Source organism: Cupressus sempervirens, chromosome 2, assembly GCF_028749045.1.
Source record: "Cupressus sempervirens isolate cs-2001-9-10 chromosome 2, ASM2874904v1, whole genome shotgun sequence".
Taxonomy (NCBI): Eukaryota; Viridiplantae; Streptophyta; class Pinopsida; order Cupressales; family Cupressaceae; genus Cupressus; species Cupressus sempervirens.
Genome location: NC_143119.1, coordinates 18,600,223 through 18,672,311, shown reverse-complemented (window position 1 = coordinate 18,672,311; position 72,089 = coordinate 18,600,223).

Below are 72,089 nucleotides of genomic sequence, written 5' to 3'. Positions count from 1 at the left end.
CATCTTTTCATCTCAACAAGGATATTCTACTTATCCTTCTAATTCACTTCCTCTTAGCATCATTAAATCTTCAATTATGTTCCACACATTTGATCCTCAACTTTACCTTATATTAATATCTTACATATTATCAAGTTAGCTTGAGTATAACTTAGAATAATTAATATTCATCTTCTCAATTGGCTAGAACCAATAGACAATTCAATTCAACTCAATATGCTAAAATAAGAAAATCCTTCATTAGCTGACCCTGCTTGGAAGGTACTAACTCAAAGTTATTTTCCTATGTTAACCAAGTAAACTCTACTAAAACTGTATATTCACAAAGATCCTTTGGTAATTGAGTGAGCTTAGTTAACACTGGTTCCATCCAACATTCCCTTCATTGACCAAGTTAGCTTGTTTAACACCCAACTTCTACAAACTTTCCTTTGTCATCCATGTGAGCTCAGTAGACATTGACTTCTAAACTAGGAAAACTAAGAATACTTGGCAGACACAGAAAATTGTCTTTAATACCCAAGTGAGTTTGGCATACACTAATTGGAAATGATATGACATTTTGTGTGACATTAAAGACAATACACAATTAATTAATTGTTTGCAACACTTATGTACTTGGAATTTAGTAGATGACTCAGTCACAATGATGACTAACCAACCTTGGCTAGTAAATGACTAAGTGTTTAGACACTAATTGTTGGTATCTCTAACTATTTTTGTCTATTAGTGTCAACCACTTAGTCATATGCAAGGTAGTGTTAGTTGGTCATCACTACAAGTGAACTACTCTATATAGGCCCATTCATATAAAGACTTGTAAATAAACATGTATATGCCAAGCTCCATAGGAGTTGAGAAATTCTTTGGTCATCATGTATTTTCAGTATAACCTGAGCATATTGATTACTAAGTAGTCAGAGCATATTGGTGCTATGTTATACAGAAGTTATCAAGTATAGTGGAGACTAAGTAACATCAACAAGGAAAAGTGAATGTCGAGTATCAGAATAAATTTGTGTCAAGCAACACGGAATTGACATTCAAGTAAAGAATGATACAAACTTTAAGGTAAACCATTTCAAGCTAACATAAACATGACATTTAATATTTTAAGAGGTTTTTATAGAGGGAATTATGTATTTTATGACGTGGATCATAGATCCTTATAAGCGGTGAACAATTAATCAGAGGAAAAGGGGAAGAAAAGTTTTTAGAAATATTTAAAATTGATAGATCTAAAGTACTATTATTTATCATTGAGATATATAAGGAAAGCGAGAAAGCTATGCATGTGATCATATATCAGATAAAGTATGAAAGTCCAAACATTATAGAGAAGGAAAATGAGATATTGTAGAATAGAGGAAGTTACCTTATGAAGCAATAAAGGATAGTAAAGACATATCAGATTCGAGATCAGATCAGATTAGAGAGAGGAGATTCAAAACTACCCTTATAGAGTAAACTGAAGGCTAGGTACTGAATCAATTTTAGTAGATTGAGTTACAAATAATCTCTTAATAGAGTGGTTTTAACAAACTTTTGTAAATCTCTTAACTGAGTACTTATTTTATTGTAAGTGTAAAATCCTCTCATAAGGTAAAATCTAATAGTCTTAAATTCCTTTAATAGATTAGACCCCTCACAGGGTAGATCATCATAAGTGATCAAAATTGTAACCCTTAATAGGTTAACTTTGTTACTACATTAGTGAAGATTTATGGGTGTCATCCTCATTCAAATTTTACCATCACCTCAGAGGTTTTCTGGATAACTAGATCTTGGAGATGGAGGCTTATAAATTGGGAAAGGTTATTGACAATCAAGCAATTGACATCAAGCTCATATTACATCAACTTGAAGTAGCAAGACACGAACTTAGGAAATCCTTGAAAAGGAGAAAGGAGATGGCCATTCAACTAAATGAGAAGAATATTGAAGAATTTGATACTCAAGGACTATTTGAGACTGCAAATTCAAGTGAGAATAGTGCAACCATTACAGATCTACTAGAGAAGAATATTATTCTACATAAATAAGTTGGAGGACTTAAAAGAGAACATGATACCCAATTAGTAAGGCTATGTGAAGTGACTTAACAAAAGAAGAAAGATAAAGAAGAGAAGGTTGTGGTTGAGGAAGACAAAAGAAGAATGATAATTAGACTTCAAGAGAGATCATCTAATGTACAAAAGATCATAAACACTCAACTAGACATGATGAATCAACTCATGCTTGAAAATCAAGAGTTAAATAGGAAGGATATGGAAATATTAAATCTAAGATCACATAATGAATTACTAAGGAATGAATTGAATATTGAGAAAGAACTTGTGGAAACCTTGAACAAGCATAATGAAGCAATGAAATACTTTGAAGAACTAAAGAGATCAGCTAAGTCATCTAGCACCACTTTTGGATTAGGACATACAAAGAAACATTCATTTACCAAGAAAGGAAAATTATCCAAGAGTGGAGAATTAAGAAACGAAAAATAAAAAGAAAAACCCACATGTTATCATTGTGGAAAACTTGGTCATGCTACAAAAAATTGGAGAAGAAAAAATGATATGCAAAAACTAAACCTAAGTTTACTTGTTATTGTTCTTACTATAAGAAGCAAGGACATCAAATACATGAATGTAGATCAAGGATGAACAACATACCTGCTAGACCTAGATTTGAAGGTTATTACTAAAATTGTCAAAAGTATGGACATAGACCATATTAATGCAAATAACAGATAATGCCCTATTGGACTAATAAAATGAAGAATTATGCACCTAAGAATGTGTGTTCCAAATGTCACAAGTTTGGACATTTAAGAAAAAAACTATAGGACCCAAGTACCAACATTAAATCTTGATCACATCAAAGGTAAAGGAAAAGTAGAAATTAAAAAAACAAGGAAGGAGATAAATCAAATCTGGAAGAATAAGGTAGAAAATTTGAAATATTTAAATTAATGGAGTTGATACCACCCAGTCCAATGGATGAGGTGATCACATCATCTGAAATTGATCAAGAAAGATATGTAAGGAACTTCATATTTAATAATATATCTTACATCTTTTCCTAACATAAAATGTGTTAAAATTCATATATGCATATAGGAAATATGCAATAGAACAGATCCATGAAAAGTATAGGTACAGAAGAAGCTTTGTGTAATAAGTGCTTCACATTAGTAAAACTTGTATATATTGATCGAGTATTGCAATATAGACCAAGTACATTAGATGCCAAACTAGTGTATAGGCTAAGTTAGATGGGATATATTGGGCTATATAGTGGAAACCAAGTACAAAGGAAAAAAATTGGCTAAGCCAACTAACTTCCACCTACGAGAGAACACAATATTAATGGAGACCCTAATTCGAGAAAAAAAGGAATATATATTAGAATTTTGAAGACATTTTTTGCACTTTGCATATAGATTTTGAGAGCACAAAGAAATTTGCAAAAGCCATACAAGGTGGTATAGAGAAAATTTGAAGCAAAAATTTAATCGAGTGAATATTGGAATAGTGCTAAGTTTTTTTAAGAGACAAAGTTTCAAACTCTAATGAAAGAAAATGACATCTTCATCATCCACAGGAAAGATTCAAGGAATAGTCATAAGTAAAATTAAATTGGTGAAGAGTGGTGCTTGTCCTTCATCTAACTTTCATGTTATTCTTGAGATTGCAATGAGGGGAAACATAATGGGTGCATTATTGTCGATACAACCTAAGATTATTATGATTCACGACGTTAGGAGTTTCTACATGTAAAAAATTGGAGAGGTTGGTGATTATGAGATCTATAGAGCATTTGATAAATTATGTAATGAAGGAGTTTTAAAGGATGAGTTCAAGATTATTGAGAGGAAAGGGTTAAAATTTTAAGATTGAATGGATCAAGGTTGTGCTAAGTAGAATCCATGATATGAAATTATGGCTAGACAATAGACTTACTGAGATATCAAAGAAGATGATTCATAAGGTTACAAGCTATCCCACTTTAGACAAGAAGAAGACTATGCAATGTCTCAACCAAGAAGAAATTGAAGCAAATACAAAGGATGAGTGTAATGGATGAGAGATGTCCATCTCAACCATCATAGATCTAATGACTAAGTTCATAGTGAGAGTCATTTCTCACAAATTCTATCAATCAAGCAGATTGAACAGTGTGCCGTGTATGGTAGTCAACTAGGCATGGATGATTATCATGAAGGATCATGAGTATAATATTTTTGAGTAGAAGAGATTGAAATTAATAGGAAACTTGACATCTATTAGGAAGGAAAAGAATACTATGTGTAAGTTTGGATCACTCATTATGTGTATTTTATTTTATGCTCAGGTTTTTATCTTGGTATTCACAATATTGTTTGGTAGAAAGGAAAATGAGTGATGAGACAAATCAATGAATATATAACTCAATTAGGAGAATTATTTTAGAATATCATGGAAATATATTTTGAAGATTTTAAATAGATAATGAGAAAGAGGATGAGGATACCAGCTGGGTTAGTATTGAAATATTACAATGATGTATGTTTTCTAATGGAAACAAATAATACATTTGCATAGGAAGTAAAGCCTAGGAAGGTATGGCTAAAATATTTTGATTATGAAGTTGATACTAATACAATGAGTGCAAATATTGTTTCACTACTCAAAGAGAAAATTGATGCAGAAGCCAAACCATTTGGCAATTATGAAGAAGGCAATGCAAGAATTATTGCTAACATCAAAATAGTTTCTAAGGAGAAGAAAATAAATGAAATGATTGAAGATCTAGAGGAGAAAGTAAGTAAACAAAGAAAAGGAAAAGAACCTTTGTATCTCATACAAGGTCTTGAAGAAGATGAAGAGAAAGATTATGGTGATGAGGAAAAGTAAGAAGGAGATTAGGTTAAAGCCCTAGTTGTGGTTACTCCACTAACAAAGAAGGATAAATTTATTAAGCCTAAAAAAAAGGAAGTTGCAAAGAAGTAAGCAATGGCACTCCTCTCTCCTTCACCGCTGACCAAGCCAAGAACTAGGGCATTAGCAGTGAATGAAAAGAAAATAACAAAGAAAGCAATAGTAAAGACTACTAAATAGAGTGGCTCAAGTGTAGAGAAGAAGAAAACATGTAAGATCCTACAAGCCAAAAAATATTGATCAAGAAGAAAGAAACTAAAGAAAATGATATGGAGAGAATAGAATCATATGAACCTAGACATCACCAAGTCAAAGTGTCTAAAAGAACAAAGACTATTGATGAGGTATGTGCCGACATTTGAAGCTCTATAGGCTTATCATGTTTTAGGTATGTAAAATATGATACATTGAATGATGAGGATGAATCTAAAGTAGAAGGAGTCATGATAGATATGATGGCTAATCATAAATTGGCTACTACTTAATTAGAAAAGAAGATTCCAATGGATTTGTACAATAAATTAGAGAGGAGATGGAAAAATGCATCATAAGTAGAGAAAGACATTAGAGAAGGCACATTAGACAAGGTTATGCTTGATTTATCAAAAGAATAGAAGGAAACATTTTTGGAGAAGTACAGGAACTGATTTATTCCTAAATTCAATTATTAATTTAATTCTTTAGAATAAAATTGAAGCTATAGTACAACAAAATGTGTTATTATGGAAAAATATTTTTGGTCTATCCGCTAAAGAAGTGGAGAGAAGCTAAGACTACATGTGACAAACCAAGATTATCATAGTGATGGAGAAATCTTGGGTGTGCCAAGTTTGCAAGGTAACATTTCACCTACTCATGCTACCACACCTGACACTCCAATTGCCAAGCAACAAAAGCCTTCAAATGTAGAAGAAGACAAGAAAGAGGATGAGGAATTAAATAAAGACACAAGTGTAGACATTTCTACCATAGGTCAAGAAAGGTCGAGTGTGTGAGGACCTCAAATTAACAAAAATAAGGATGCAAATAAAGAAGTGTTGAGTTCTACTATTGTTGTCTCAAGCATTGATATCCAAGCAAGACCAATTGTTGACACCCCATCACCAACTCCTAAAGCAATGCAAAGAAATAACACTCCTTTTCCAAGAATAAATAAATAAATAAAGGACACCTCTCTAGATATTATAGTTGGCCTAGATGAATTTATTGAGATTCAAAAATAGGATCTAGAAAATTTCACTTTTGAACAAATGATTATTTTGCAAGCAATTTTGGCAAAGAAGAAGAAACACAAATAGATGAGAAAGGAGCAGCAATAGAAGCAAGTGTTGCATGATATCAAGTAGAATTTTATTGATGCATTTGATGTATAGAATATTGATGGGAAAGCCCCACTTATTTCCTAGCTTGTACAGATTGTTGAAGAAATAAATGCTAGAGACATTGAAGCAAGGCATTTTTTAGTGGCTAGTATTCATTAGTTGGCTAATTTTCAAAATATTTGGCTAGTAATTTGGCCAATAATTTTACATTTAACGCAACCTAAATCGCCATATTTTTATAAATTTAAGCTCTAAAATATTTAAAATCACTCTCGATAATTTATTTTATTAAAAAAGTAATATTCAAAGATTCACAATAATATTGGATCTATGATTTGATTTGATTCAAATATTATATATTATTGGAGAAATTAATATTAATTCACCAATAATTATCATAATTATTAGTTACTTTAGGGATATATCACCATTATTTATATTTCACTATTGATTTAAAATATAATGTAATGATCCTCATAATATTCCATGAGTTAAAAAATATTCAATTTTCATTTGTAATATTCTATGGTGATTAATGAAATTTCTATTATTATTGAGATTCACGAATATTTTCTATACAAAAATTATGATTCCAAAATAATCGCCAATATAAATAATATTTAAAATAATTTTTTTGAAAGATTTGTGAATAGAAATAAAGTTTTTTTCTAAATATTGAAATATTCGCCAATACTTTATATCTTTTTTTGGAGGGGGGGTTTCTTAAAGATTATCATACATTGAAGCCAATGAAAATTTAATGGTGTGGTTAGCCAAGAAGTTTGAGAGTAAGGTTATAGAGAAAATATCAACAACTATTGCCAAGAAAAAAGTTGAATTATAGGAATGCATATAGAACATTGAGGAGATTGTACATAAGGTATAGTATTTGTATAACATTTTGTGTGATGTACCAAGATTGACAAGTGATCTTCAGGAAAACATCCAACAAATTCAAGCTAAAATGCAACAAATCCAAAGTTCTATCTCATAGACAGTTGAATCTAGTACAAGGCATTACAATAAGTTATTCTTTTCTCAAGGCAAATTGACTAATCTGCAGATGGCTAATAGCAATATGAGGGCCAAATTGATTCAGACTATTTAGAGTCATGTATTATACATATTGTATATTTTATTATTTGATTGGTTAGTCAACAATTTTGTTTGAAGTTCTAAAAGAATTAAGTCATAGGCTTAAGGGGAGTACTCACTCTTATTCTTTTATTGTAATGATGTAATCATGAAAAACTATTTTTTCTACTAATGTCAAAGGAAGAGATTGTTGGTATCTCAAACTATTATTGTCTATTATTGTTCAACAATTAATCATATACAAGGAAGAGTTAGTCAATCATCACTACAACCGAAATACTCTATATAGGTCAAGTCATATTAAGACTTGTAAATAAACATATATATGTTGAGAACTATTGGATTTGAGCATATTGATTATCAAATACTCAGAGCATATTGATATTGAATTTTACAAAAGGTGTCGAGTATAATAGAGATTGAGTAACAACAACAAGCAATAGTAAATGTTGAGCATTAGAAACACTTTGTGTTAAGCAAAATAGAATTAACATTCAAGTTAGGAATGATATAAAATTTGAGGTAAAACATTTTAGGTTGACATAGACATGGCATTTAATATTTGGAGAGGTTATTTCATAGGAAATTACACATTTTATGACATGAATCACAAATCCCTATGAGCAGTAAACAACCAATCAGAGAAAAAGTGGAAGAGTCTAAAAAACTCTTTAGAAATATTTAAATAGATAGATCTGAAACCCTATTATTATTATTATCATTGAGAGACATAAGGAAAGTGAGCAATTTATGTGTGTGATCACTGAGCAAATAAAGTGTGAAAGTACAAACATTGTAGAGAAGGAAAATGTGATCTTGCAAAATAGAGTAAGTGACTGTATGAAGTAGTGAAGGACAATACATACATATCAAATTCAAGATTAGATTAGATGAAGAGAGGAGATCCAAAACCATCTTTTCAAAGCAAACTAAAGGTCGAGTACTAAATCAATTTTAACACATTAAGTCAAGGATAATCTCTTAAGAGAGTGGTTTTAACAGACCTATGTAAATCTCTTAAAATGAGTCCTTACATTATTGTAAGTGTAAAACCCTCTCACAAGGTAAGACCTAACAGTCTTGAACACCTTTCATAGGGAAGGTCCCTCATAGGTTAGATCATTAGAAGTGATCAAAATTGTAACCCTAATACGTTAATTCTATTACTACTATAGTGAAGATTTGTGAGTGTCATCCCCACCCTCATTTTAACTTCACCTTAGAGGGTTTCTGGGTAACCAAATCTTTTGGTTATGTGTTTTATTTCATGCATGTGATTGATAGTTAGATCTACATGTTACAAAATTTGATTTCACAAGTTATGTTATGCATGAATTAGATATGAGATGAAAAATGTGGTGAATTCACTAAGGTTATTGTAAAGGGTAAAGTTTTACAGATCCTAATTCACCTCCTCTTAGTATCTTAGCTTGCCAATTAAGTATTCCAACACTAATAGGAAACTTAGGTTTAGAGATCAACAATCTCCCCCTTTGATATCAGTGGAAAAAACACTTTTTCATGAATTATGATTGCATACAATAGTACTCCCCTTGAGATTGGAATTCACTCTTCAAAATATGTTTGATGTTGATTCCTCTGATGATTCTAACTTTCTCTCTAGCATGCTATATATATCTATTTCGATTGTCTCTCCTTTATATTTCTAGACATTTCTTTCCTTATTTCCCTTGTATTTCTAAGTATATTTCCCCCATATTTTTGTCACTTATGGAATAGGGTTTTTTGGGGCTATCTTTTACTTATCAAAATATGTTGGATGAGTAGCCAAAATGTCTTCAAATCCTTTATTCTATTGCTCCTTTAATTTTTCCAAAACTTAATATGAATCTCTAGCTCAACAGCTAGATCAATTAAGCTTTAAATATCTCTCATCAATATACTCTGAGCTATAGATAATTCTTTTTGAATGATCTCCAAATGTGGTAATAACATGAATTGAATCAGTATTATTTTGTTCCTCATTTCACTATCTCTATCCATTAGCTCGGCTATTCGTTGCTGACAAATGTCAACTTATGATATCATAATGAGTTTTAACTTGTGTTCTTTCCAAATGAAATAGTACATGCCCTTATGTCATCTTGTAATAAATCAATGGATCATTAATTCTCCAATGTCAAGAATTCAACATCATAAAGTTTCATATACAAAGAATGAATATTCTTCAAAATTTCCTCTAATTGTGTGACTAAATTAGAAAGCTCCATTTTCTATTTACAAGTTCCCTAGAGACTTTCTCCAAAACTTTATTTCAAACCATTGCATCAATTTTTCATTAGTCTGAATATCCTCTGATTGAATTTTGTCAATTATATACACTGATTGATCCAAAATTGAATGTTGATTATTCAAGTTAGTGATTCCAAATGCATCAACAAAAGTATCCTTAATTTTATGCAATACATATTTATTTTTGTGCTCTCTACTTAGTTGTTCTTGCTTGGCCTTGCAGCTTAGTAGAGTTTGTAATTATTGCATTTTCTCTAATGTCAAATTGTTTAAGTCATACACGAGTAAAGTGATTACATCATCTAGACTTACTAACTCTTATGTCATCTCTTTTGATTGAGCTAGTATCTAAGATCACAGGGTTGTATCACTAGGTAGTGATATTGCAATTGTTTACCCTTTTCAATCGATCTAGATACCTATTGTTGCTCTTGTTGAGTAGATATTACCTATTGTTCAGGTGTACCAGTTAATGGTTCTAATGGTTTAGCACTCGACAGTTGTATGAGAGATTGAATAGCTTCTTGCTCCTTTGGTTTCTCACTTTCTTATGATGTCTCTTTTTCCTTTACTTCTACAATCTTCTCATCAGTATGAATCATTAGGATGAAAGTAAATTATGGAACCACAATTATAGCCTTTCCTTGTTGCTTGACACTTGTGTCAACAATGACTGATGTATATTGAAAATTATCTGTTTTCACAAGTTCAATCCTTGGGTAATCTTTGATTTGTAGCAATATTGGATTGGTGCTTAGTATTGAGGCATCTGACATCAAACTATGTATGTCTTCCTTGGCTAGTACATTTTGATTTTGTGGAAGCAAATTTGAAATGTCCTTTATTGCAACATCTTGTTGTTCACACTCACCCACCTCCCAACCTCATTAGACATGATCCCGACCTCATCCCTAATGATGTTTGAGTCTTTCACTAAGTAAGACTTGATTCCTGGTGAGCTCATTGAGAACTACTCAACTCTACCAACAGACAAAAGTACTATTGACAACAAATTAAATTAGAAACTTAGTAAATATGCCACAAAGATGGGTAATCCAATCAGAACCATTAATAGATATTTGTGCTCTTATATAATTGCATCATATTGATATTTTATTGAGAATGTGAACATAAACCATTGCCTGTTCATAGTTAGAATGGAGAGCATAAAGTTGTCCTCACCCCACATAAATAAAAATGATATGTAAATTATATTACGATGAATTCAGGATAATTTTTAAAGTAATGCAATCTGCTGCCAACTCCGATGGCTTATCATCGAACTAGTTAATTTAATGGCAAAATTCTATTTATTTATTATGTAACTTATATACTATATGATCTAATATAAACTCATCACTTGGTAAGATTTTATATTTGTTGAGAAAACCTTTCGTTCTTCAAGTCAATATGTAATCAGAATGAGAAATCAATGGGTTTGTGCGTTGAATAATTGTCTTCTCACTAATTTTGAGTCTTTTTATGTATGCTTTGTTTGCCCTGTATTCCCCTGTTTTCCTTTCTTTTTGCAGATGATACCAAAGCATCGAAATATATCCTCCTCCTTGCAATTGTGTAACCATCGCCTGGGTCTCCTCTATCTATTACCATAGATTGATGTTTGACTCTTAAAACACTTGCTTACAAAAATCAAACTGTTTATTTAGTTTATCTGAGGACTGTTTATTCTATCACCATATCCTTCGAAAGCAGATATATTAGAAAATGTAATGAATCAGTTGAGTATATATTTCAACATTTCCTTGAGTATCTAAAAAGTTAAAACACAATATCATTCTGCAGATTCCAGTTGATAGAAAATCTGAAACCAGAAAAACTTAATTTCACTGTGTAGTGAATCCCATACCTATAGAGCAAATTAGAGGAATGTTTATGGACATAGTAATTGCATTGTACCCATAGTTGGAATAAAGAAATCAATGTATGCAATATAATTTAATTAATTTATATGGTTGGTCTTATGCAGTTCACCCGTCAAATGAAAACCAGAAACAAAATTATGAGGAATCTTGGAAACGGGGGTTTATTTCAAACCCGACTAATCCTAGCAAGGTTGCTTTCTTCATCTCGGCTATCTGCGGCTGATCATTTTGCATGATTATTCCTATTATTACAAAAGTACCAAATAAAACTCTCACTGTTGAATCCTGAATCTAAAATAGGGATTAAATGTAGCCATAAAAAAATACCACATAAATTTCAGAAGCAAGGGTTTGTAGAAGACTAGTATCCTTCAATTGTCAGCAACAAAAGGATAATCAGCATTGTAGAATTTGCAAGGAGATAAGAGAAAACACAGAAATAGATAAGAACAGAGGATTTATTTAATGTTACAGACTATGCATTCAAATCCAAGGGAAAGCCGCCAATCCTACTCGCCCTCATCTTTGCTGATCTATAATTGATCAAATTCGCCGCCAGAACTCCGATTCCTATAAAAAAATGGATTCATGTATTCAAACCTCGTGTCCATTTTGGCGTCGCCATTTCCCATTAGTAAATTAAAATATCCTGAAAAAAGCATTACATCACTTCAGAAAACTGTTTCTATTTTTTGTCAAAAAAAATAATTGGGGGTAAGAAGATGAATGATTGCACGAACATGTTCAAGAGGTTAAAACTCGTGAAATATGGCTTGTGGTTAAAAATCATGAAAGAAGTTTAAATTACGAAATATTGCTGCTAGTTCGATGGTGAATCTTCGTCTTTAACCTTGAAGTCTTAGCTCATTACAAAGAAATAATAGAGTTCAAGTTTAGAACATCTTGAAAAGAGGTTGAGATCATGAATTTTTAGAGTTTACATAGATTTACAGATAATAACAGATTCCGAACTATGACCATCTTAAAGAGGTTAAAAGAGGACAGAGATCTACTCATCTAAAGAGATTAAAAAGCATGATATATTGCTGCTAATTCAATGGTGAATTTTTGTCTTGAACCTTCAAGTCTTACCTCATTTACAAATAATAATAGATTTTAAGCTGGAAATCTCTTAAAAAGAAGTTAAGACCATAAATTTTTGAGGCTTTGCAATAAAAGATTTACAGAAAATAACAGATTTCGAGCTTCAAACAGTGTTTATTTTGCTATTTTGCTAAAAATGGAGTAAGAAGCTCAAATTACCTGCTTTTTGAAGCCTACAAATCCAAGTATGATACGTCCAATGAGAGGCATTGCGACAAAGTTGAGTAGCCTAGATACCATTGACGATTTCCGGCCAAAAGCCGCCGAGAGAGTAGAAATGACTGATTTAGAGATTTCACTCTTAAAACATTTTAAAAGAGGTTAAAAACATGAAATATTGAATAGGTTTTTTTCCAAGACCACCTATACCAATACTTAAAAACACTGAATCATATTGATACATTCAATCATTATAGCTGAAAAGCTTATTTCAGCCTATGAAATAAATAATGAATGTGAAAGTAATGTGAGCATAGAATGATAGGAATATGTTTGATTCCTGCGTATCATCTAATTTGCATGGAGAGAATTTGAACCAACAAAAACACGTGTTCATAAAAATTATATTTTTTTAATGTCATTAAGTTTGTGTACATTTGAAACAACAATAAAAACACTTAGTTACTAATATTATATTTCTTTTACATCACTGAACTTGTGTGAAGAACAGAAATAATTTTTCATTAATATTATATTGTATTTCTTTAAAAAGATGTAGAGTATATAAGAATGTTCATTGTTATTATTATTATATTTATATTTTACAAAAGCAAACATGAGAATTTGACTTGTTGAGTAAAAATATTAAGACTATGAAAACGTAATGATTAATACAAGCACATATTATAAACTGTTTAACTTTTAAAATATATAATTATGCTTTCATATTCATATTACAATTTTAAATGTGTAAATTAAAATCTATTAAATTAAGTAATATTATATATATAATTATATGGAATATATTTATAAAATGTAAGTAATGAGGATATACCATGGACACTTTCCTGCCAAAAGACGCTGAGAGAGTAGAAATGGCTGATTTAGAGATTTCACTCTTAAAACATCTTTAAAAAGTTAAATAACGAAATATTGAATGGGTTTTTTTCCAAGACCACCTATACCAATCCTTAAAAACACTAAATCATAGATACATTCGATCATTATAGCTGAAAAGCTTATTTTGGCCAATGAAATATATAATGAATGTGAAAGTAATGTGAGCATAGAATGATGGGAATATATTTGATTCCTTGTATCATCTAATTTGTATGGAAAGAATTTGAACCGACAAAAACGCATGTATTTTTTAATATCATTAAGTTTGTGTGCATTTGAAACAACAATAAAAACACTTAGTTATTAATATTATATTTCTTTTATTCGAACTTGTGTGAAGAGCAAAACTACTTTTTCACTAATATTATATTTTATATGTTTTAAAAAGATGTAATTATATAAGAATGTTCATTGTTATTATTATATTATACAAAAGCAAAAATGAGAATTTAACTTGTTGAACAAAAATATTAAGACTGAGAAAACGTAATAGTTAATACCAACCCATATTATAAATTGTTTATCTTTTAAAATATATAATTATGCTTTCATATTCATATTACAATTTTAAACGTGTAAATTAAAATTTATTAAAATAAGTAATATTATATATAAAATTATATTGAATATATTTATAAAATGTAAATAATAATAATATTATTAAATAGATTATATATTTTTATTTATTCAAATAGATATATAATAAATAAATAAATTCAACTTCACTTGTAGATTAAGGGTTCTTTAATAAATTTATTTTAAATTATTTTTATTTTTAAGTTAATAGACATTATGTGCTAAGGAAAAAAAATTCCTTTCAGAAAATTGTTAGTCCTTTTACAATTTTTTTTTTGTTATTTTTATTGATAACTAGAAAGCTAATCAATGTTATTTTTCTTAGAATTCAAATTTGATTTTAGTGTTTTAAAATTGATTTAATTTTTAAGTTCTAGAATTATTTTAGTTTTTTTTTATAAATTAGTTTATATTTAACTTTTTAAATTACTTTAGTTTTTACTTTCTATAATTATTTTAGTTCATTTTGATCTTTTATTGGTGCATTTTTTTTCATTTATTTTTCTAGTGTCCCTTTACTACACATATTTCACTCCTTTTGTGGGGTGTTTGAAGTCAAGCTCAACATCCCTAAGTGAAATGAAATGATAATACAATATACATAATAACTAAATAATTAATCAATTGTTAAATAAATATTATTCATTATAAATATATATATATATATATATATAATAATAAACAAATAGTTATGTACTATCATCATTATAATCTTGAAATGATAAACCATCTAGTAATATTAACCTAATAAAATAATCAATTTGCTAACTCCATGTGGAGGACATAACCAAAGGTCACAACCCTCAAAAAATTGGTTAGGCGGTACATAAGTTGAAAAGATCAAGAACACAAGATAGGCTAAAAACCATCAAATGAATTATATAAACCAGTGACCAATTTGAAAGAGGAGATATACGACATAATACATTAAATGTAAGGAAGGGTGTGTATAAAGGCTCGACATGGATTTCACCATGTCAATTATGCAAACAATCTAAGGACATGGTAGGAAGGCAACTTTTTATTGGATTGAACCATCAGAGCTACGTGAACTTGGTAAATGTTAATTGACACAAACCATAATGTCAAAATGCACCACCATGGAAAGACCATGTAAGTGAAGGAGGGGTATGGAAGTATGGCCCCACCAAAGGGGTGTTAGAAAGTAAAAGTCACCCAAGATAACTGAGAAGGGACCTCAATAAGAAAGTAACAATTCCTTGTAAGAGGATAGACTCTGTTAGGAGCCAATTAAGTACATTTGGTACATATTAGTCCCTGTTAGGAGACTTTGAATCCCTGTGAGGAGACCAAACATGTTAGGAGTTGTAGAAGACAAATGGACCCACTATCCAAATAGCTTTAGGGGCAAGACCACCAAACTCACTATCCAACTGGCCTTTATATTATTCCTTCCAAAACAATAGAAATGCAACTAATCTTAGCAACTTGAACTCTTTCTTTTTCCTCTTACCATGTGAATACTGCACCAAATACTTATCATATCTCAATACCAATCTCTAACTTTGCATCATAATGATCCCTTTGATCACCTACTTTCATTTACTAGTCTTCACAAATCCAATTCAATTCACTTGCATTCCTTTTTCCATCACAAGGAAAATATTTTTCCTTTATACCTTGTCCTCAAATAATTCATTGAGTTAGCCTTGAGGCTTTCCCAATTAAAATTATTATAGGAATTGAATAAGATAATACAATCCATTGTACATCTTTTCATAATTACAAAATACCATCAGTTCACAATATTCACAACTTCTCACACATGCAACCTCAAACTTTGTGCACTTGCTGACATTATCATGAGGTTTTCTTCTATCTTTGTCTAATTTTTATCATCCAAATTCTATCCCTATTACGAGATATAATCCATTCACCAAAAATGACTTCTCAAATACTCTATCTGCACATTATCTTCTATAAATCACAAATAACTCTCACATGTCTTCTTCTTTATGCATGTACACTCATCCATGCCATCAAGACACACTGTAGAACATGTCCACAATTATGCTTGACCTTGTCATTAATGCTTGAGACATACAACCATGTTCTTTATCTACTACTTTGTCAATCTTCTCAGTATGTTGACATAAATAACAAACATAGTCATGAATGAAACATACAGTGATTCTTACTATCTCTCCACTACTCTAGTAATGCTACAATACTCCCCCGTGGGAATATCATTAGCATTCATGCTAACAAGGGGATTATCTAGAAAATTTGGTAGGGTCATTCTCACAACTCCCTTGTTATATTTACTAGCACTTGCACTCAAACAATGCATGGTTTTAGCCAATTTTGACTATAAGTCTCTATGTCTTAATTCAAAAGTGATGGAAGCAATTTTATTATAGCATGTAGTTGAGGGATTTTCCAAAAGAATAGAAAACACAATCCAATTATACATATTATGCAAATCCACTAAAGTACTTTCAATTTTATATATTCTTCTCCTCCTCCTATTTGGTGTAGTGGCCCAAGGTCTTGACCAATCATATCAAACCACAATTTTGATATGTTAGGATGGTAATAAGTTTCCAAGATTGATACAAAGCAATAAGTTAGGTTTCAAGCATCTTTTGTGTTCAATTAAGCAATTTCTGTTCATGTTTGTAATAAGCACTATGTTCAAGGTCTAGGTGATTTAACATTGGTCAACGCATTTGACCAAAAATATGCATTTTCATGTTTGTAATAAGTCTCTTATGTTTTAGCATGAATTTGAATCCATTTGAAGGTATTTAGAAGTTAGAAGCAATAAAAGATGAAAAGTTGTCAAAAGTTGTTAAGCAACAATTTTTGTTGCTAAGCAATTTTTGCAATTTTTTACAAGTTTTGGAAGGCCAACAATCATGGCCATTGAATGATTGATCAATTGTAAAAGAAGGTGAAAGGTAAAATTTCATGACCTATATCTTTTTTTTTTTTCAACTAAGGGAATGGTTGGTTTTAGTACAAATGTTGAATCAATAAAGTTGTCAAGTCTTGGTGCGAAATCATAGAGTACTATTATGACAATGAGTAATTTCTTGTTTATTGTTATGCTTCCTTAGCTTGTAGATTGCACTTGTTTATTGTATAAGTATTCTTTCATTTTGTAGATTTTGTGTTGAGACCTTTTGGTCACTATAAATAGCTAGGTTTAAAGCTTTTGTTTTATTATTGCTCATTGTTTACCCTAGACAACAATTAGGGTTTGAGGTAAGAATTAGCTCTCCCTCCTAAACCCACTAGTGGAAAATTTTCATTCTCTACAAGGAGAAAGGGGATAGGATGAAGGATATAATTTTGGATTTATTTTTTGTGCCACCCACCTTCTTGAAGTCCTTTGAAGCTTATTAGGCTAAGCATCTCTATGTGCTTGGCAACCAGACAATTACAAGAAAAATTTGAAGTCTTAAAAGTTTATATGTATATGGATATTATCTAAGTTATGCTTGAAAGGCTAAAGGTTATTTATGCATGATCAAGTATTTTTCCACTCATGTCAAAGGGGTAGATTGTTAATCTTAGATTTTTTTTGACATATGAGTGCCAATATACTTAAGTCATTTACTTAGTTCATGCTAAACAAGTAATACATGTCGAGCATAAGTTGTCAGATAGTATATGATGAGTGACATATATTTAGTGTGAGCCAAATAAATAGTAAGTGTTGAGTCACTCAAGTGCCAAGATATTCAGAGGTTGAGTGATCAGTGGATGCTGAGTCATTCAGAGGTTGAGTTACAACATTGAAGTTGTAGTTGATGCGGAGCATTAGGGACTTCAAGTACCGAGTTACACAGTTTTGACATAGATGTTTATAATGCCACAAACTTGTATGTAAACCATTTTTGGTCCCACTTAAGGATTTTTTTATGATCTTTGATGATAAGAACAAATCTTAATTATGAATCCCTATGCATTACATGCATCCAATCGAAAAAAGGGAAGGTCTAAGCAACAATATGTGTGAATCACTCTGGTTGATTCATACCTAACCCTAAGTCACTTAGGTCTTCTTAAGGAAGAAAAACCCAAAACTTTCTAAGAGTGCTTAAGGAGAATTGGAGAGAGTTCACATGTGCAAATAGAGCATTCATGGTGACTAAGGCGTTATGATTGAGTTACATTACAAAATTAGTTTAAGGAGAATAGAGGAAAGGAATCAAAGGACAATAGAGACACATCTGATAAAAAAGGATCAAGTATACATCAAGATAGAGGTGATATGACATCAAGCAAAAGAGTGTTAATTAAAGGATCATTGTTGAGATATTATAACAAGTGAATCAGTTAAATCTCTTAACAAAGTAGTCTTGACAAGGTGTTGTAAATCCTTTAACAAGGTGCTTACTTCATTGTAAGTTAAAGTCCTTTTACTAAACACACTTTTAGCATGGTGTTTAAATCCTTTAACAAGGTGAGATCTAAAAATCTTGTAAGCCTTTAATAGAGCAAACCTTTCACAGTGTAGATCATGTTTCATGATCAAACATTGTAATCTTCATTGGATACACTTTATTATTGGAGTAGTGAAGATTTGTGGTGTCATCTGATGTAGGCAAAGAGATGAATAACTAGGGCCAAAGGCTCACCCAACTATCCAAACCACCTTGTAAGAGTTAACACAATGGAAGCACACACAAAGAACATCAACTAAAGGAGGAAAACGAGTGAAATACATTCATTGATTCATCAAAATATCTTCATACATGCCCAACTGTAAGGCGTTCTCAGCTACGGCCAATAAATTAGAATTACAATTCAAATTTGATCCTCAAAGTTTGCATCTTCTATCTCTTTCCTAAGGATTCTGTCTTCCCACCACTTCTCTCCTAAGACCTCGCTCCTAAAACCTAACATTAGACTTCCTTAAATACTTGCCAAAATGGCTTATAGAAGATTATAGAACATAGAAAGGCCACAAGTCAGTTCTTTACAAATATTAACTACCTAATAGAAATTAAATGCAAGCAGAGTCAACCCAAACTGGAACTAGACACATATAACTTGGCAAGTGAAAATTGACACTCGTCACCCACACAAGCTCAACATCCAAAGGATTCACTTGGCAGCAACTATGAATTTGGCACCCAAAGGAATACTTGGCACCAACAGGAACTTGGCACCCAAAGGAAATCACTCAACACCAATAGGAACTTGATGCCCAAAGAAAATCACTCGGCACCAACGGGAACTCAGTACCGAAAGGAAATCACTCAGCACCAACAAGAACTCAACACCAATAGGCAAAATGAACAAAGAGTGTAGGATTGCAAGCAACCTAGGATGCTCCTGCATCAAACAACCGAGGTTGGAGAAAATGATTCTCCTAAATCATGCAAGTGTTAGAACCTGAGCTAAATCCAACTTAGATTGAGAAATCCATGTAGCATCTTCAATAGGTTTATTCTTCCACTTCATCAAATACTCATAGTAATCTCTTCCTCTTGTGCTCTTGCCAACTCTCTAATCCAATATTTGTTCAACTTCTTCAATCTATTTCTTAGGGTAACCATCAGGTACAACAACTTCATCATTTGACTCATGATACTTATACAGATCAACAACATTGAATATAGTAAATATATACATGTTATTAGGTAACTCAACTTCATAAGCATTTCCACTGTCAAACTTCTTCAAGATCTGACAAGGTCCAAATTACTTCATCTTAAAACGAAAGCAACAAGTTTACCTATAAGCAATTTGGACCTTGTTGAATGATGCAGTAAACATACAATAAAATGAAGATGAATAAGTTTGGACCTTGTAAGATCTTGAAGAAGTTTAACAGTGGAAATGCTTATGAAGTTGAGTTACCTAATGACATGGATATATCTCCTATATTGAATGTTGTTGATCTGTATAAGTAGGGCATGTGCAGGATCATGTTGTGCCAAAAAGTGGTGATGTGAAAAAAATAGAGTTTGAAGATGTCTAAAAGTGCTTCAAAATTTGCTCTAACTATTTTTCACCTATCCAGGTACCCAACTTGGAAACTAAGGCTGAACCTTATCAGATATTCGATAATTAAGATAATAATATTATCATAATATAATAATTATACTTATTATACTATAATATAATATTATTATTGTATTATAATTGTATAATATTATACTATAATAATAATATTATATTATATTATAATAATATAATATAATATTTTATATTATAATATATAGTAATGTAATATAATATATATAAAATATAATATAATAATAAAAATGTAATATATTATAAATTCTAATAATTTAATATAATAATAATATTATTATATAATATAATAATAATATTATATTATAATAAGATAATGTAATATATAAAAATATAAAATATAATATAATATGATATATAATATAATGTAGTATAATATATAAAAAATATAATATAATAATAAAAATGTAATATATTATAATATAATATATAATAAAAAGTAGTATATTTAATAATATATGCAACGAATATCAAATGTTTGATACCTATGACATTACATAAAAATAAATCACAGACCTGTAGGCCCTTATTTCGTATTTTTGGGAGCCAGTATTTGCACCGTGACTGGATATAAGATATACGATTGGATATCAGATATCAAGGCATGTTTTTTGTTGTTTTTAAACTATTTTTAACTCGTTTTTAACTTAAATTCAATAGATTTTAGCATGATTTTGTTTGTTTTAGTTGAATCTAGGGTTTTTTTGAAAAAAATTGTTCAAATTAAGGTTTTAAAAAAAATATATAATACATTTTGCAATTCAATAGGAATGCATGATCAAAATGATGACACTGAGGCTGGGAATAATATTCCTCATAACCCGCCACCAAATGATCCAATACCCCCACAAAACCGAGGATTTGATAAATGAAAATCTCACCAAATTGAGAGGTTTGCATAGAACATATAATAATGTACCCGCATTGGCTCATATGTTATCCACATTAAACACCATAGTGGATAACATTTAAACCCTTATGAACCAACAAAATGCCTCTCTTTGTTGGCGTGATGAAATGCACAAGATGTTTGATGATGATTTGGACTATGATGAGGTTGTGGCCCTCAATATAACCAAAGAGGATTTGGCTAGCCTTTTTGTGAACCCAAAAATAGGTTTACTAGTCAACCCAAAAAATCCAAACTATCGATTAAATGGTGCAAAAATGATGCCATACATGAAAAATTTTGGGATCATTGGTGGATGATCTTTGATATCCCTCCACATGGCAATTTAGACATACCATTTTATTTCCTTAGAAAATTATATGCAGAATTTATGTTGAAACTTAAAGTGAACTATTGGAGCATGAAGCCCAAAATGGGCTTAGGACTAGGAGCTCCTCAGGATAGACTCTCTTCCCAGAAGAAGAAAGATGGCACTTTTGTCCCCCCCACTAATATCTCCCCCCCTCCTCGAGTGCAACATCCAGATATTATGGAAAAAGCTAGCTCTCAAACCATCAGAGCCATTCATAGGTTGAGTAGCCTAATAATATCTCAGGCTAGGTTAGTCCTACCTCCTCTTGTTGATGATGCTAGTGCTAGTTCATCATTGGCTAGCTCATCACACATTTGTATGCCTCACACTTTCATTACATGCAAGAATATTTTCCTGGGTCCCATAGGTGATCTTCTTGAGTATCATTTTGTATTAGACGAGGATACACCAGACACACACGTAGAGGCTACAGACCCTGATGCGAGAGAGGAGGGTAATACATTTTTTTGTTATGACATATGTGATTTAAAGTTAATTTTTATAATAGAGTAATTTTAATTTTAAAACCATATTGACTTTTACATATATGTGATCTTCATTCATGTTTAGTTGATGACCGAGGAGGAGCTTAGACATATTGATGATGCCATGCTGTTGACCATTTAATTTGGCCTTGAGATATCTATGGTACATTATTTTGTGTTCACATTTTTTTTTTCTATTTGATATTGTAGCATATATGGTTGCTAATCTTTCTTTTATCTTGTAGGTACCACCTATCTCAGGGGGACAAAGTGCAGGGGTTGAGCCAACACACATTGACAAAGAAAAGATAATTAGGTGCTTTCTATTTGATTAAATATCGATGCATTCTTGTAAAATTTTTGTGGTAATCCCATTTAATTACATTCTTGATTGTATATAGGGTGTGGCTACTAGCGATGAGCCTGTACAAATTCTACGTCATAGACCATCAGGGATTTCCATTTGCACTGAGAACCCTATTGTACATATAAGGATCATTTTTTTTTTTTTTTCCCTTATCTTCATAAATAAATTCAAAACTAATTTTTGTGATATTAACAACTACTATTTTGTATCTCATAGGAGACTCCTAGTGCACATGAGGTCCGACAAGAGAGTTATGTAGATTTGATGATGCGACCACTCTCTCTTGAGGAGGAGCCTACAATAGTAAGTTGTAGTTTGAATTCATGATTAAATATGTTATAAATTTAGCATGCTATGAATTATAATGTTATATTTTAAATTATAGACTCATCTGACAAACCTATTTGAACATATATAGCCCACAATCAGCAAGGTACAAGCATTGCCAAGGGCATATGAGAGGACTCCTAACCAGTGCAAGAGGTAGATGAGAGAGGTATTTATTATGAAATTTTGATAGTATAAATCTTCATTACAAAAAAAGTCATTATGTATTTGAGTAATTCAATGTTGGATACGAAGAATCATATAAACTTAGTAGTCTAACTTTGGGTTTTCCTTTTTTGTTTATGTAGGAGGCATCTGATCCACATAGTGCAGTGAAGAGGTTGCATTTTGATCATCCACTAGCACCCTAGGATATTATAGTTGTCATAAGATGCATCATGAGACATTTTGAGATGGCATATGCCACATTGTATATAGAAACATTGATATTATACACATTCTGATGGCATGATTAGCCACATTTTGTATATGGATCTATGTATTTTGATATATATTTGAGTACTTTGTCTATGGATACATGATCTTGGATATATATTTTTGTAAAATTTTGTCTATGGATACATGTATTTTGATATATATTTTTTTCATTTATCTGCACCATGTTATACATATTAATTTAGTATCTAGTATTGCTTTATTTATCGCAAATCATGTGTATTGTTCATGTTTATGGAATATCATTAATTTTGATTATGTTTGTTATATTTGATTCAAATGCAATAATTTTTGAATAAAATTTTAACAACCTTTATTATCAAATTTGGATGCAATGTATAATTTGAATTGCTATCATGACATAAACATACTTGTTAACCTCTTACACAAGGTTTAGATAACCCCAAATCTGATTTTAAACTCCACCTTCATCCTTGAAACTAACTTTTGGCTTCAAATATAACCTCAAGATAGTTAAGGACTCGACTCTTCAAGCATGGATTCTATTCTCAACCACTAAGTCATTCATAGATTCATAATCTTTGATAACTAGCACTTCACTTTGTTACTATCCTCATACTACAACTTTTCAATTTCAACATAACCTCAAAATATCTCAACTTAAGAGACTTAATTGGATAGTTCATCAATAGCCCTCATGAGCTCTGAGTTATTTTAGGCCTCAACATCACCATCCTATAGCATTCAATGGTTCATCGATAGCCCTCACAAGCTCTGAGTTATGACCCTCAGAAGATCAACCTCAAAATTCACTTAGAGCACCTTGGACACTCCTCGGTATCGAGTGGTTGAAGATGATGGATGGTCTCCATGGCTGAAACAAGGGTGTCACTAAGATTCACACGCCCACCTAGAGATAATGGCACTAACGATTTGATGCCAAGATCAACAGTTACATTGTGGTGCACCTATGAACTGAGGCACACTGTGAGTTTTGGCATCGAGCGAGATCGTTGTGCTGAATCCAAATAGAATGTGATCTTAAAAAATGAGATAGGTTATTTTAGGTCTCAACATCACTATCTTGTAGCATTCAAAAATTCATTGATAATCCTCACAAGCTCTGAGTTATGACCCTTGGAAAGATCGACCTCGAAATGCACTTAGAGCACCTTGGAGACTCCTTAGTACGGGGTTGCCGCAGATGATGGATGGTCTCCATGGCTAGAACAAGAGTATGACTAGGGTTCATCTGCCCACTCGAAGCTAATGGCACTAACGATTCAATGCCAAGATCAGTGGTTTCAAATTTATGTTGTAGTGCACCTATGAACTGAGGCACACTACAAGTTTTGGCATCGAGCGAGATCGTTGTGTAGAATCCAAATGGAATGTGATCTCTTGAAAATGAGATAGGTTATTTTAGGCATCAACATCATCATTGTGAAGCATTTGATAGTTCATCGATAGCCCTCACGAGCTCATAGTTATGACCCTTGAAAGATCGACCTTGAAACACACTTAGAGCACCTTGGAGACTCCTTAGTACGGGGTGGCTGCAGATGATGGATGGTCTTCATGGCTAGAAAAAGGGTGTCACTAGGGTTTACCTACCCACCTAGAGCCAATGGCATTGATGATTTGATGCCAAGATCAACAATTTCAAAGTTACACTCTTGTGCACCTATGAACTAAGGCACACTACGAGGTTTAACATTGAATGAGATCGCTGTGCCAAATCAAAATGGAATGTGATCTCTTGAAAATGAGATAGGTTATTTTAGGGCTCAACATCACCATCCTATAGAATTTTATAGTTCATCAATTATCCTCACGAGCTCTGAGTTATGACCCTTGGAAGATTGACCTCGAAACAGACTTAGAGAACCTTGGAGACTCCTTAGTACGAGGTGGTCATGAACGATGGATGGTCTTCATGGCTAGAAAAAAGGTGTGACTAGGGTTCACCTGTCCACCCAGAGCTAATGACACTGATGATTCGATGCCAAGATTAGTGGTTTCAAAGTTACATTGTGGTGCACCTATAAACTGAGGCACACTGCGAGTTTTTGCATCGAGCAAGATCATTGTGCCGAATCCAAACAGAATGTGATCTCTCAAAAATGAGATAGGTTATTTTAGGCCTCAGCATCACCATCCTATCACATTTGATAGTTCATTGATAGCCCTCACGAGCTTTGAGTGATGACCCTTGAAAGATTGACCTTGAAACACACTTAGAGCACCTTGGAGACTCCTCGGTATAGGGTAGCCGCAGATGATGGATGGTCTCTATGCCTAGAATAAGGGTGTCACTAGGGTTCACTTGCCCACCCAAAGCTAATGGAAATGATGATTTGATGTCAAGATCAGTAGTTTCAAAGTTATGTTGTGGTGCACCTATGAACTGAGGCACACTACAAGTTTTGGCATCAAGCGAGATTAGTGTCTCGAATCCAAACAAAATGTGATCTCTTGAAAATGAGATAGGTTATTTTAGACCTTAGCATCATCTTCCTATAGCATTCAATAGTTCATTGATAGCCCCCATGAGCTTCGAGTTATGAGCCTCAAAAGATTCACCTTGAAACACACTTAGAGCACCTTGGAGACTCCTCAGTATGAGGTGGCCACAAATGATAGATGGTCTCCATGGCCAAAAAAAGGGTGTCACTAGTGTTCATCCACCCACCTAGAGCTAATGGAACTGACGATTTGATGCCAAGGTCAGCGGTTTCAAAGTTAGGTTGTGGTACACCTATGAACTAAGGCACACTACGAGTTTTGGGATCAAGCGCGATCGTCGTGCCAAATCCAAACAAAATCTAATCTCTCAAAAATGAGATAGGTTATTTTAGACCTCAACATCACGATCCTATAGCATTCAATAGTTCATCAATAGCCCTCACGAGCTCCGAGTTATGACCCTCGGAAGATCAACCTCAAAACGCACTTAGAGCACCTTAGAGACTCCTCGGTATGGGGTAGCAGTGGATGATGGATGGTCTCCATAGCTAGAACAAGGGTGTCACTAGGGTCAACCCACCCACCCAAATCTAATGGCACTAATGATTTGATGCCAAGATCAGTGATTTGAAAGTTACACTCTGGTGCAACTATGAACTTAGGCACACTGCAAATTTTGGCATCGAGTGAGATCCCTATGCCAAATCCAAATGGAATTTGATCTCTCAAAAATGAGATAGGTTATTTTAGGCCTCAGCATCATTGTCTTGTAGCATTTGATAGTTCATCAATAGCCCTCACGAGTTTCAAGTTATGACCCTCGAAAGATCGACCTCGAAACACACTTAGAGCACCTTGGAGGCTCCTTAGTACGGGGTGGCCGCAGATGATGGATGGTCTCCGTGGCCAGAACAAGGGTGTTATTAAGAATCGTCTTCCCACCCACAACTAATGACATTGATGATTCGATGCCAATATCAACAGTTTCAAAGTTACATTGTGGTGCACCTATGAACTAAGGCACACTGCGAGTTTTGGCATCAAGTGTGATCATTGTGCCAAATCCAAATGGAATGTGATATCTCAAAAATGAGATAGGTTATTTTAGGTCTCAGCATCACCGTCCTATAGAATTTGATAGTTCATCAATAGACCTCACAAGCTCCAAGTTTTGTCTCTTGGAAGATCAACCTCGAAACGCACTTAGAGCACCTTCGAGACTCCTTGGTACAAGGTGGCCATGGATGATGGATGGTCTTCATGGCTAGAACAAGGGTGTCACTAGAGTTCACCTACCCACCTAGAGCTAATGGAACTGACGATTCAAATAGTTCTAGTCATTAGGAGCTACATTTTGAAAAGTTGTTGAGAAAATTGCAAAAGTTGCTAAGCAACTTTTTGCAATTTTTGCACTAAGACAAGTTTTATTGCAAAAATTGCAAAAGTTGCTAAGCAACTTTTTGCAATTTTTGCACTAAGACAAGTTTTATTGGAAATTTGTTTGCAAATGGACTCTAAAAACTCCTAGGGACCCTAATAATTTTCTAAACATCTAGACTTACCTAAAAAATATGGAATTTACCAAAAATCCACTTTATTGGACCAATTGATGGCCAAGTCTTATAGTTGCACCATGGGGTCTTGTGTCCATTACAAATGTGGATGGTCATAGGGAGATCATTAGATCTATCCCTAGACCTTATTACACCAAGAAAAGGAAAAAGATTAGGTGCTTTGCACTAGTGTTCCATGTATTGATTTGATAAAAAAGTGCATAGAATGGTTAGTGACTGTGCATACCACATGTATGCATTACTAGATTATTATTTTTTGATGACATGTGGTTGGTATGTTATCAATTAACAAGCTTCTTAGCATGAGAATTGTTGGATAACCAATCCATTTTCCTACTAATTCAAATGGGTGTGCCTAAGGGCTCAACATGTTTGGGTGATATTGAATCCACAAGGAAATCACTTGCTCTTCTAGAGATGCTAAAGGGTGTATGCAAAGGGACTAGCATCCTTTAATATTGTAGAATTTAATTTTTGTGCATTTTTATGGATATGCATTTGGAAACATGTCATGCATTCTTGAAAATTCTTTTTATTTTATGTAGTAGGTATGTGGATGATCAACAACCTTGTATTTCATTAATGTTATGAGACTAAGAGCCATTTTTCCTCTCAGTTGGAAGGGTGGGCCTAAGGGTTCAACACTAATGGGTGATGTTGACCAACTTTGGTAAGACTAGTTCATTTGGGGAGGCTTGAGACTGCATGCAAAGGGATTCTTGTCCATTTTACCCTTGTTTCAAGGGGTGGGCCTAAGAACTCAACATGTTTTGGTGATGTTAAATCACCATATTAATGAATAGCTCATTTGGAGATGGTAGCTAACCAAAGCTTAGAAGATTATTTTTATAGTATTGTAAAAGTTTTTTGTGAGAACCTTGCTACTAAAAATTTAGAGTATATGCATTTTTCCTAATGATTCTAAGCATGAATGCAAGATGGATCCATTTCTCAAGAGCATTCAACAAGTTGATAGTTGTCATGAACTTTGAGCTACCTTAATAAAAGGAGGGGACTCCTTGACCATGGATGATGCAAAGATAGCACAATGGAAGAAAGGATTAAGCCAACTCCTACACAACCTTCAAGATTTTCACAAGGATTTAACAAAAGACTTGGTCTACTTCCTTGAATGGATACTCCTCCTAACAAACTCTAAAAAAGGTTTCTAGACTTACCTTCCACAAGTACGACCCAAAACCACATGCACCCAATTCAATGCAAATATAACAACCTCCCTCAAAATGGGCATAATGAGGATTTTTCTATTAGGAGTTACATTTTGAAAAGTTGTCAAGAAAAATGCAAAAGTTTCTAAGCAAATTTTTGCAATTTTTGCGCTAAGACAATTTTTATTGCAAATTTGCTTGTAAATGGATCCCACAAACTCCTAGGGACCCTACTACTATTATAAAAACCTACACTACCTAGAAAACATAGAGATAACCCAAAATCCACTTTATTGGACCAATTGATGCCCAAGGCTTATAGTTGCACCATGGGGTCTTGTATCCATTACAAAAGTGGATGGTCATAGGGAGATCATTAGATCTATCCCTAGACCTTATAGGAGGCAAGTTAATATCAGGGGAAAATCAATTTGGTAAGCATTGTTGCCACACTTTTTACCAATGGAGGAAGAGTTGGCATGGTTGTAATAATGCATGGTAACCATGATGAACCAACAAAAAGGAGAAACACTATGAACCATGATGCACTTGAACATAGAGATGATTATGGAGAGGATCAAAGGCAACATGTTGCTTCAGTCCCAAATGTTGACAATATACAAGGGTTTGACTTTAACAATATACAAGATCACATTATTAGAATAAAATAATAAGTAAAATATACAATGGAAACCTCACACCATAAAAAATAATAAAATACATTGATAAGACTTGTAGTAAAAGGTTTACACAATATTAGCATCATAAAATCACTTTTTGTTTCAATTCCTCATTGCGAATGAGTCTTCAAACTTATTGACACCTTCCCAAAATTATTTTTTAAGAAATCAATTATTCTAATTGTGCATCCGTACTTTCTATATTTTTCTTATTTGATTAGTTTGATAAAAATAGTTTATATAATCATAATTTCAGCTCTATGTCAAATAAGAAAAAAGCCAAACTTGTAATAAGATGTCCGTAAGCAATTATCTTTCATATAGTTATAAATGCTCTTAAAATTGTCCTTATAGCCTTGTATCACATGGAAATATGATTTGCAAGAACTTGTTCAATATCTTCCTCTTATAATTCCTTACAAAGAACCTACCAAAATAAAAATTAGAATGTGCAACTAATTTAACCTATCTTTTTCATTATTACAGAAATCGTTTACAAAAAAAGTTCACATTTTACATCATAATACATCATAAATCTTAGGAATTCTCCCCAACACCAATCTCCCCCTCCCCCCCAACTCTTCATGATGTACCTACATTCCAATATCATAAAAAAATTAGTAACTTATTGTATTAAACAAGATAATCATCAATTCATTGAATCATTATGAAGAAAATAATATAAGAAGTAAATATACCTAGTCAAGTGTTCCAGTAGGGTCCTCTCTCTATTTTAGGGTCTCCAATAGGGCTTCATGATCAGCATTAGTAATAGTAAAAAGTTCTTTTACTTTTGGTCTTCCTTGATGCTTCAACAACTTTACATTTGTTACTATAATAAGATGTGAATATATGAGAATTATTTTGTGCTTCTAATAGTCTTCGAATGCAGGAATTCCATTCCTTCTAGGCATGTATGTTTGAAGTCATGTTCCAGTGACAACCACTGAACCAATAGGATATGTGAATCCATCATCATCTATGATTAGTTGTGCAAGTTTTTGCTTACCTCTTACACAATATACTAACCAATAATTGGATTTCTCATCATTCCCTTGTGGTGCAACCAATGCAAAGACATGTCCTGGCTGAAGTAGATCTGATAGATGGTTATGTTCGAGTGAACATTCCATGTCATCATTCCTGATAGAGGGTATGATAGACAATGGAGTAAGATAATGTGGAGCCCATCTGTCCACCCACTCACTTGACTCATAGTCATCCCAATCACATTGAAAACAACTAGGACAAAAGCAAGCTAGCTGTCATGTCCAAATGGTCCATGTACTAGAATCAGAGCTTCAGAATGAATGCATTTTTGATGAGTCTCTCACTGTAGCATAATTTGATCTATCAACTATGGACCCTTCCTCAACCAACCAAAAGAACCTATGTACCACTGAATCAAGAGTCCCCCCTATGATAATGCTAAACTACACCAATCAACAATGCTACGAGCATCAAGAAGCTTTGCTACTAAAATCTTCAGTTGCTTCTTAACTAGAGCTCTCTTCACACATGCCCCTGCTCCATCATGTTCCCATTTTTCATGGTCGAACTAAAAAAAAATCCAAATATGAGGTACCCCTCTCTCTACGTGGATCCTACACAACCAATAAAACATGTGAGAATTCTTGAATTAACCTGTATAGTTATCTAAACAAATGATATGTCTATCCATAGCAATTGCATGCTCATGTAAGAAAAATCAAAATAATTCTCGAAACAATGTTGCACAAACTTGTGAGAGTGAGATCTAATAATCTTTCGATTATCTTCTGCACTATGAAGGGCATGTCTATTCATTATGTGAACGAAAATAATAATCTAAATGGAGTTGTAATGCTAAGATTGTCTCTCATTTTGAGGTTGCAATGTGTAAAAATTCTCAGCAAAGTCAACAACTGATATAATAGTTCCAATGGGAAATGTCTCCTTACACATTCTAAATTGTTGATCCAACCACTGAGACCTATGACTATGTCTTGCATAGTTGTAGAAAAGATTTTCCTTGAAGTCTAAAATAAAACTAGCCACACTGATATCTTTTCCAACCAATTCACATCTAAAGCTCTCACCCCCATTATTCAATTTTTATTTCACCATTTCATATACCTTTTTTTCACTATTGTCTTTCCAATATCTTGTTCGCACCTATCATGGAAACATGTGTCAAACTTGGATAAGCCACCACATTCTGAACACTTCTCATTTAAGCAAGCATTTCTATAAAAGAAGCAACCATCAACTCTACGACATAAAAGCTAATCTAGCAAGTCTCTTGATGATTTTGGAAGCCCACTAGCACGACAATCCTCCAACATTTCTTTACTATGCAAAGTAAAATGGATGGAGCATAATAGTTCATGGTGCATAGAAAATTCAACATGATATTTGCAACATGTATTTCAAATTTTCAATAGCACACAATAAAATGGCTTCAAAGATTCAAAAGCCCTTTGTGATATATGAAGACTTGGATGACTCTTTCTAAATTGTTTGAAAAACATAGTTTGACTTACCTCCAAATAGTGTTTATGATGTGGCATGCCGTCTCTGATGCCAATTCTCAACTGTAACACATCTTTAGCATTGGGTGATACTCATGAGCTAGAGTGCCAAAATTGTGTAGTTTCTTCTTATGACCCCCTTCGACCCATTACATGATGACATATGTCCCTAGGGGTCCTAGGACCAATAGGGACATATTACAATCATTCATATGGGTCAAAAAGGGTCATAGGGTGACCTATAACCCCTTTCAACCCATTACATGATGACATATGTCCCTAGGGGTCCTAGGACTCCTAGGGACATATCACAATCCTTCATATGGATCGAAGGGGGTCATAGGGTGATCTACAATGCCCTTCGACCCATTACATGATGACAAATGTTCCTAGGGGTCCTAGGACCCCTAAGGGCATATTACAATCCTTTATATAGGGTCATATCATAATCTTTTATATGAGTCAAAGAGGGTCATAGGGTGACCTATGACCCCCTTCGACCCATTACATGATGACATATGTCTCTAGGGGTCTTAGGACCCCTAGAAACATATCGCAATCCTTCATATGGGTCGAAGGGGGTCATAGGTCCCCTTCAACCCATTACATGATGACATATGTCCATAGGGGTCCTAGGACCCCTAGGGACATATCACAATCCTTCATATGGGTCGAAGGGGATCATAGGGTGACCTATGACCCACTTTGATCCATTACATGATGACATATGTCCTTAGGACCCCTAGGGACATATCACAATTGTTCATATGGGTCGAAGGGGGTCATAGCATGATCTATGATCCCCTTCGACCCATTACATGATGACATATGTCCCTAGGGGTCCTAGGACCCTAAGGGACATATTAGAATCCTTCATATAAGTAGAAGGGTGTCATAGGGTGATGTATGACCCCCTTTGACCCATTACATGATGATAAATGTCCCTAGGGGTCCTAGGACCCCAAGGGACATAGTTGAATCCTTCATATCGGTCGAAGGGGTTCATAGGGTGACCTATGACCCCCTTCAAACCATTACATGATGACATATGTCTGTAGGGGTCGTAGGACCCCTAGGGACATATAGAATCCTTCATATGGGTTGAAGGGGGTTGGGTGACCTATGACCCCCTTCGATGCATTATATGACGACATATGTCTCGAGGGGTCCTAGGACCCCTAGGGACATATTAGAATCTTTCATATGGGTCCAAGGGGGTCATAGGTAACCCTATGACCCCCTTCAACACATTACATGACAAGGACCCCTAAGGACATATTAGAATCCTTCATATGTGTCACCCTATGACCCCCTTCGACACATTACATGATGACATATGTATATTAGAATCATTCATATGGGTTGAAGGGGGTCATAGGTCACCCTTCAACCCATTATATGATGACATATGTCCCGAGGGTCCTAGGACCCCTAGGGACATATTAGAATCATTCATATGGGTTAAGGGGGTCGTAGGGTGACCTACGACCCCCTTCAACCCATTACATGATGACATATGTCCCTAGGGGTCCTAGTACCCTTAGGGACATATCACAATCCTTCAAATGGGTCAAATGGGGCCATAGGTCACCCTATGACCCCCTTCGACCCATTACATGATGACATATGTCCCTAGGGGTCCTAGGACCCCTAGGGACATATCACAATCGTTCATATGGGTCGAAGGGGGTCATAGGTCATCCTATGACCCCATTCGACCCATTACATGATGACATATGTCCCTAGGGGTTCTAGGACCCCTAGGGACATATCATAATCATTCATATGGGTTGAAGGGGGTCATAGGGTGACCTATGACCCCCTTCGACTCATTACATGATGACATGTCCCTAGGGGTCCTAGGACCTTTAGGGACATATTGTAGTCATTCATATGAGTCAAAGGGGGTCATAGGTTTGACCCATTAAATGATGACATATGTCCCTAGGGGTCCTAGGACCCCTAGGGACATATTATAGTTGTTCATATAGGTCAAAGGGGGTCATAGGGTGACCTATGACCCCTTTGACCCATTAAATGATGACTTATGTTCCTAGGGATCCTAGGACCCTTAGGGACGTATTAGAATCATTCATATGGATCGAAGGGGATCATAGGGTGACTTATGGTCCCCTTTGACCCATTACATGATGACATATGTCCCTAGGGGTCTTAGGGACATATGAACGATTGTGATATGTCCCCCTAGGGGTCCTAGGACCCCTAGGGACATATCATAATTGTTCATATGGATTAAAGGGGTTCATAGGGTGACCTATGACCCCTTTCGACCCATTACATGATGGCATATGTCCCTAGGGGTCCTAAGACCCCTAGGGATATATCACAATCATTCATATGGGTCAAAGGGGGTTATAGGGTGACCTATGACCCCCTCGACCCATTACATGATGACATATGTCCCTAGGGGTCCTAGGACCCCTGGGGACATATTAGAATCATTCATATGGGTTGAAGGAGGTCATAGGGTGACCTATGATCCCCTTTGACCCATTACATGACAACATGTTAGAATCCTTCATATGGGTCGAAGGGACAATATTATATTTAATAATTATATTATATTGTATATTTTAATATAACAATAATATATTATTAGATTATATAACAATAATAAACATAAATGTTACAAGATTATAGATATAATAATAATAATAACCATATATATTATTATATAGAATAATTTTGTCATATAATACTACTATATATATATATATAATAATAATAATACATATCATATATATCACTATATTATATTTAATAATAATTATTATAATATTAATGTCCACACTTTCACAAAATAAATTTTATCTAAAACTGTCTAAAGTTACCCTCTTATGTTTATTTCCTTTTAAATTTGTCTCCCTCCAAATTTAAAATTCAAAAATAATCTCCATTTTGAAATTTCCCTCCAAATATGGGTGTAAAGTTGCCAAGTCTAATTAGATATCCGATTTGGAATTGGATATTTGATTTAAAATCGGATATCCAATATTAAATTGGATATCCAATTAGGCCTGGTCGACCAAAAAAACATGTTTGAAAAGGGTTTTAGTGACGCTTAGACTTCCAGTAGCCATCTGATAATGTTATTTTGATCAAAATTGAATGAAACAAAAAAGGGGTTTTTAATATCATTCTCGAGATTCTATCAATATAATTGCTATCAAATTCTAAGTTCGATAAGTATTTATCAGTTAATTTTTAATGGAGATTTTTGTAAAGTGTTGATTGACATACTAACTGAGAAATAGCTATAACTTTCAAATGGTATAAAAAATTTTAAATCAAAAAGTTGCGTCACATTCTATGCTTCACCTAGTATAAAAAAAATTTAAAAAAATTAAATTTGGTAAAATTGTATATTAGTTAAGGTGGTCAGACATTCAAGTTTTTTTTTTCCAAAAAAGTTTTGGTAGAAAATTTATATTTAATTATTTATTCGAAATAAAAATACCCAAAAATATGCATCACATGCAATCATGAGTCTACTTTTTATATCTATAATTATATTAAAAAAATATTATCATTTGATTTTGATTAAGGTGGTTAGAAATACACTTACTTTTTATTTTTGCCTTAAAATTTTTTTAGTACTATAGTAAAATCCAAACTTTTGACTTATCAATTATTTTTTTCTCTAGATAAGGCCTAGTATTTTAAAAACTATATTCCATTTTCTACAAATTGTTTTCTTACAACTTTTTGATATAAAGTCCATAACCACTTTAAAATTATGTGTCAAGTTGACATGAACCTAATTTATTAATTTTTCACTACCACTTAAGGCCATAGTTTAGTACACCATGATCCTGCACATACCCATTATCATGAGTCAAATGATGAAGTTGTTGTACCTAATGGTTACCTTAAGAAATAGATTGAAGAAGTTGAATAGATATTGGATCATAAAGTTGGCAAGAGAACAAGAGGAAGAGATTACTATGAGTATTTGATTAAGTGGAAGAATAGACCTATGAAAGATGCTACATGGATTTAGCTCGAGTTCTGACACTTGCATGATACAAGAGAATCATTTTCTCCAACCCTAGTTGTCTGATGCAGGAGCATCTTAGGTTTCTTGCAATCCTGCACTTTTTGTTCATTTCTCCTATTGGTGTTGAGTTCTTGTTGGTGCTAAGTGATTTCCTTTGGGTGTTGAGTTCCTATTGGTCATATAACATAAAAATCTTGATCATACATAGAATACTTCCTTTTAGCATCATTCAACTTTTCACTAAATAAAGTAATAGGTTTACCTTCTTGACTTAATATAACTCCTATTGCATTACCACTTGCATCACATTCAACTTGAAATACATTATAGAAATCAGGTAAAGCCAATATAGGTAATTCAACAACCTTTTATTTCAAAGTCTCAAAACTCTTATCAGCTCCATGTGTCCACTTGAAGTCCTTTTTATCTCCCCTCATTGTCTTAGTCATAGCATTACAAATAGAACTGAAATTCTTTATAAACTTTCTATAAAAACTAGCCAAACCATGAAATGATCTTACGTCACCCACATTCTCAGGTGTAGGCCATTCCAAAATTGCTTTAACCTTTTTAAGATCCATCTTCAAACCACTAGCTAAAATCACAAATCCTAAATACATAATTTCCTCTTCAATGAAAGAACACTTTTTCAGGTTAATTAACAACTTTTCCTCTTTCAACCTCTATAATGCTTGTCTAATATGTTCAAGATGTTTTTCCTTAGTCTTGCTGAATATCATAATACCATCTAAATAAACTATCATAAACTTACCCAAAAATATTTTTAGAACTTCATTCATCAACCTGATGAAAGTACTAGGTGCATTAGTCAAACCAAAAGGCATAACCAACCATTCATACAAACCGTCTTTTGTCTTGAAAGTAGTCTTCCATTCATCACCTTATTTGATTTTGATCTGATGATAGCCACTCTTCAAATCAATCTTGGTAAAATACTTTGTTCCACTGAAACAATCCATTATGTCATCCATCCTTGGCATAGGAAACCTATATTTCACTATGATCTTGTTAATAGCTCTAGAATCAATACACATTCTCCATTCTCCATTTTTTAAGGTGTTAATACAATAGGTACAACACATGGAATCCAGCTTTCTCTGATCAAATCTTTTTGCAACAACTCATTCACTTGTCTCTTAATTTCTTCATTCTCTGTATGTGTCAATCTATATGGTGTTTTGTTTGGAAAACTACCTCTAGGAATCAGATCCATACAATGACTTATACTTCTTACTAGAGGTAAACCATCAGGAATATAATTAGCAATATTGTCTTTACACTCATTTAGCAATTCTATAATTTCTACTAGTACTCAACTACCACTATACTTGGTCATTACTACCAACACTTGCTCCTCAAAGAATTATAGCAAAACAGACTTGATTCTTCTTTACTTCCTTTTCAAATTGCTTTCCATTAACCATGCAAACCTTTATTGCAGTACAACTAACCTCATCTGGAATTTCAATCAAAGGAAACAATATTTTCTTCTTTCCATTTACCCAAAGAGTTTATTGATTCAATCTTCCATCATGCATAGCATATCTATCATATTGCCAAGGTCTACCCAACAAAATATGACAACAATCCATAGGTATAATATCACACAAAACTTCATCAAAGTAATGTCCAATCTTGAAATTCATAAGGCATTTCTCACTTACCAATATCTTATGCTCATCTTTGATCCATAAAATGTGATAGGGTTTGGGATATTTCAACATCTGCAACTGCAACTTGGTAACCAAATCTTTTGATGCCATATTTTTAGAACTTCCATTATCAATGATCACTTTGTAGCATTTTCTAGCCATCTTACATCTTGTCTTGAAAAAAATTCTCCTTAAAATAGGTTCCTCATCACTTCCCTTATTACATAAGGTTCTTCTCACCATCAAAATTTCTCTAGCCTCAGGTCCACTTGGTGAACCTTTCTCATCTCCTTGAATCATAGCATTTTTGTTACCTTGCCCACCTTCAAAGGATCTACATTCAAAAGATCTATCTCCCTCTTTACCACATCTAAAAAAATACCATGAAATCCACCTCTAGAATAAGAATTACCTCTTCCTCAGTAAGAATTAGTACCTCCTCGATAAGAATTACCACTATTCCATTCGGTCTTGCCCTTGTCATCAATCTTGCATTCATATTTTCTTTTATTTTGTACAAAATTTTAAGATCTGCCACCTTCACCATAAGATCTACCTCTACCTCTCTCGAATCTACCACCTCTACCTCTTTGCCTTTGTTCATGTTTCTTTGTCAAGATCTCCTTAGCTTATAAGGGATATTGATATGCTTCTTCTACACTTTCCAACTTCACAAAACTTATTTCATTTTGTATTCCAAATCTCAATCCATTAATGTACCTTACAATTTTCTCAACATCATCATCCACATGTCCATATCTAATGTCCAATCTATAGAATTTCTTAGTATATTCTTTCACATTCATGTCCTTTTGCTTCAAATTTTGCATCTTTCTCAACAAGCTAAATTGGTAATCAGTAGAGAGGAATTTGTTCTTTTCCTTGTTCACCATCTTTGGCCAAGTTCTAATCTTCTACTTTCCTCTCCTTTGTCTATCAGTTTGCAAGTGCTCCCACCATAGTGATGCATGACCTTTCAACCTAGTAACTACAATCTTCACCTTTCTATTATCAAGAGTGTTTTCATAGTCAAAGAACTTCTCTATATCAGAGATCCAATCCAACACAACATTAGTATCCAATTTTCCATCATAAGGAACAAATTTTACAACAGGATTTGAATTTTCCCTAGACAACGCTCACAACAATTTTTCCTCATCTCGATTTTCTTCAGGTTTTGGATTATGGTTTGGTGTTGCTGCTTCATCATCACTTACATCATCAATATGTACTCCTCTCCTCTGGGCTGTCTCTATAGCATCTAATCTGGCTACAATTTGTCTCAACTAATCCAATATCGCATCATCAACATTTCTTTTTCCATGAACCATCTTTACAAATTAGGTTCTTGCAAGATTGTAACCCTCTGCAAGTTATAGGTCAAATTTGTAGATTTACCACCCTACAACCAAATCCAAATTAGGGTTATACACGATCCAATCTCCACAAGGATGAACCTCAGGCTTTGATAAAACATCACCCAACAAAGGTCTTGGTACAAATTGCCTCACACTTCGGCGATCTACTTGCACACTCAGGAACAATGCACTCTGATACCAATAGACACATGAAAATAAATGAATAACTGGGGCCAAAGGCTCACCCAACTATCCAAACCACCCTACAAGAGTTAACACAATAGAAGTAAACAAAAAGAACAACATCCAAAGGAGGAAAAAGAGTGAAATACTTTCATTGATTCATCAAAATATCTTCATACATGATTAGCTATAAGGCCTTCTTGGTTATGGCCAATAAATTAGAATTGCAATTCAAATTCGATCATCAAAGCTTACATCTTCTATCTCTTTTATAAGGATTATCTCTTCCCACCACTTCTCTCCTAAAACCTCCCTCCTAAAACCTAACATTAGACTTCCTTAAATACTTGCCAAAATGGCTTAAAAAAGATTCTAGAACATAGAAAGGCCACAAGTCAGCTTTTCACAAATATTAACTACCTTACAGAAATTAAATGCAAGCAGAGTCAGCCCAAACTAGAACTAGACATAGACAACTTAGCAAATGAAAACTAGCACTAATCACCCACACGAGCTCGACATCCAAAGGATTCACTCAACATCAACTATGAACTTAGCACCCAAAGGAATACTCGGCACCAACAGGAACTCAACACTCAAAGGAAATCACTCGGCACCAATAGGAACTTGGCACCCAAAGGAAATCACTCAGCACCAATAGGAACTTAGCACCAATAGGAAAAATGAACACAAAGAGTGTAGAATTGCAAGAAACCTAGGATTCTCCTACATCATCATCCCTACTCTAGTTTTACCTTCTCCTTGGAGGGTTTCTGGGTAACCAAATATCTTGTGTCATACATGTGTTGAATATTTTACTTCCATGCTATGGATGTATAAACTGAATTTGGTATTTCAATTTATATGCATAGATTGTGAGATGGATGTGTTGTGAATAGTTTTAAAGGTTAAAAGTTTTAGCTGTCTCTCTTGAGGTAAAATTTGCATGCACTTGTATCTAAAACCTATTCCTCTTAATACCAAAGACTGGGGGGTATCCACTTAGTCAAAATTGCATAAGACATGATTCCAAAATCATCTCTTATGATGTTTGAGTCTTTCACTAATTAAGACTTGATTCCTAGTGAGCTCATTGAGAACTACTCAACTTTACCAACAGACAAAAGTCCTATTGACAACAAATAAGTTATTAAATTAGAAACTTAGTAAATATGACACAAACATGGCTAATCCAATTAGAACCATTAATAGATATTTGTGATCTTATATCGTTGCATCATATTGATATTTTATTGAGAATGTGAACATAATTCATAGTTAGAATGAAAAGCATAAAGTTATCCTGATCTAAAAATGAGATGTAATCATATTACAATAAATTCTGGATGATTTTTTAAAGCAATGTGCATTATGTGCCAACTCCTACAACTTATCATCTAACTAGTTTAGTTAATAGCAAACATTTATTTATACATTATGTAACTTATATACTATATGATCTAATATAAACTGATCACTTCAAAATATTTTATATTTGTTGAGAAATCCGTTCGTTCTTCAAGCCAATATGTAATTAGAATGAGAAATCAATGGGTTTTTTTAGTCTTTTTATGTGTGCTTTATTTGCCCTATATTTCCCTTTTTTTTTTCCTTTTTTTTTTTCAAATGGTATCAGAGCATCAAAATATATCCTCCTCCTTTCAACTATATAACTATCGGCTGGGTTTCGTCTATCTATTACCATAGATTGATATACCCCCTTAAAAGTTAAGAGCAGGTGTTTGACTCTTAAAACACTTGCTTACAAAAATCAACTTGTTTATTTAGTTTGTCTAAGGACTATTTATTCTATCACCATATCCTTTGAATGTAGTTATATTAGAAAATGTAATGAATTAGTTGATTATATATTTCAACATTTCCTTGAGTATCTAAAAAGTTAAACAAAATATCATTCTCCAGATTCCAGTTGATAGGAAATCTGAAACCAGAGAAACTTAATTTCACTGTGTAGTGAATCCCCATATCTATAGAGCAAATTAGAGGAATGTTTATGGACATAGTAATTGCATTGTACCCATACTTAGAATAAAGAAATCAATCTATGCAATATAATTTGATTAATTTATATGGTTGGTCTTATGCACTTCCACAGTCAAATAAAAATCTCAAAAGCAAAATTATGAGAAATCTTGGAAACGAGCGTTTATTTCAAATCTGACTAATCCTAGCAAGGTTGCTTTCTTCATCTTGGCTATCTGTGGCTGATCATTTTGCATGATTATTCTTATAATTACAAAAATACCAAATAAAATTCTCACTATTGAATCCTGAATCTAAACTAGCATATATATATATATATATATATATGAGGCACCTATTTTCATAATCTCATAATTTTCATCATCCCATATCTATGTGAGTCTAAGAGGCGTGAGGAAAATGATTCGAGACTCTTGATTTGTGTCATTTTTACTTCTATTTCCTCTCTGTAATTTTCACAATTTTAATTTTAATTATATTTAGTCTATTTCTATTTTGGTTTTCTGACATGTAAATGAACATCAAATTTGTTTGAAAATGGAAAATGTTTACATTCAAGATTGCTGCCATTGTAGAAAGCCTCTCGACTTAATTAGAAATTAAATGTAGCCATAAAAAAATAACCACATAAATTTCAGAAGCAAAGGTTTGTAGCAGACGAGTATCCTTCAATTGTCAACAACAAAAGGATAATCTGTATTGTAGAATTTGCAAAGAAATAAGAGAAAACATAGAAAATTGATAAGAACAGAGGATTTATTTAATGTTATAGACTGTGCATTCAAATCTAAGGGAAAGCCGCCAACCATATTCGCCTTCATCTTTGCTGTTCTATAATTGATCAAATTCACCCGTGTCCATTTTGGCTGCACCATTTACCATTAGTGAATTGGAATGAACAAAAAAATCATTACATTACTTCAGAAAACTTTTTTTTTTTTTTTTTTGTCAAAAATAAAAACAATTGGGGGTAAGAAGATGAATGATTGCAGTAACATGTTCAAGAGGTTAAAAATCGTGAAATATGGTTGGTAGTTAAAAATCATGAAAGAGTTTTAAATTACGAAATATTGCTACTAGTTTGATGGTGAATTTTCGTTTTAAACTTTGAAGCTATCTTAGCTCATTTACAATAATAGATTTCAAAGTTTAGAACATCTTGAAAAGAGGTTAAGATTGTGAATTTTTCAGAATTTACATAGATTTACATATAATAACAGATTTTGAATTATGACCATCTTAACGAGGTTAAAAGATGACAGAGATCTGCTCATCTAAAGAGATTAAAATCATGAAATATTGCTGCTAATTCAATGGTGAATTTTCATCTTGAACCTTTAAGTCTTACCTCATTTACAAATAATAATAGATTTCAAGCTTGGAACCTGTTAAAACGATGTTAAGATTATAAAATTTTCAGGGTTTACACTAAAAGATTTACAGAAAATAGTAGATTTTGAGCTCTGAATAATGTTTATTTTGCTAAAAATGGGGTAGGAAGCTCAAATTACCTGATTTATGAAGCCTATGTTGAATCCGAGCATGATGTGTCCGATGAGAGGCATTGCGAACCTGCTCGGATAAGAAAGTTGAGTAGCCTAGATACCATGGAGACTTTCCTACCAAAAGACGCTGAGAGAATAGAAATGGCTGATTTAGAGATTTCACTCTTAAAACATCTTTAAAAAGATTAAAACATGAAATATTGAATAGGTTTTTTTTCCAAGACCACCTATACTAATCCTTTAAAACACTAAATCATAGATACATTCGATCATTATAGCTAAAAAGCTTATTTTGGCTGATGAAATATATAATGAATGTGAAAGTAATATGAGCATAGAATGATGGTAATATATTTGATTCATGTGTATCATCTAATTTGTATGGAGAACCATCAAAAATGCATGTTCATAATTTTTTATTTTTTTTAATATCATTAAGTTTGTGTGCATTTGAAACAACAATAAAAACACATGATTAATATTATATTTCTTTTACATCATCGAACTTGTGTGAAGAATAAAAATACTTTTTCATTAATATTATATTTTATATGTTTAAAAAGATGTAGAGTATATAAGAATGTTCATTGTTATTATATTTTACGATTGCAAATATGAGAATTTGACTTGTTGAATAAAAATATTAAGATGAGAAAACGTAATAGTTAATACCAGCACATATTATAAATTGTTTAACTTTTAAAATATATAATTATGCTTTCATATTCCAATTTTAAACGTGTAAATTAAAATTTATTAAATTAAGTAATATTATATATAAAATTATATGGAATATATTTATAAAAAGTAAATAATGATAATATTATTAAATAGATTATATATTTTTATTTATTCAAATATATATATAATAAATAAATAAATTCAACTTCACTTGTAGATTAAGGGTTCTTTAATGAATTTATTTTAAATTATTTTTATTTTTAAGTTAATAGACTTTATGTGCTAAGAAAAAAAAGTTCCTTTTAGAAAATTGTTAGCATTTTTTCATTTTTTTTTTGTTATTTTTTATTGAGAACTAGCAACCTAATCAATATTGTTTTTTCTTAGAATTCAAATTTGATTTTAGTGTTTTAAAATTGATTTAATTTTTGGAAAAAAAGGGGTAAAAAATTATTAAAACATAAAGGATTACAACAAAGAGAGCTCAACAAGGAGCTCTATCTTGACCAACAAGTTCATCAAATTCTTGTAATAGGTCATGGGGAAGTTGCCCTCTATCCATAATATTCCAGCTTGGAGCATGACTAGAAGCTCATTTGGCCAAACAATCAGCAACTTTGTTCCATTCACAAGGAATATAAGTAAACCTAATGAACTCAAGAGAGGTATAAAAGAGAAGAGTCAAATTAACAACAATGGCCAGCTACCAACTAACATCCTCAAGCTCCTATGAGGAAAGCAGGTTCACCACCACTTGGGAGTTAGACTCAGATAATCTTATGCCATCCTTGCAAACAACATTGTTCCACAACATATAAAATGGCATGAGCCTCCATGAGATTGTTAGTATGGTCACCCTTATGCACTAAGAAAAAGAATTTAACTTCACCAAAACTGCACTGAGCCACCTCCCCAATACCAATAGGGCCTAGATTCCCTTGAGCAGAACCATCAATGTTAATTTTCAAAACTCCATGAGGAGGAGGAGTCCAATGCCCCTCCTAATTCACCTGTCCTTTCCCTTGTTCCCAAGGATGTTTGGGCACTCTTTGATACCATTGAGCTACAACTCCATTCTAAAGATGAAAATTAAGGTGATTTCATATAGCAAGATCAACCAAATCCATAACCCCATATAGCGCATAATTGACTTGAATAGTTTCCTGAAGAGAATGTGAGATCTTCCACCAAAGATGCATAACACCAATCCAAACATCTTGGAAGATTCGATGATTCCTCTCCAACCAAATATGCCAAAGAATGAGCAATGGTCCAACAATCCAAGCAACATGTAAAGGAGAAGACTTGGAGGGAACACGGCCCAAGTAGACCTAGAACTCAGGCAAAGAAGAAGCATGTCTACAAGAGAAACCCCAAGTACTCTAGCAAAGGTGCCATAATTGAGTAGAAAAGGAGCAATGGAAGAACACATGGGAGATAGAATCCTCCCCATTACCACACAAAACACAATAAGTGGGGCCCTAAAATCCATGTTTACAAAGATTATCCCACGTAAGACAGCAGTTGTGAGCCACTAGCCACATAAAAAATTGCACTTGGGCCAAGAAAAATTACTCAAAACTTGCTTCCACCAAGGGACCTTAGCATCACTGAATAATTATCTAGTTATCTCTTGATACCCACTAGAGACATGATATTTACCAGACAAGGTACCTCCCCAAGCCAAAACATCTGGTCCTAGCAAAGAGGAACACTCTCTAAAGGCTAAAATCTAAGAAAGGTCCTAATGATCTACCTCTGTACCTCCATATCTCGAGCTTCCTTTTAACATATGAATCCATTTAGAAAATGAAAATATAGCAGTATCATATGCAGCAGCACCATCTCTCCACCAACATAATACAAGATCACGAAGAGATGAGTCACGAAGCCACATCAACCAGAACTTAACAGGTGGATGCTTTGGAATAAAAGCCCCGGTAGTAGAAAATTTGAATTGCCAATGATTAGAACCCCTCCAATCCATAATTTTTGAAGAGAGAGTAAGGGTGCCACTAACCTAGAAACAAGAAACAAGAAATCTATCTAGACATTCTAAGATAGCATCAGCCCTAGTCCTTAGATTATTCCAAGTATAGAGACCATTAGAAGGCTTAACATTAGAGAGTTGCAAAAGTTCTATGTACTGATGAAGAAGAGAAAAAGAAGGCCCCAATCTAGCCAAACCACCTTGCTTCTCCTCCAAAATTAAAACTAAATTGAAGTATCCTACTAGCACCCAAGGATGAAAAGGGTGACAATTTCTAACATACTGAATATGGCTCCAAAGTTCCTCCTTTCCCACAAAATCAGTAGATGCATACACATTAGTAATCATGATTACCTCTCCTGAGTCCAAAGTAGAATCCACCATAGAGAGAGTTGAGCAAGAAGATACCCAACCAAGGGGAGAAATTTTCTATGGATCCCAAAACATAGCCAAACCACCAGTACTTCCCATAGCCCCAACACACTGGTATTATCCACAAGGCCAAATATTAGAGGCATATTGGACCATAGACTCCATAAAGAGCTTAGTCTCTTGGATACAAAAAGCATAAGGAGAATGATCAATAACCAAATTTTGAATAGCCTTTTGTCCAGGGATGTTATTCAACCCCCAAACATTCCATGAGAGAATAATCATCATCAAGTAGAATGGGAAAAATAAGCATCCAATGGTTTCACTGACCCAACTCTATCAATATATCTCTTGTGAGTTTAATTTTTAAGTTCTAGAATTATTTTAGTTTATTTTTAACTTTTTAAATTAGTTTAGTTTTTACTTTCTATAATTATTTTAGTTCATTTTGATCTTTTATTGGTGTTATTTTTTTAATTTATTTTTCTTATGTCCCTTTACTACACATATTTCATGCCTTTTGTGGGATGTTTGAAATCAAGCTCAACATCCCTAAGTGAAATAAAATGATAATAGAATATATATAATAACTAAATAATTAATCGATTTTTAAATAAATATTATTCATTAATAAGTAAATAAATACAAAATAATAAACAAATAGTTATATACTATCATCATTACAATCCTAAAATGATCAACTATCTAGCAATATTAACCTAAGAAAATAATCAGTTTGCTAACTCCATGTGGAGGAGATCACCAAAGGTCACAACTCTCAAAAAATTGGTCAGGTGGTATATAAGTTGGAAGAGGAGACACACGACATAATACATTAAATGCAAGGAAGGGTGTGTATAAAGGCTCGACATGGATTCCACCATCTCAATTATGCAAACAATCTAAAGGACATGGTAAGAAGGCAACTTTTTATTGGATTGAACCGTTAGAGCTATGTGAACATGGTAAATGTTAATAGACACAAACCATAATGTCAAAACACACCACTGTGGAAAGACCACATCAGTGAAAGAGGGGTATGGAAGCATGAGCCCACTAAAGGGGTACTAGAAAATAAAAGGCCGCCAAGATAACTAAGAAGGGACCTCAATAAGAAAGTAACAGTTCCCTATAAGAGGATGAACTTTGGTAGGAGTCAATGAAGTATAATCAGTACATATCAGTCCCTGTTAGGAGACTTTGAATGCTTGTGAGGAGATTCCAAACATGTTAGGAGTTGTAGAAGGAAAATGGACCCACTATCCAAACAGCTTTAGGGGCGAGACCACCAAATTCACTATCCAACTGGCCTTTGTATTATTCCTTCCAGAATAATAGAAATGTAAATGATCTTAGCAACTTGAACTCTTGTTTTTTCCTCTTACCATGTCAATACCACACCAAATACTTATCTTATCGAGCAGTACTAGATCTCCAACTTTGCATTACAATGATCCCTTTGATCTCTTACTCATATTTACTAGTCTTCACAAATCCACTACAATTCACTTGCATTCCTTTTTTCATCACAAGGAAAATATTTTTCCTTTATACCATGTCCTCAAAATAATTCATTTAGTCAACCTTGAGGCTTTCCCAATTACAATTATAATAGGACCTCAATAAGATAATGCAATCCATTACATCTTTTCATAATTATAAAATACTGTTGGTTCACAGTCTTCACAACTTCTCACATGTGTGACCTCAGACTTTGTGCACTTGTTGACATTATCATTAGATTTTCTCATGTATTTGTCTAACTTTTGTCATCCAAATTGTATCCTTGTTAGGAGATATAATCCAATCACCAAAAATAACTTCTCAAATACTCTATCTACACACTATTTTCTATATATCACAAATAAATCTCACATGTCTTTGACTTTATGCATGTACACTTATCCACATCATTAGGACACACTGTAGAACATGTCCTCAACTATGCTTGGCCTCGTCATTAATACTTGATATGTAAAACCATGTTATTTATCTACTACTTTGTTAATCTTCTCAATATGTTGACATCAATAACAAACATAGTCATGAATGAAACACAGAGTAAGGCTTATTGTCTCTCCAGTACTCCAATAATGCCACATTAATCCCCCATGGGAATATCATCACCATTCATGCTAATAAGGGGATTATCTAGAAAATTTAGTAGGGTCATTCTCACAACTCCCTTGTTATATTTACTAGCACTTGGACTCAAATAGTGCATGGTTTTAGGCAATTTTGATTATAAGTTTCTATGTCTTAATTCAAAATTGATGGAAGAAATTTTATAATAGCATGTAGTTGAGGGATTTTCCAAAAACATAGAAAAAATAGTCCAATTATACATATTATGAAAATCCACTAAAGTACTTTCAATTATATATATTCTTCTTCTCCTCCTCTTTAGTGTTAGGGCCCAAGGTCTTGACTAGTCAGATCAAACCACAATTTTGATATGTTAGGATGGTAATTATAAGTTTCTAAGATTGATTCAAAGCAATAGGTTAGGTTTCAAGCACCTTTTGTGTTGAATTAAGAAATTTTTATTCATGTTTGTAATAAGGCCTATGTTCAAGGTCTAGGTCAGTTGACATTGGTCAACATTGGGATTTGACCAAAAATATGTATTTTCATGTTTTTAATAACTCTCTTATGTTTTGGAATGCATTTGAATCCATTTGAAGGTATTTAGAAGTTAGAAGCAATAAAAAAATGAAAAGTTGTCGAAAGTTGTCAACCAACATTATTTGTTGCTGAGCAATTTTTGCAAATTTTGACAAGTTTTGGAAGGCCAATGGTCATGGCCATTGAATGATTGATGAACTATGAAAGAAGGTGAAAGGTCAAATGTCATGGCCTAGATATCTTGTTGTTTTTTCAACTAAGGGAGGGTTGGTTGTAGTACAAAAGTTGAATTGATAAAGTTGTCAAGTCTTGGTGGGAAATCACAGAGTACTGTTATGACAATGAGTACTTTCTTGTTTATTGTTATGCTTCCTTAGCTCATAGATTGCACTTGTTTATTATAGAAGTCATCTTTTATTTTTTAGATGTTGTGTTGATACCTTTTGGTCATTGTAAATAGGTAGGTTTAAAGTTTTTGTTTTATTACCGCTCACTATTTACCCTAGACAATAGTTAGGGTTTGAGGCAAGAATTAGCTCTTCCTCCTAAACCCACTGGTGTAAAATTTCCATTTTCTACATGGAGAAAGGGGATAGGATAGAGGAATTAATTTTATTTTTATTTTTTGTGGCACACACCTTCTTGAAGTCCTTTGAAGCTTATTAGGCTAAGCAGCTCTATGTGCTTGCTAAACAGACAATTAGAAGAAAATGTTGCAGAAGTCAACGGGGAAGGTATGGATGTTGGAAACCATAGAGTTAGAGATGGTTTGAGATTTCCTTGGTTTTGGCATGAATTTTTTTGAAGTGGGTTATAAAGAAGGTAATTTTTAGAGCAAACTATGGTTTTAGACCTTATTAGGCCCAAATTTGGCTTGCTAGTAGATGGGTAAGGAGGATAGAACCAAATTACATCTTATGGAATTTTTTAGGGTTAAATGAATGAAGAAATATTTTTAATTTTTTTGGGTAGCTTCTTTTCAAAAAATTTCATTTTAATGGCAAAGACATTGAAATAGGGCTACAAGGAAGAGCCCCCAATTAGGTCGCCTAGCACAATTTGTTGTTTGAGCTTAGGAGAGTGTGAAAATACTATTGGTCAATCTTAAAAATTGGTGAAATATGGAAGGAAGTTTAAGGGAGTGTAGGAATTCTTAGAATCCGAGAGGGTGCAAGGGATTGAGGTGTAATTTGATGTTTGGTTTCCTTTTGAAGGCTTGTAGTTTACCTAGAAAATAAAGATGGTTTTGAAACGTGAATGTGAAGAGCTAGAAAGGTCATTCACCACATCTCTACGCAATGGTAGGTCTTGAGGGAATTGGATAAGTATTGGTGGGTATGTGCAGGATCATGGTGTGCCAAAAAGTGGCGATCTAAAAAATCTATAGATCTGAAATATCTCAAACCATTTCAAAATCTATTCCAATTTTTTCCCACCCACCTTGATACTAAATGAAAACAATTAATATCTTTATAAGTTATACTATATCTTTTGATACCAAACCTCTATGGTCAACTTTAAAAACATCCTAAAAATGTGCTTTTGGCCTATTTTTATGAGATTTTTACTTCAAACATGTAGCTGCCAACTTTTTTTTCACCAAAATTTGATGAAATAAAAAGGGTTTCTTAAGAATGTTCTTATCTTTCCATAAATGTAAGGTTTGGTAAATTATGAGTTTAGTAAGTAATTATTACTTATTATCTAATGGAGTTACATATAAAGTTCTAACTAAAACACTACTTGAAAAATAACTATAACTTTCAAATGTTACAACATTTTTTAAATCCAAAAGATGCATCACATTCTATGTTTCTTCTTCTATAAGGAAAAAAAATGAAAAATTGAATTTTGCAAAGTTTTGAATTAGTTAAGGTGGCCAGACACGAGATTTTTTAAATTCCAAGAATACTAAAGTCAAAAATTAATTATTTATTATATATTTAGAATAAAAATACTCAAAAATGTGTGTCACATCTAGGCATGAGTCTACTACTTATATCTAGAATGTTGTTAAACAATATTATCATTTGATTTTTATTAAGGTGGTCAGACATATGTCTACTTCTTATTTTTGTTCTAAAATTTTTGTAATATTGCATTAAAATTCAAAATTTTGACAAATCAATTTTTATTCTTTTTGAGATAAGCTCTAATAGTTTAGAAACTAGATTAAATTTTCTAAAGATTCTTTTCTCTCAACTTTTTGATATAATGTTAATAAAAAGTAGAAAATTTTAGGTCAAGTTGACACATGCCTTATTTTTTGATTTTTTATTGCCACTTAAGAGCATAGTTTGGTTGACCATGATCCTGCACATACCCTGGTAGGGCTTAAGAGAAGCTCAAGGAAGGGATAGAGAGTTTATTTTGGTAGTTACACCCATTACTTGCATCATAAGTGGTATTAGAGCTCAGTTTGGAGTTTTAAGGTTGGATGTTTGCACTTGATTAGTGTTCTACATTAGAAAAGGACAAGATGGTGAGGAATGCAGAGTTCATAAAAGAAGCTACAAGTGTTAGAAATATAAGGTAGGCTAGTTTACTAAGAGGGGAGGGGTAAATTAGGAATCAATAAAACTTTAACTCACTTCACCAATTAATCCTTCATATATTATTATGATCTAATTGCATGCATGAAAGAATGAAAGAAATAAAACATTCATAATACTTTGACACAAGATATGGTGACCTAGAAACCTTCCAAATAGAAAGTAAAATTGGGGTGGGGGTGATACCCACAAGCTTTAGTACTGCAGTATAAATTTGACCTGTTAAGTCTTACAATTGACCACTTCTAGTGATCTACCCTATTAGGAGCAATAAGGACTATTAGGTCCACCTTGTTAAAGGATTTACAAACATACAGTGAAGTATGCACTCTATTAGGAGATTTAGCAAAAGACTATTAAGTCCACTTAGTTAAAGGATTTGACTGATGCACTTGTTAGAATAAATCAGTGGTTGATCTTTGATCTGCAACTTTGATTTGTTGAATGAGATTCCTTGAATTGCAATGATCACCATATTGTAATAGATAAGTCGATGTTGTACTGTATACTACTATAGCCTTCTTCAACTCATAGTCATATTCTTCTTGTTGATTACCTTATTACTTGATTACATTGGATATGATATAATACATTACATATATATACCAATCCACTTGATTACTTATTAGAGTTGGCTACAATAGTAAATTCATCATAATTCACAAAGTCGGTCCATTTCTATAAGTCAGGTTCCAAAGACAAACTCGGTGATGTTTTCACACTTGGAAAACACTATCAACACTTGACAAACTTTGTCACTTGGTTGAAGTTGAAGCTTGGCCCATACTAATAACTTTGAGTAGCAGAAACTCGATCAACATTGTATGACTTGGTGAAAATTGAGAAAATTGGTAGATACTAAATCACTTAATTAACACTGCATGACTTGGTCAACACTATATTCTCTTCATTAACAAAACAAGCTCGTTAGATAGTGTAGAACTTGGTTAAGACTTCTACTAAATAACTTGTTAGACTCTACTATGCTCAGGTGATATAGTAAACTATCTTATATGCTTGGTAGACACTATGAAGCTCAACATGAACTACAATTTGACTATTTATCTCAGTAGCAACTAAAACACTTGATTAACACTACTAGATGAATGATAACCTTGGTAGCAACTATAAAGCTCAGTAGCAATGTAACCAACTAAGTGTTAAGTCACTAATAGACAAATTGACCTTAATGTCAACAATCTCCCCCTTTGGCATTAGTGACAAAAATATTTATCATACCAAAAATCTGATGTCTCAAAATTTCAAGTCAAAAACTTCCTTTATTGACATTTTGTGTCTTCAACTTGGTTTTTACTTATTGCTATTGTAGCTTGGTATATTACTCTATTTTTCTAATTTTTCAAAATTACTTTTGTAAACATATTTTCTACCTAGCTGTGTGTGTGTGTGTGTGTGTGTGTGTGTGTGTGTGTGTGTGTGTTTTTTCATATTACTACTCCCCCATACATATATCTCTCCTATACATATATTTGAAGTATGATAATATGCTCTATACAAATAATCTTCTTCTCCTCCTTTATCAATAGTATTCTCTCCCTTTTTACTAATAAACATATCTTCTCACCCTTTTTGAAATAAATTCCAAAGGTGAAAAATATTTACAAGTTAATACCAAAATGTGACAAGAAATCAATGTATACCTTCAAAATGATTAACATGGTCTTGTCCCAATTCTCTCACAATACCTTACTTGCATGCAAGAATATTTGTACTTCTACTAACAATTCCATCATGTGGTCAGCTTTGGAGAATTTATTATCATGGATGAGTGACTTTTCATGTACAATGTGATTTGTAGTTCATCCATGTTTGGAAGAATCATGCCCTAAATTTCTACACATGTAGCCCTAATCTTGGCTTCTTCCCTTAACAATTCTGCCTGAAGATTTGTCAGATATCTGATCTTTGTAAAATGTGCAGAGCTACAACTAGGATCAAATGACAACTGATGTGCACTTGCCTTCATATCCTCATCTATCTTGGATAATTTATCCTTAATTTCCTGAGTGAAGATAGATGTGTCACTTAACTTGACAAATAAAGGAACAAAATTATTGATAGATGTTTCCAGTGTAGCAAGAATAGTAGATAGTTCTACTTGATCAATAGAAATATTTTGTGCTACTTGCTCCAAAAAATTATCTTCAATTTTTCTCTTTGCTTTCTACAATAGTATTTCTTGTCCATTTACATATTCATTGTACCTATGGAAAATTTCAACTAACTAGTCTAAAATTGGTTGTTTCTCATCAACCTCAATATTTAGAGAATCAAAAAATATCCTCTTGATGTCCTCAAGGACTTGATTTTTCTTCTTTCTCTCTTCTCTAAGCTTTTGTTGCTTAGTCCTCTTTTTCCAAAGTTATCCCAAGGTATCCATTTGATCAAGATTGAGGTTAGAGGTTTCCTAATTGGAATAACAATATCCTCATCTAGATCATTTTCCTCTCCTTTACCCTTTTCTATTGGAATAGCAGAATGAACAATTTCTTTTCACTTATTTAGAACTTCACTTCTCGGTTGAGACTATATCTCAACTATCATTTCACTCACCATCATGGAAATAATAGTTGAAAAAGTAGGAATAGCACCAAATGTACTAATAGTAGAAATAACATTAATAATGAGAATACCATGTTATTGCTTGGTCAAGCATGATGCTAGAAAGACTTGTTACTCAAAAAATGAAGTGTTAGACACTTCAATCATTGAAATACTTGAAAAAGAAATTCTAGAGATTGGTTGTGTGCTAGGTACTTCTATTGTAACCAAAACCAACTTGGTAGAAACCTTCTTAGAGCCTGATTACACTGAGACTTTTCTCAAAGAATGAGGAAATGAAGTCATAACTTTTATTGCAATCTTTTTTGTATCAGATTCCTCAATACTCTAAATTTTTGGACGACTTCCTCCAGTGGCTTCTTGTTCTTCTTCCTCATCATTAAGATCTAAATTTTCTATCTCATTGTCTCTAATCTCTACTTCCTCTTCCACATCATCTTCTTTAGATCTTTGTCATCTAATTGCACAAAAAAGTCATGAGGCTTGTGCAACCCATATATTTTTTCCATGTGGTAGTATTAGATTTCACCATAGATTCAATGTCCTTTAGCAATATTAGACATGTATTGAATTTATATGTAAGCTTCTTCTCACTATTTTTCAATGATTCTTTCACCTCTTTTTTACTAAGACTCAACATAATTTGTCTCAATGTTTTTTCACTAATGTCTTTAGCAACTTTTGATGCATTATCACATTGAATTTTGATTGCTTTCTGAATAACATTAGAAACTTGTGTTAACTCAATAGGTGAGTACTTCCACTTATCCAATTTTTCCATAAGGGCATCCTCAATTTTCTTTTTCTCCTCTTGGCTCCTAGTCTCATACTTAAGAGATTTAAAACATGTCATACTTGTTCCTTATTCCATTTTATTCAATTTTTCTTGAAGGTTAGGTGAAAACCTCTAAAATATAATCTATTTAGCTTCATCCTCTTCACCCAAATTCAATTTCATCTTAGACTTGGTGGATCTTCTTATGGACATAGTAGGGGAAGACTTTGCAGGCTTGGTTATTATAACCGTCCTTTTATTCTTAGGAGGTTACTCTTGCTCAGGTTCTACTTCCTCTGCATTTTCCTCTTCCTCTTCCTCATCAACTATTTCATCTCCCTTACATTTAGTAGGCATGAGAGGAGAGCTTGATGAATTAGTGTTCTTCATTATTTTATTTATCCTTTTTCTTCCTCTACTCACTACTTGGGTTAGCTTAATCTCAAGCTCAATTATGGTCTTAGCCTCTTCATATGTGACAAAATATGTTTCCTTAGAATCCATAGGCTCATTCAGTAGAGCTTCAACAATATCTTTGGTATCATCTATGTTAACCTCATATTCTAGAGGTTTAACAAATGCCACTCTAGGCTTGATTGGTTGAATGTAAACCTCGTCATAGTCAACCATAAAATTGATATCTTGCTCATAATATTCTACTAGTTTCCTTGGAATCCTAAATATTCTTTGCATTTTTCCTTGAAGGTCTCAAAATAATTATCCATAATACCGCCAAAATTTTCCCCCATCTCTGCTATAAATTCATTGATTTGGTACAATACTGGAGTATCATTCTTCCATACTACAATTCCTTTAGAAGGGAAAAAAATTTTGAAAATAGAAAAATAAACATGTCAAGAGAGAACCAAAAATACTTAGTTGTTATCCATGTTCTTTATTAATTGATTTAGCAGTAGCTCAATAAGGTCAAAGGATAAATTATTCTTTACTACCTTGTACATTGGGTCAACTTCTTCACATGATATGTTGTTTAACCAATTTGAGCTGTAGATTTTGTGTGTAATCACATGGATGCCAAACTTCAATTCCATGTTAGTTACACCACTTAGTTTCATGGCTCTTCCATCCCATTTGATGAGAGTCCTTTTGGCCAGTTCAACATGACCTAGGTTTTCTGTGGTCTTTTCTTTGTTCAACATAAGCAATCTAGTAATCTTGTATATCATCTTCTTAGTTATCAAAATAGGATCATCTAACCATAGCTACATGTTATGAACATGGATTAAGTTGAATATGATCCCCTTAACTTGAAATTCCCTTGACATATGTAAAATATGCATCAAACCCTTTGTCTTCAAATGTTTGTGCTCAAGTTTTAGAACACCATCCACACATTTTTTTGTATGCCTCATTCATATCTAGGGTTCCAAGCTCCTAAATAGAATAGTGATAAAATGATCAAATTTCATGAACAAGGAGTATCTTAGGTGGAATTTAGGATTACACTCTAACAGGGGCAAGTGCCTCTACAATTTTCAAACTCAATTTACATGTGGGAGCCTCGCAATCAAACCCACAAACAAACATCTCAAAACCTTTCTTAATTTTTTCCAAAAGATGCCATCGTTAGGTAGGGTTTTGAACATGGGACAAATCTTCAAAAAAAACTACTAAAATTTATTGAGGGCTCTGAATTCTCTTTTTTCTCTATGCTTTGAAAATTTGTGGTGAAATAATATATTCAATTTCCTCCTTTTAACAAATTTCAATCTTTACAATTGCCATTAATGCTTCATACACATATCTGCTCAGTGATAGGTTGTCCTCCACTTGGTTTGGTCTTTAATTCTTGGAAGACACCTTCAACTCAATAAGGTCTCCTAACTTAGCAGGAACTGCCAATTCAACATGTACATCCAGAAAAAGATATGCAACCCAACCTTGCTCAATAAGATCTTGAACTTCCATCATCACTCAGTGATCCTTGTGCATCTTAAATGCTGACATGGATCTTTCTGCTTGCTAGCTAGAGCTGATGCTAGATGACTTCTTCTGAATCATAGTTCTAGTGAACTCTATAAGGAACTAAGTTGAAATGGTTGAGTCACCCAATTCATTGGATTGGGTATCAACAACTTCATGACTTTGGCTTGCATTCTCTAGAGATTTCTATATGCATTGTTGCCTCATTTATTTTTTGATGTTTTCATCTTTATCTTTCTTTTCATCTTCAATCTTGCCTTTGTTTATACGGTTCTTGGCAAGATGTCCAAGTTTTGTACAAACAAAACACTTTCTTTGTAATGTCTCTTTTCCTCATGTGATGTTTTACACAATTTTCTCCTTGAAATGTGCCCAAACTCACCGTAGTAGTAACATCTACACCATGTGTTGTAATCCCATTCAAATATTTCTATCACAATTTTTTCTATTGGGTTCCACTTTTTTTTGCACTTTGAAAATTTGTGTCCTTGTTTGTTGCAATTGTGACACTTTTGTTCAAAATTAGGCTTCTCTGTGCATTCACTTGCTCTATGACCATGCTTATTGCAATTGTAACACTTTCCATTGAATTTTGTTTTACCATTGCTCCAATACTTATTTGATGTATGATATATCTTACCAAAATGATTGCAAGTAGGTCTTTTATTCTTTTGAGCTCCTTGCTGAGATGACTTTGTTAGAAATAGATAATACTGAGAAGGGGGGGGGGGGGGGTGGTGGGTGAATCAATATTTTACAAACTCTTGCACATAATTGAATATTGTAAATTAATTTATAACTTGTATATGAAAGTAAGCCAAAAATGCTAAATATTAAATATAACCATACACATAGAGAACTCATAAAACCATTTTTTGTTAACTAGGGACACCCTGGCCAAGGGAAAACCCTAGTGGGGATGATACCCACTACATAATGCACTAAACAATAGGATCTTGTTAAGGATATTGACCCTGTTAGGAGTCTATGAAGTACAAATTGTGTCTCAAGTCCTTGTTAGAAGCCTCAACCCTATTAAGAGTTGGTAAAAGAATTATAATGTATGCAAGAAAAGCACATTTCCCTAACATGAAATTATACAATTTAACTCTTTCACAAGATATGTATACATACAATACTTGCTTTTCTATTGTAACTCACACTTGCTTTGATCTTACATTAGATTTCACATCACATAAGGCTTGCAAATAATTCTCACAATAGTTCACATGTCACATCTAATCATGCAACTTCCACAATATCTGCACAAGGTAAGATCTTTACTTACACCTTGCACAATAACAAAACTCTACACTCTTGGCTTCCATGTTATCACACACTTGACATAATAAAAAATAACCTATAGAATAATATCCACATAGTCGGCTCAACATAACTTAGTAATTATTTTGTAACCAAAATAATTGGCAAAGTTGTACAACTTTGTTTACTACTATGCTCTATTCTACACTGTTAAATACTCATACTATTGATCTTAGTATATTGCACCATACTGTCCATACACACATGTGCACTAGAAAAATATCACAAACCTTTCCTCAACTACACATAAGATAACTCTCTATGCATCATCCATACTCTTAAGATCTGTACTCTGTGCTGCTACAAACTATCTAATACTTAGACAATTTTCTATCTCTAAATGCATAAATGAAATGCTAAATGTATGTTGCTATAAATGAAAATCATCAAGACATCTATCTAGCCATATTTCCAAAAATCTCCCCCTTTATCATTTATGGCAACATTTGGTAAAATTGGCTAAGTCCCATAATGATGTCATACATAACAAAAACAAATAAAAGTAACTACACAAAACTAGCCTTCAAAACATAACAATTTTACATAAGATCCCCCTTACATATATATTTACATCTATACAAATTTTCCATTATATAATATTGCCCCTTTGACATCAATGAAAAAGGTGCCAAAACTATATCACAAAAACTTATTGCTTGCTAATGATTAGCTTGTCATTTTGGATATGCAATCTACAAAATCAATCTTCAGTTTATCAAAGTCTTTCTTCCAGTTACCTTTGACTATATATAATATATTGATGAGTGCATAAGATGCCACTTTAGTTGTGCTCAGGTCAGTATAGGAAAATTTGTCATACTAATTTTTTGCTGAAGGACATTCCTCCAATTGCCTCTACAAAATTACAACTTTAGGCGCTAGATATTCTCTAAGAATAGAGAATCTTCTTATTACCTTCTCCTTGTCACATTTAATGCTTCTAATAGAATTGTGGATCTTCTCAATGTCATTCTTAGAATCTTCAATTCTGATCTCAGGTTGGTACAATCTTGTAGTGAGTGTCTGAAGTGTACTGATTTGGCCTTTGATCTTTGCATCAAAATTTGATCAGTAAGTATAAGACATTGTACACTATCCATACAACTTCTTACCTTCAACAATAATTTTTCTTAGTTCCTTGATGTTTCCATCAAGTGCCTTTAAATCATTGCATACATTGGTGCACACTTTGTTAAATAGGGCCATTTCATGATTTGTCTACGCTTGCACTGTAGCTACTTCAGCCAAAGTTGTGAATTCCCTATCAAAGGTCTTCACCAACTCTTTTTCCTTGGCCTACAAGTTTGGATTTGCTACAGTTATGGAAACTATCTTCTATGTGCACTCCAAGACTTCAACAAGAGTCTTCTCCAAAGACTTAATGGTTTTATTCTTCTCCAAAAACTTGCTCAAGGTGTCAATTAATTCTTTTTTATCTTCATCATCAAATGGAATAGATGCTTTTTTAGATATTCTAGTTGTTGAAACTACTAAAAATATAGCAGCTTTTATCTTCTATTCATCCACTCTCTTCTTTTCTTCAGCCTCTTTCTTCGCATCTTTTTCTTCCTTCTTCCTTCTTCCTTTCTTCTTATGCTTTCTTCCTCTTTTCCTCTTCTTCTTTTCTTCTTTTCTTTTGTTTTTTTGCATCCTATTCCCTCTTTTCTTGTTCTTCCTTCTTCTTTTTCTCTTCTTCCTCATCATTAGAACTGGAATAGTTGGTGATATTGTTGATATTGCCAACAATATTTTCTCCAAACCCTACAAATGGGTTCTCCTCAATGTCCATAGTTATGTGTGTACTATCCACTTGCATGGAATATGTACCCATAAAAATATGAGGCGGTGATAGTGCTTGCTATGTTTCGTCTACTCCCTCCTCTTCCCTAGAAGGTGTATGTGTAATTACCTCAAAATGGTCATCTAGACTATTAGCCCCCTTCTCAATATTTTGGCTAAATTATTTAATCATTTATCTAGGCCAAATTGCTAATAATCAATTAATTTGATTATAACCTATAGTTTGACTATGCTATCCTAAGTTTATTATTTGATTAAAAGAACATGTCCCCTTTTAATTAAATAAAAGACCCCATTCTTCTAACCCACTTAAAGTGCACACATAAAGTCCTTTCTCTATTTTACAAATTAAAAGAAAAGGCTTTGTGACTTTTGTATGTATGTGAAGTCAACTTCTATTTTATTAGTTGACTTGTTTATGCACATGGATCACTCCTATTTTTGAACTCCACTGTTGATCTTCCATCATCTTGAACTTGATCTCTACCATCTGTATGACTTTAAAAGAGAGAGATATTTCCCCCTCAAAGGATCCATCCACCTTTTGAATATTGTTCTACTGCTAATTTTCTAACAAGTTTCTTTGGAGCTTTGTGGAGAACTTCCATTTTCTTGTCTTCATTCTCTCATTCCATCACATTCTAGCTTAATATCATGTTGTATGTTAGTTTATTTTCTCTTTTGTAATGACTTATCTTACATAGTTTAACGAGATTAGTGGTAACACTCTCATCTTTGCTTAACATAGTTGCATTTTTCATTTTCACATTAGTTTAGTCTAAATTTGCATTGCATTATTGAGGAATCCTTTGTAGACATTTTCACTCTTGCATCTCGTCTCTAAGAGAGCCTCCCATTGCATGATTTACTATCAAGAAGAGTATCTCTAAGGCTCAACTAAGAGCTTTCCTATTCAAATCATACTCTCTTGCACTCTATGGATAGGGAGCTCTAAGCCAACATCCATTCCAAACTCATGGAATCACTTGGCTAGAAGGGTTTAGAGTGTAACACAAATACAGTGTACATTTTTGGTGCCCAACATGGGAAAAACACTTGGTTTTGTCCTTTATCTCATTGTTTTTGGTTACATTTTCTGCATTCTGTCTACAATTTTTTTATTTTTTATTTTTTTGTAGTCACAACTTTTGGGCAATATTTTGCCAGTTTCATATGACATTTCTTATAATTGTAATGCAATACTTTTCTAATAAAAGTGTTGCACGATAGTACTGAACTCTACAGTATGTTTTTGTCACTCGGCTTAGGCAAGAATATTGCATGGAAGAAATTTGTCACATGCATATATTTAGAAATATTGTACAATAGACTTCCAAAAAAAACTATTGCCTGGTCTAAACTTGCTTGTTGATTGAGTGATTAGATCAGTTTCTTGATTGTACTTGTTATTTGTGGTTTTTTACAGGTTTTTTGTGGTTTTATAGAGGTCTATTTTTAGATTACATGCTATTTTGAAGCTAACGGTTGTGTTTGTAGATTGTTACCTTGAAATGTTTTCTTAATCGCCTTAATAAGAATGCATGTCAAAGCTTCAAATGCACAAGGGCTACTAACGATTGTTTGTAGGGTTTCCCAACACATAAAAACCAAACTTTCTTTTTTTTTTCTTTTATTCCATGCATGAAACTTACTAGTTGTTTCATTTCCATAGGCACATTAAACTTGCAATTAAAGTCCTTTGATGATAGGAGAGTATGCTCTTCACCCTTGTGGTGAATCAAAAATCTTAACTTGCCTTTGGGTTTTGAAAGCAAGGGGATAATTGTATCTTTTTGGCATGTCTGTGGGAAGTGATCAAGATAGGAGAGTATGTGAATAAAAAATCTTGGTTCTTGAAAGTTGATCCAATCTGTGGTAGTTAAAATCCTTTAGAGAGCCTACTCTTGGACAACCTTAGAGGAACCACCCAAGTGGGGACAAGCTAATACCTAGCTCATCCAACCCACTATAAACTCAAGGTTATCAAGGACACAAAACCTTGATAGATATATTTTTTGTTTTCACTTAGTATGATTTCTTGTGGGATTGCAACCATGAGGAGATCACTAGGAAAGAATGCTTAAGGTGCTCTTATGATTACAAATTTTGTTACTCACCACAAGGTGGGGTTCCCTTAGTTGGGTGCAAGAGGAACATTATGAATGGAAGCCCTTTCTAAACACTCTAAGTCATTAGCTACCCTATTTTGTTGGTCAACTTCTTGGTGCAAGGATTGATCCTAGTACATTACACAGATCACCCCAAGATTTTACACCATCTATGTTCCCTTAGTTGTTCTTATGACACTTCTATGACAAAGCCAATATCTCTTGTGGGAAACCACTTGGTGTGAGGTGAAGGAGCACTTAGTGTGAGCCAAGTTGTTGAGTAATGAACCGTGACTCTAAGGTAGATTTCTTGACTAATGTTTTTCAATATGTTGACCTGTGTTAATGTTCTTACAAATCAAACATCTCAATAAAATTGGTAGGAAGGCTATTCTAATATCACAAATGCATATTGGCAAGGTTTTCTTGACCCTTGCTCAATTGTTTGAGACATGCTAAAAATCTCTACTATTTGCAAACCTTATTGTTACTCAACATGAAATAAAACTTCAAAATGTCTGGTCCTATAATGATATGATTGTCAAACTAAAACACAACAAAATTGGAGTCAAAGCTTGTCCTTTTTTTAACACAAAACTAGCACTTTATCACACACTCTCTAGAGAAATATCACGCGACATTTGTTTTCCAAAAATTGTGTCACCTTACTATTGTAGTGTCTACTGCCTTGCTATACTAAAATCTATTGTCCCACCTTGTGCAAATTGTCACCCAAGAGAAAAGAGTCACATGATTATTCCAAATTGTACTATAAAATATATTGTGCTATCCTACTATCACTTGGGTTATGAAAGGATATCACTTGAGTCTTTTTGCTATCAAAACAAAGTCTATGTTCCACCTTATTTGATCTAGGGTCTTATCACTTGAGTCCTTCCTAGTCATGGTCACACATCTATATGTTAGGTGCTATCTAAAGTTGAAAATATGGGCTTAGTCTATTAGATGTAGGTATCAAAACATCATTGATGATCACTTATCAAAATTTGATTACTGTTCTATGCTAGCTATTTGTTATTGAGCTTCTTGCTAATTCACTTGGCTTGAGTTACTAGTGCTGTAAATTCTTGAGCACCTTTTCCAAGCCATCTATTCTACCTTGACAAGTGATTATTCTTGATTAAAAGAGCTGCAATTCTAAAACACTTATCTCATCCTATTAAGAAAAGACACATCCTTACATGCCGATCATAACTAGGTTCTAAGTTTGTAATGCTAGTCATTCCCCTTTCATTTTTGCATAGTTAGAGATTTCACCTAGGTGTCCTCATGGAAAACCTTGTGTGGAAGACCCTAATTCTATTCTAATTTAGTTCCACCTTATGCAAACAAAGATTTTGAGCCTTTTCTAAGAAAAATCAATTACTAAGAAGATCATGCTAAATTTGGTGAGATTATGAAGCAGCCTTTTCACAGAGAATGAAATTCAAGTAAGTAATTATACTAGAATCTCTATGAGTGTTTTAGTTCTACAAAGCATAATCGAAGATGCCTCCAAAGAAGGAATTTTCTGGTCAAGAAAATTATTTGGAGAAATGTACATGATGATTTGCTAAGTTTCTTCTTGTGTCTATAGTTGAGATAGTACAGGTTAGGAAATTGACCTCATTAAACCTTAGGTTGAGGATAGCAGATGGATTGTTTGTAAGGGTAACTAGGTCTAGGATGCTCATACTTATAAACTAGTTTAAATTTGTTCAAGAAATGGTTTGCATAGAGGAAACTATTTACCGTGCATGCCAATAAATAGAATTTTGATCTAAGAAAGCTAGTGGTCCCCAATGTTTTTATGGATTATGATCTCCTTTAGGCAGTGGAAAAAAGCTATGATCAAGCCACTAGGGAAGTAAGGAGAATAGATGGTGAAATTCTAATCACCATCAACCTAGAGGAAATTAGAGAAGTTTTTCATTTGGGACCTCTCACTAGGTATCATGTGCCCATTAATTTGAAATATTTAGAAAGAGAATATATATCTAAGAAGGATATAGTTAGACAAGGTGCATTGAAGGCCCATATTGGAAAAATTGGAACCCTACCAGAAATAACATCATCTTTTAAAGAACCTTTAAAGAAAGCATACGTCAATGCTAGGGCACTAGAGGTATACAGGACCTTGTGTAGAGTTTTTGGAGAGGATGAAGAAGATTTTATTCCTGGGAGTTTCATGTATATGATTACTCAAATCTCCTCTTTTAGTGTTAAAATAATTTTGATTTTGCTTCTTACTTAGCTAATGAGATTCATAGTGGATTGGTTGGGATTGTTAAGGGCAAGGTGGAGAAGGTTTGGGGCCACTACTCTTTGTTGATGCACATGTTTCTATTTAAAGGGGTGACATAATTTGGTAAAGAAATGGTTTTAAACAAAGAATAAGAAGGGGAAGCACTGCTAGTTCAGTTGTGGAGTGCAAACATGACTGAGGAAGCAAAAAATTTCAGTTTTGTTAGATTTGACAAGTATTTTGCCTCCAAGCTGAGATACCTTATATTGAGTGATAATCCTAAGATCCCTAAGGCACTAATGCACCTTGTTAGGCCTATGGATAAACCCCATAATTTGAAAGTTTTGCATAATTGGGGAGACATCATCCCATATTCAGTTTCAATTGTTATTAGAATTTATGGATTCAAAGGAACACCCCATGTACTACCTTACCAAGTGCCCTTAAAGGTTAGAGTAGCTAAATTCTTGTGGCACTAGGGAGGAGTAGAAGAAGCTTTTTTGCAAAAGAGGGGGACAGGAACAATTTTTCCCACTTGCACAATAATCCACCAATTTGTAATAACAAAGGAAGGGTGGGTTTTGCTTTAGAAATTTTTGGATCAATATAAGATGGTTATCTCTCACCCTCATTTTTGTGATACAGAGGGTTTCTATCATTTGGTGCTTAGGCATCGGATCAAGCTTGGTCCAGTTCAACATGAATTTTATTTCCTTGAAGATGTAATAAGGAATGAGTACCTCTACAGGAGCAAGAGACAACGAAAGAGAAATGGAGAGTTTACTCAAAAGTTTTGAATTTTATTAATTGTTTTTATGAAAATTACAACCCTCTAAGTAATGTTGTAACTACTACAGATAAAATTAATAAGCTTATGAATACATTCCCTAAAATAATGGAGGTAATGAATGAGAAGAAACAATATTTCATTAGTTCTTGTCTAAATAAGGCTAGGGAAATACTGAGGAGATTGGGTTTCACTCCCAATATAGGGGTAGGTCCATTAATTATTCAAAAGAGGCTAGGATATACTATCATTCTGAATCAAAGGCCCATTATAGATAAGAGAAAACAAGTAGTTGAATCTACTAGTGTTGTTCTTGAAGAAAGGCCTCCTGAACCTTCTCCTAAAAGGAGAAAGATAATAAGGGAAGAGGAACATGATGATGAGGAGTAATCACCTTCCCAAACCCCCATGAGAATTGAGGAGGAGTAGCTCACTAATGACCAAGTTAAGCAAATTGGATCACAAGGGGAGATTTTATTACCCAAGCAAAGATTGATGAAGGGAACCTCTAGGAGCCTCTTGTGTCAAGTTTTGAATTAACTATTGTAGATTACAGAGGAAGGGAATTGGGCCCTTTTTTGGAACAAGCTAGTCAACAATTTTTGTCTGATGATAGTTTTGTAAAATCTAGGGCTTTGAACCAGTTTTCTTGGAGGCAAACATGAACAGTTTTGAGGAAAGATGTAAGAATTTGCAAATAGAGTATCCAGAGATGCATGAAGCCTCCATTCAAAATAAAATAAAGGAATAGATGATTTAAGAGTTCCAAAGTATTACCCCTAAAGAGGTGATACAGATGGTAAAAGTTGCAAATATTTTATTATTGCCAAATTGGGACATTATTGATGCATTATTTTTCAATTTTGTCTCAAATAATTTGGGATTTCAAGATCCAAATAAAAAGGCGTTCTTGGGAACTGCATTTCCTAATGACCAAGCTGCTCTTGTCATGTGGTCACTAAGAAGAGGATCCAGGGTTGTTTCATCATAGCCTGATGATTCGAGACTAGCAAGGAATATGTTTGTAAGGAGGGTTGTTAACACCTCACATGTACAAGTGGCCCATATGAATGTGGATTATTCTCAATTTGCCTTGGCTACTATAGAAAGGGGGGGAAAGGAAATGATTGACTTGTAGAGAAAGTATGAGGCAGTTGTAGATGCCTAAAATAAAGAGGTAAAGAGGAGAATTGAACTTGAAAACAAGTTATTGGGAAGGTCCACATAGCCAAGAATAACATACCCTCACCCCCCCAGTTGAACCTTTCAAATCCACCCCCCTAATAGAAGTACTAGATACACCCTATAGGCCGGAGTACTACATAGCATAAGATTTTAAGGAAGAAAAAAGCAAGTTGTGAGCATTTCATGTGGAGCTAGAGTTTAAATGTGAGGATAAAATGAGAAAAGCTCTTAAATACTTGGCTAATAAAATTGAATGGCCATTAGTTTATGACCAATTGGCTAGGATGTTAAACATCTAGAATGAATTTAGAGAAAATGATGAGGCTTTAAAGCCTATTATGAACAAATGGGGAATGAAATAGAGGAGGAGAGAGGTGACCTTTTTGTGTTACTCTGTTATAAGGTCATCACATGATATATTTGAGAGAACCTATGACATGGTTGTTGATCTCCCAGAGTTTGATGAAAAAAAAATTCATTTATAGAGAATAATTTTTGGCTACTTAGATAAATATAAGAGCCAAAAGTTTATCTTATTCCCTCATGCCCTAGATAGAAAAAATAAATTAAAAAGTAAAGATGAATGGACCAAGCAGTTAGATGATTTACTTTTTCTTAGAATGAATAAAGTTATCAATGAAAAAGGGCATGCATGGTGGGCTACAACTACTAAAGAAATGGTAAAGGTTCAACTATTCTTTGATTCTTTGAAACATGAATTTGTTAATATTGACAATAAGGTAGATTTTTTTCTCAATAGGCAACAAGACATTTTGTAGTTTGATTGGCCAGGTGACACACTATTTGACAAGTGGATGACAGAAATAGCTCCTAATGAATAGTTTGGGGAAGTTGAAGTTGATAGTGATGAGGTGTAGGGTGATGAGATCCAAACCATTGACAATGCCACTACATAAGGCCAATAGGAAAAAGAAGACAAGAATAATCAATCAAGTTTAGTTGTAGGACCAGACCCACAAGATGCTGACACAATCGAAGAAGAAGGAAAAGTAGAAGTTACTCCCACAGTATAGGATAAAGATGGTGAAAACCCATGGGTGGAGATTAACATTCAATCATCAGAAAAAACTTCATGTTGGCTAGCTTAGTAGTTGCATACATAGAGGAATCAGAGTAGTAACCAAAATAAAATTGAGGTGTAACAGAAAGGGACCCAACAAAAAGAATGTTTAATCTAGAAATCTTTTTCTTACTAAAATTTTTGTCATTTTGTGATAGGTGTATGTAAATATCTCTTGTAAAAGAAACCTATCAATTCTCTTAGACTGAAGCTTGTTGCATCTCACATATATAGGTGAGATTCTAAGGCTAGGTAAGGATTCAATTTCTAATACTTTTAGTCATATACTTAGTTAGTTTTTGGTCTAGTAATTTGAGTAAGTTTTATGATGTATCTTCTCTACAAGTTTTCTGAGAATGCATTAATATAGAATGATCTCTATGTTTCTTTCTAAGATCATTTTGAGTTTAATGCAAGTGTATACAATTTTCAAAGAAAATGAATACAAATTATGAGTTTTCCCCATATCAATTCCTTCTGAATTTTGTCTCCTTTTGATTACTTAGTTATCTTGATGTTGCCTGAGTAAAAGCTTGTGCAATTGAATGCAATCCATTTAGGTTGTATATCTTTCTCTTCATTTCTATTAGTTCAATGAATTAAGTAAAAGATTTGATGAATTTGCTAAGGTTGTTGTAGTAATGGAAAGGATGTTTTGAATGATGAATTCTAGTAAGAATTTCTAATAATATTTGTTGTAAGACAACAAATTAGATCCATGGAATTGCAGTAGACTTTGAACCCTAGTTAATTAGGCATTGGTCAATTTAATTTAGCTTGAAGAGAAATGAATCATACATGAAAATCAAATGTAAAGTTATAATCAATTTCACTTTTATTTCCTGAAGATCTTCAAAGCTAGTCAATACTTGTTTGCATGAAATATTCTAGCCTTAGTTAGCCACTATTGTAGAGAATACTTGTAGATCTACAGAAGAATTTATGACCAAATCTATTACATCAGATGCATTTTGTTTAAAATGTCATAATTAGCTATGTGTTTTAAGGATAGAGGATGAGAATTAGAATGAAACTAAGATAGTTACCATACAATAGTAGTCAAATTGAGTCATCCCTTAGGTATACCCACCTTGTTTTTGCAGAGCCTAAAGAGAAGGAAACCATTCTTGGTTTTGTTAATGTTGGATCCAAATGGTTGGCATATGTAGTTGAAAATACAAAGTGGCTAATCCTTAGGTTGCATAAGTTTTATCATCTTGTTATTGAAGGATTTTTTTTCTTAGTAGTTTTAAAACTCTAACAAAATGGCGACTCTACTAGGGAGTTGTCCAACACATCTGTAAAAAGGTACTGTAGTTTCTTTGGTCTTGCTGTGTACGTGTGTGTTAGACTATTTATTTATTTATTTTCATTATATGAGAGTTTTTTAGTGACAAACGTTGAGAATTTGAAAAGGAAGGAAAGAAAAACCCAAATGCAACAAAGATACATTGATGTATCCAACCTTCTTGAGTGTCTTTATTAACAAGGTAGGAGTTGCAGTCTTATAATTTTAGTGATTGGTCCATCTATATCAAATATTTCTATTTCTCTTTTTATTTGTATTTTTCCTTGAAGTTAGGAATAATTGTAATTATGTATTTTCCCAAGAAAAGGGTGGTGACTTAGTCAAGGTTTTGAAGCTAGTGCTTATTTAGTATATAGTGAAATGGTTGACAAAAGAAAAAACACAAGAGCTTACACGAGAGCCCATCTTCATGAACCAATGTATACTAATTTACCTAAAGGTGGTAGGAAGAACCTACAATAGGCCAGGTGTTGGAATTTCTTAAAAGATGAATCCCACTAGTTTTAGTAAGCCAAATGTTGCTGAGAAAACCACTATGAATAATAGCAATTTCAATAGGCAACCTATAATGCGTAATTACCCTTATACTACCCAATGGAAGGATGGCAAGCCAATCCCTTACTAGACTCAAAATATCAAAGATAAGGGTACACTAGATCCTCTACAAAGGAATTCAATAAATATGAATGATAATGTGTCATGTTGTATTATTTGCCAATCACCTCACTCTGCAGAATATTTTGCATTTGCTTAGTCATTTGCTTCTGATCACAATTTACAAACTAAGGAGGAGGAAGAAGAAAAGAGTCATGATGATGTAAGTTGTAATATGGTAAGCATGTGTAGTGACTATGGTGATTCTAATTAAGAAGAAATAGAGAGTGATCTGGATAATAAGAAAATTGCTTATCAATTACATCACCAACAAGTTTTTTCAAATAATGAAGTCTATAATGAAGATCAAATATGTGTTACATCTTTTGAAGTGGGTCATGTAAGTTTAAGAATGTCTTCCAAAGAAGAAATTGATAGGATCACTGTAGAAATGATCTCCCAAGTACATATCAATTATAATTTGAGAAATAGAATAGTTAACAATGAAATTGGCAAGCCTTCTAGTATATTCATAAAAGATATCACCTATAAGATGAAAGATGAAGACAAGAAGGCTAGTATAGAGATAGTCAAAGTTAAAGATGTTAAAACTAAGAAGTGGGAACCTAAGAAGAAAGTGCAATTCCAAAGTAATGAGACAAAATAAGAAATTGTGTAAGAGAAGGGATCAGGGTTTGATAATTCCAAGCAAATAATAATGCTTACTATTCAAAAGGCTCCTACTCCAAGTATGATTGTTAAACCCACTATATCTGAGCCAATTGATACAATATCCATGTCATACCAAATCACTGTTAAGGTACCTTTGTCTAAACTCTTTAGAATTGAAGAGCATAAGAGTAAAGCCTTGCCATGGTTGGGAGGGATAGGAAAAAGTACTAACAATGTAGAACAAAGTGTTACCCAGCAAATCCCCTTAGTAATAGAAGATAGTGGTATCATGTACCAAATTCCCCAAATGTTCTTGGATGACTCATCAGTAGCATACATAGAGGATATTGACCCATTCTTTTTCAGTCTAATTATAAAAGGGAAGACCCAAAAAAAATGTATGGTAGACGTAGGAGCCTCTAACACCATAATTCCTTTCAAAGTAATGGAAGACTTAGGGTTGAAAGTAAACACCACACAAGGTAGATGTAGAAGTATGGATGCTAGGGAGGTCCTAGTTATAGGTACTATAAATGCTTTTCCATTCAAGTTAGCTACATATCCTAAGGTAGCATTGACCATGTCAGTCCTTGTGGTTGACATACCTCCACACTATGGAATGTTGCTTTCTAGAAAATGGAGTGTTGCTATGGGAGGTATCCTGTAATGTGACTTAACTTATGCAACTTTTCACATAGGTGATAAGGCTATTAAAGTAAATAGAGAGCCAAGGTTTAGTCATATCTTGGGTGAAGAAATTGACAAAGATGCTACTTGCTTTTTAGATACTAGTGTGAATGCATTCATAACTGAATTGATTATCCATGAAGTTGAGAATCTTCCTGCTGTTATTGAACATGAAGTTGAATGTTGTATGGACTCACCAATATTATGAAAAATTTTCTTTGATGGGGCTAGTTCTAAAGAAGGTTCTAGGGTAGGGGTAGTTTTTGTTTCTCTAGAGAAAACCACTTTTAGATATTCTTTTACCTTGAATTTTTTATGTACCAATAATGTAGCTGAGTATGAAGCCTTGTTGTTGGGATTGAAAGTTTCTACCCACCATGGAATTAATAAATTTCATGTCATAGGGGATTCTAAATTGATTATCTCTCAGATAGAAGAAACCTATGCATCCAAAAATAGAAGATTAAAGAAGTATAGAAATGTTGTTTGGGATGAGATAGAATTCTTTGATGCATTTGGTATCTCATGGAGAGATAAGACTCAGAATAAGATGGCTAACTTTTTAGAAAATGTAGAAATTAAGCCACATGAAAGGTCATTTGTAGGAATCTCATAGATTGAGGTTCAGAATAGACCCTCACTACCTAATAACATTGAACATTGACAGGTATTTGAAGATGATAAAGATATTATCAATTTCTTGTTAAGTGAAGAGTATCATGGTCAGGAGATGAATTGCAATGACTTGGTTGAGACCATAGATGGGAGGGAAACAATTTTTGGCTAGAAAGTTATATAGTTAAAAAATAACAAAGTACCTAAAGGTCTGGTTGTCTTGGAGAATATGTTTGATAACCAGGATAGGATAAGACATGTAACTAAGGACTACAAGACTCAGGAGCTAGAAGAGATAAATTTGGGTACAAATGAGGCCCCAAAGAAGGTCTACATTGGTCAAATTTTATCAACTAAAATTAAGAAGCCTTTGATTGACCTATTAAGAAAATATAGACATGTTTTTTCCTATCATATGATGACTTGAATGCCTACAAAGAAGATCTCTTTCAAAATTTTATACCATTGAAAGACAATGTAAAACCTTTTAGGCAAAAGAAAAGGCTAGTCAATCCAACCCTAGCCCATAAAATGTAGGAGGAATTGATTAAGTTAAGAGATGGGGGAATAATCAAGCCTATTAAACATTCCACCTAGGTTTCAAACTTAGTTCCTATTAGGAAGAAGAATGGAGATATCAAACTCTATGTAGATTTCAGAAATCTAAACATTGCTTCCCTGAAAGATAATTATGGGTTACCTAATATGGAAGCCATGTTGCAACAAGTAATAGGGTCTAAGCTTATGTCTATGATGGAAGGATTCTTAGGATATAACCAAGTACTAGTGAAGGAAGAAGAGCAATTCAAAAGAACGTTTACAACCCCTTGGGGAACCTATGTGTATGTAAGAATGCCATTTGGGTTGATTAATGCAGGTGTCACATTCCAAAGAGCTATGGATGTGGCTTTTCATGAATATATAAATAATTTTATGGTGGTATATCAAGATGACCTAATAGCTTATTCCAAAAAGGTTGAGGACCATTATGGGCATTTGGAAAGGATTTTCGTTAAAGCATTGGAATATGGAGTGTCATTAAACCCTAAGAAATGTGCATTCAAGGTAACTGAAGGTAAGTTATTAGGGCATATAGTATCAAATGATGGAGTAAAGATAGATTTTGAAAGAGTAGCAGCTATTGATAAAGTCCCTAAGCCAAAAAATGTAAAAGGAATTCAATCTTTCTTTGGGAAAGTTAATTTTCTAAGAAGGTTTGTTACTAACTTTGTTAAAATTAGTAGACCTATTTCAAAGATGCTCAATAAAGGAGCTACTATATTGGACTGGTGTGCCTTCACAAGCATTCTAGGGTATTAAAACTGTAATAAAAAAATGCTCCACTACTGAGAACTTCTGACTACACAAAGCCCATGCACATATTTTCTTTTGCTTCTTCTCATACTGTAGTTGCAGTTTTGTTACAAAAGAATGAGGAGGGATATGAACAACCAATTGCATTCTTTAGTACATCATTGTAGTCAACTAAGTTAAAATATAAAATAAATGAAAAGCAAGCATATGCTCTGGTAAAAGCTATAAAGGATTTTAGATGCTACTTGGTAGGTGCTATTACTATTGCATTTGTGCCTAGTTCTTCTATAAAGGATTTTTTTCTCAACAAGAAGAATAAGGAAGAAGGTGTAGGTGGAGCAATAGGATCAAGGAGTTCAACATTGAGATACAGATAACAAAGTTGGCAAGAGTTCAAGGTTTAGCTAAACTCATGGATCAATCTAATTTGGATGCTAATCAGATAAATATGGCTATAGATGACCTTAGATCTAATTTATGTGACATGGATCACTGTGACTGGTATGCTAACATTATCCACTACCTACAACATATGGAACCCCCACCTCATTTGAATAAAAATGAGAAGAGGAGTACAAAATTGCAAGCCATCAGGTACATAATTGTAAAAGGAAGTTTGTGGTGGAGAA